The sequence below is a fragment of the Suricata suricatta genome, chromosome 10 (assembly GCF_006229205.1).
Source record: "Suricata suricatta isolate VVHF042 chromosome 10, meerkat_22Aug2017_6uvM2_HiC, whole genome shotgun sequence".
Lineage (NCBI taxonomy): Eukaryota > Metazoa > Chordata > Mammalia > Carnivora > Herpestidae > Suricata > Suricata suricatta.
In genome coordinates, this window is record NC_043709.1 from 95,142,700 (window position 1) to 95,194,875 (window position 52,176).

General features: G+C 36.5%; 1 protein-coding gene across 4 annotated transcripts; it reads right to left on the reverse strand.

Moving 5' to 3' along the window:
- Positions 1-18,295: 18,295 nt before the first annotated feature.
- Positions 18,296-40,400, reverse strand: LOC115304236 (C-type lectin domain family 12 member B-like). 4 transcript variants are annotated; one of them, XM_029954346.1, is made up of 7 exons: positions 40,191-40,400; positions 33,126-33,227; positions 29,716-29,814; positions 27,294-27,506; positions 24,975-25,045; positions 21,586-21,694; positions 18,296-20,602 (listed from the first exon to the last, which is right to left on the reverse strand). In XM_029954346.1, the coding sequence occupies exons 1-7, from the start codon at positions 40,279-40,281 to the stop codon at positions 20,571-20,573; spliced, it is 717 nt and encodes a 238-aa protein (XP_029810206.1). In that variant the 5' UTR covers positions 40,282-40,400; the 3' UTR covers positions 18,296-20,570. The 4 variants fall into 4 exon arrangements, with proteins under 4 accessions (XP_029810206.1, XP_029810204.1, XP_029810207.1 ...); XM_029954344.1 differs by having other exon boundaries at positions 24,936-25,045; XM_029954345.1 differs by lacking the exon at positions 18,296-20,602 and adding an exon at positions 20,833-21,394 and having other exon boundaries at positions 24,936-25,045.
- Positions 40,401-52,176: the final 11,776 nt, after the last annotated feature.

The following is a 52,176-nucleotide window of genomic DNA, read 5'->3' on the forward strand; positions in this document are numbered from 1 at the left end:
ACTTTAGATAAGCCCCTGTTACCTAGTGTTAAAGTTAACCTTATAGTCACCAAACAAGACCCTGAACTCGCTCTGTAATTGGTTAATTTCAAAGATACCCTAAATGTTGTAATTGGGTCCCGCCAAAAGTAACGAACACTCTGAACAGTGTGGATGGTTAGAGCTGCTGCCAATACTGTTGTACCATTATGATTGGGTCACTGTACCTGTGTCGCAATCTCCTGTAACTCCCCCTTCCCAAAGTCATAAAAGTCCTGCCCCGCCTTTGTTCGGGGCTCGCTCACTCTCAGCACGGATCCACCATGCCTGTAAAATCTGTGAGCCCGAGTTTAGGCCCCGGTGAGCCTAAATTCGTAATAAAGCCCTTTGCTTTTGCATGCGTGCTTCGGCCTCCCTGGCGGTCTCTGGTTTCTGGGGGCGATAAAGAAATCTTGGGTACAACACTAGAGAATCACAAGAGTTGAACAGGCAATAAGTCCAGATAGGGACAAACTGTTGCCAATTTGCAGGTGCCAGCTGAGAATGATTTTCAGGGGGCAGGCCCTCCTCCACCCTGGAGGCTATGCAGGTGGTGTGGTTTGGCTCTACCTCCATAGGTCTAGAGGGGACCTTGCCTCCCAAGTCCTGCTAAAGGGGTGCATTTCTTCCTTATGCTTACTGGGCTGGGCAGTTCAGTGTGGCCAGGGACCTGGAATAGGACAATAGGAGAGTCTGGGTCACAGGAGAAGGTTATTGAGGGATGAGGTGCATACCTAGTCCAAGCCCTAACCTACCCAATGTACGCCCTGAAGGCAGAGTTCCAGTTTACCCAAATCTTTTGCCAAAGAGGGGCCAGGTGGAATGGTTGGTATAATCACGTGTCAACCTAAAATGGTCAGAAAGGCAATGTTAAAGAAAAGTATTTATCTGGGATCATAAAATTGCAAATCAGGGTACACAAGTTTGGGTAGCAGCCCAAATAGTGTCTACTAGGGGGCAAAAGTCAAAGATGTTTAAAGACAAAAAAGGAATGCTTGTATACATTGTTCACAATTTCTTTTTTTAAAGAGAGAGAGTAAGAAGTGTGAGGTGGCTCAGTCGGTTAAGTGTCCAACTTCTGCTCAGGTAATGATCTCGCAGTTCAAAAATTCAAATCTCATGTCAGGCTCTGTGCTGACAGCTTAGAGCCTTGTGCCAGCTTTGAACTTTGTGTCTCTCTTTCTCTCTGCCCCTCCCCTGCTCATGCTCTCTCTCTCTCTCTGTCTCTCTTAAAAGTAAATAAACATTAAAAATTTTATTAAAAAAAGAGAGAGAGAGCATGTACAAGAGTGTGCACAGGGGAGGGGCAGAGGGAGAGCAAGAGATCCAGGCCCAGCTCAGAGCTCAACATGGAGTTTGATCTCACAACCATGAGATCGTGAGTTGAGCCAAAATCAAGAGTCAGTCGCTTCACTGACTGAGCCACCCAAGCGCTGCTGTTCACAAAGAATTTTGATTGGTATTGGCAGCAGAAAACTAATCTTGACTAAAAGGTGGCTGAGGGTTTCATCAAGCAGAAATCCACTATTGTAGCAAGTTGTGGGTTTTCGTGCAGTCCTTGGAGTATTTGCATTTCCACCCAGTTCAAAAGTTCATGGTTCCACTTGATGAGCACAGTGAGGATAGGCATAAAGCCCACATCCTTAATGGCCTCCCAGGTCAGTTTTAAAAACCCCTTGACATAAATGACTCCATTTTATTTTACCTTTCACACAGGCACACACACGCACACAAGAAGAACAAGAAGAAGGAGGAGGAGGAAGAGGAAGAGGGAGAGTGATCTGGGAGCCCTGGTTGCTGGAGAAGCCCAGGAACTCCATCAGGCAGCAAGTCCAGCCTGGGACTGTCACCAGTTTGTAGCTGCTGCCTGAAGGGATTTCCAGGTAGGAGTGAGGGGGATGGGGCCTCATCACGCTGGAGGCCATCTAGTTGTTTGGCATGGGCCCTACTAGCTCCACAGCCTAATGAGTCTAGGCGGCCCTTAGGGCTACTAAATGGGTGCTTAAGGCACATGCAATTGCAGCACAACTTAGCCAGGGATCTGTAACAGGGGAAGGGTCAGGAGAAGCCTGGTCACAAGAGGCTTGGGAAGAAGGCATCTACTTAATTACAAGCCCTAAACTACAAAATCGTGTGCATATTCCCCATGAAGGCAGTGCTGGAGAATGGTGGATGGACTGCCTGACTGGGGAAGGGTTGGGGTCCTGGATGGGGTAGCCTTTATATTAAATTTCCCAACTCCGATGAATGTGTCTATTGCTTTCTATCTGCTGGGATGAGTTCTTGGGCATGCACTGAAGAGTTTATTGAAGATTATGCTCCTGAAGATGATCCATGGACTCCATTTCCCTCTTTCCACCAGTGCAGAGAACTCAAGGAAGGACACTGTTAACTGAGAGACCAGCATAGACAAGAGTGAGGACATTGGCATGATTTACAGAGGCCATCCACTGGCCCAGCATCAGGCCTTAGAACAGTTTCATGCCTTTCACTTCACTTAACCTTCCCTGCATCCCATGAGCTCCTGTCCTCATCTCCAGTTACTCTTCCCTGCCACTGGCCTCTCTCCACACACTACACACCCCTACAGGTCACTCCTTGTTGCCAAACTGTGTTATCTTGCACTTTACTATCAATATAAATTTGCACCAAATTTCCTTTCCCACTTTTCTCTTCTAATCATGTCTTTTTTAGGAGTTAGGACCAAGTCACCTTTTCCATCAAAGTCTCCTTTGTTTCCATTTCTTCTCTTCCACTACCAATTGTTCTCACTTCTGCAGCCATTTTGGATAGTTTAGAACTTGGCTGATTTAGGGAACGTCATTGTGGTGGGGGTAACATTTCCAGACATTTTAAGCAAAATAAAAGCACTGGTACAGCAGAATGTTCTTGGTTTTATCATCACATGGACCTTAGGAAAAGCCATATTTTTCCTTAGGAAAAGGCAGGACATATATGCAAATACAAATCATATATATGTTTGCAAATCACTTACAAGCAAGGTCAAAATATAACCTGTTTAGCAGAATAGCATTTTGACTTTGCCACATATCAGGTATAAAAAGAGAAAATTTCTATTCCCCTTTGAATTAAAAAGCAAAACCATCGCACTTTCAAGATTATCTGTCTCCTTTTGACTTCCTCTCACTAAAAGTTACTGAAATGGAGAAATTCACTTATTTGCAAAGAGGTATTTGGATTATGGTTGGGAAGAAGAGATCTTGATTCAATTTATTTCTGTAATGACTTATTCAAGTTGACTCTAGGTTTAGTATTGGGCCAAGCACAAAGGTTAACTGTGTCCATGGTCCTTTCCCTCAGCTTACAATTTACTTTGTGAAAAACATGCTAAAATCACCTCATGGAAAGTAGCCTTAGACTTTCATATGGTTGAGTTATGGACAAGGTACACTTTGCAGTGTTCTACATTAAATAATTTGTATTGCCTTTTGTATACAGAATCCCCACTGGGAACTTATCTGTGAGTGGAAGCCTCTGGAACTATTACCACACCATCTCAAAATATAAGAAGCAAAAAACACTCTCCATCTAAAACCATGTTGAATTTGGGGACTTGAACTAATAGCATGTATTAGTTCATCTTTAGGAGAATGGAGAAAAAAAATGATATCATACTAGACACCCATGATGGCCCCCTACTTTTCCTTGCTTTGTTAATTCAAATTATTTTAAAATCATACATGTAGTCAACACAGTAGAACAGCTACCATTAATTTTTCACTTACTTTGTTTCAACCAAATATTTTAGTATCTTTATTCATTTATTTTTTTGTTGCAATAGCCCTACAAATCAGGAGCTATTGTTACCCCAGTTTTAGAAGGATACAAATGAGGCACAGAGATGAGAGTTAAAATTAACTTGCCCATACTGATAGTAAGTGCTGGGATTGGAAATGATATCTAGGAAGCCTCCTTTAGAAACATATGCTCTTTATGATTCATTAAAACCCATTTGAGAGAATTTTATTAGATAGCCCTCTAACGAGTTTCACAAAATTTCTCATGATTAATTTTATAAAGGCTTTCCCCTAACTTGTCCAGAAGCCTCTGAAGTGGGTCCTGTCATCATCATCATCATCATCATTATCATCATGATTGTTGTTTTAAGGCTAACACTGTGCATTAGTCCTTCTAAAATTAATCAACAGAATTAGTGAAGTTGTACAAATAATTTCATAAGCCAAATAAGACAACATCAGAAATGGTTCCAAAGGGGGACCTGGGGGGCTCAATCGGTAAAACGACCAACTCTTGGTTTCTGCTCAGGTCATGATCTCATGGTTTCTTGAGTTCAAGCCCTGCATCAGGCTCTGAGCTGACAGTGTGAAGCCTGCTTAGGATTCTCTCTCTCCCTCTCTCTCTGCCCCTCCTCCACTCATGCTGTCTCTGTTCTCTCAAAATAAATAGACAATTTCAAAAAATGCTTTTAAGGGGTGCCTGGGTGGCTCAGTTGGTTGGGCATCTGACTTCAGCTCAGGCCATGATATCACAGTCTGTGAGTTTGAGGCCTGCATTGGACTATGGGCTGACATCACAGAGCCTGGAACCTGCTTCAGATTCTGTGTCTCCCTCTCTCTTTACCCCTTCCCCACTCATGTTCTGTCTTTCTCAAAAATAAACTGTATTTTTTAAAAAATGCCTTAAAAAAATGGTTCCACAAATATGAGGTGCCAATAATAAGATAAACTTTCTCTATCAAAACAAACCCTCAGACCCATAAAAACACTGAAGTATACAAAAAGCTACGAAAATATTGTTATTTATGTTTTTATTATATCCTGATTCAGCCAGAAGAAGGGTTAGCATTTAGAACATAGGATCAATCTTCACCAGCTGAAAAGTGGGCCTTCAAAAAGGTATCCCTCACGAGAGAATACCGGTAAATATATAAAATATCACTACAATAGCTGGTGATTCAATCACCAATTTCATTATACACTTGTATTTCCAAAATAAGAAAAAAAAGATATTCTCAGAACTCATGAATATTTCATTTGAAACCCGTTTGGCACTTAGCAGACATGACGCATAACTCAAACATATTGTTATTTGAGATAAGGAGACAAAGGAAAAGAAGCAAAGCAGCAAGTAACTTTTAGTTTCAGCTTCATGTCAGTTCTGGTTAATCTGTGACAGGTGCTTAAACCACAAGACCTGTGAACTTAAAGTATTTTAAGAAAACCATCTTTAATAATTTAACTGATGAAGATACATCAGCAGGATAGCAGAATAGGTGTCTCCTAATAGCAACACTAATTTGATAAGCATCTGTTGATAAAAACATCTTCACAAGTACTATAGACTCTGAGGTGAGAGATTATTGGTAGGAGCATGGAAATAAGAAAAGATGTATTGATGGGAGTAAGGAGGAGAGCCTTGCTTTGTACACATCAGCCCTCCCTGTGCCCAGGAAGTGCTGCAATGCCCAGAGAGACCTCCTCTGCCTGGGAGCTTTCCCATGAGGGAAGGAGAGAAAAGAGATCTGACTTTGTCATGAACTCTAGTGTCAGGTTGAGACTGTTCCAATGCAGCCCTGTGAAGCCAGACTCCTGGGCTTCTCCAGCAGATCCAGGCTCCAGGCCAGCTATGGAGACACATGCCAGGCTCAACCAAGTGGACTTTGGGACCAGGCTGCTCCCACAGGCTCAGCTGCCCCTCTTAGCATCAAGTCAGTCCCTGCAGACCCAGGCTCCTGGCCAATCCCTGTGGACCCAGGTTCCTGGCCCATCTTTACAGATCCAGGCTCCAGGTCCACACTAATATCAGGCCAGGTGGTTGTGGGCCCAGGCAGCAGGCCAACTGGCTCAAGGACCCAGTGTCCCGGCCTGCCTGCCTTTGGTCCCTGGCACCAGGCCCTCCCAGGATCTCTGGCAGGGATAATGCATGAAGGCCTTTTCCTGCCAGAGCCAATCTATAGAGTCCGGAAGAAGTGATTCATTCACATGTGTAAACACCAAGTCAAGGCTATTATGATTGTGAAGAATCAGGGAAACATGATCCCATCACTGGAACAAAATAAAATACCAGTAATCAATTTTAAAGACATAGAGACATCCAAACTGCGTGGCAGAGAATTTAGAAGGGATAGGAAATATTTTTAACCTAATGGAGAGACTGTTTTTTGAGAAATGTTTGGTTGGCAGAACTCACTCAATTCACTGATGTTATTCGGATAAAGTGTCATTCTCTTTGCAGAGCCTTCTTTTAATCCTCTTTCCACAAATTTGTCAGTTACACCTGGGCTTTTCCAACTTTGGACCAGCTCTTGTGGATTTTTCTATTCCTGGACCTCTGCTCCTATAACCTTAGTTTCTCTGTATCCATTTTTCTGTCTCTTCAATATAGAGGATAGTGACCTGTGACTTCCGTTCCCTCGTGGATTGAAGAAGAGTTGTTTATTTTCAAGTTATTTAGCTTTTTTTGTTGTTGTTGTGTGTAGGGAAGTGATAATTTCCAAGCTCCATATTTGACAGACCAAAACCCAGAAGTCCATTGTTTATTGTGTAATCTCAGACATAATCGTTTCTGCAGTTAGATCATGCTCATTTATGGAATGGATGGATACTGAATAACTGAAAGAGTGAGTATAGTAAGAATTAAGTAAAATGGAAGCAGCTAGAGTCATGATGTCATAGAATTTATTTATTCTCCTAAGAACAACATTAAACGGGTTAATAAAGCAATCATTTTAGTTAGTTTTATAAGTAGGATTCCTTAGGAAATAGACTCTGAAATTCTGAGATTTCTGTGTAGAAGCTTTAATGCTAAATGCTTTTGAGAATGAGGACACTGAGAAAAGCAGCTCTGGGTAAAGGGAGAAGTTATTCATGCATATGATACAGTTGCAACAGAAGCCCCAGCTGATCCCATGGGGAATTCTGGGGCTAGGCTTGTCCTTCAAAGTTGCACTTCTTGAAGCAAAAGGGCTGGGTCTACATACCCCCAGCTCAACCAGTCTTTGATATGGGCTGTCCTGAGAGGGTGACTCCCTTTGGCAGAAAGCAGTTCCCAGAAAAAGACTCAATTGAGAGAATGCAGTTGCCAACATTCCCAGAAGCTTGGGAAGTAAAGGGGTCATTCAGGCAGCACACTAGCACATCTACGGCAATCTACTCTTGTACTGTTTGTGTCTGCTTGGTTACTATAAAAGAGTTCCATTACTGGCTCCTCTGGTATTCTGGTCAGTCTCTTTTCTTTGTGAAACTTACTAGTGAGACAAACTCTTCACCCTGTCACTGCAACTGGTCTGTTGGGGCCCATCCAGCCAGAAGTGCTGTGTGGCCTTTGGGACCCTGCTTCCCCTACTTGAAAATGTGTGCGCTTGACTGCTTGACCTAAATGGATCAGAGACTGGGGTTAGTTCTCCTATTATTCATGCCACTTGGTAATTGCGGTTTCAGTAAATGAGCAGACTTTCTTATTGAAACTTCCTCCCTTGTTAGAGGCACCTTACTCAGACTATTGTTAACCTTTAAAGAAAAATAGCCTTGTCATAAGCTTCAGTTAGTATTACACTATATACGCAAAATAAGACCCCTGCTGATGTATTTTTAGTGATAAATTATGTTTTTTGATCTTCTGTATTGTACTTCATTTCTATCTTTAATTTTCTGTTCTCTCTTCCCGGAAAACAATGATCTATTCTAAAACATGTGATTCCTAAGAAGTTGCAAACAATGTAATCATTAAAAGAAAGATGTAATCACCTATGGTATTTAAGACACCAAGTTTCACAGTAAAGTGTGGTCTCTTCCACCATTCATATTGTCTGTGTTCTTTCTTATAGATATTTCGCTGACACCAACCCCCTACTCAGAGACCCTTAGACTCTGGTGCGTGGGCCGGTCCCCCGCACTGGTCTTCAAGTTGCAACTAACATTTACTATCTTCTTACCTCACTACCCATCCTAGATTCCACTCACCCTTGACTCTGCTCTCCACTAGTCTAGGTGTTTTACCTAGTGAGGTGACCACGATACTCGTTGCTAAGGTATCTAAGACTCCGGGTGCCATGTTCTTCTCAGGTAATTTCTACTGAACTTATCTATTAACTGTCAAAGTTTAACAGGGAAATTTCAAGAGATATCCTAGTGGGTCACCTTGGTGTCAAACATATGCTTCACCTTCCCTCTTACGCAACAGCAGCCCTATATTCTCCTGGTAATCAGACTTAATTGACTTTCTTGGGATTGTGACTCATTGCTTTTCCCGCTGGGCTCTTGGCATAAAAGCCCCAGACTCACAGCCATTGTTTACACTTAAATGAGATTCTGATTGTTTGCCTGATGAAAGTGTTCCCTCTCTGGAAACCAGGGCTTTTAGGTCTGCATATCTTAAAGTCGAGATTATATAAACACAAATTCCCCACGCTGATGGTAGTAGTGGTAAACAGGGCCAATCCTATTTCCACCATTGGGTCCTAGTTCTGTGTATTCTATCTATTGGGACATAGAAACATATAATAATTGTTGATTGAGAGTATATTCTATTAACCAGATATTATTCCTCATGTGACTCACAATTCTTAAAAGACTCTAAAACTTTTGAGAAAGGGCATGTCTTTCTAAGTAAATAACCCACATTAACAATCATAACAGCAAGATTTATATTTTCCATAGTCAGAATAATGCTTGACTAAATGTCTGGGTACCCCCATGGTCCAATCAAGTTAATACATTAAATTAGCTGAGTAAAGAAGATTGCCTGCCCAAATGTGAGTGGGCCTCCTCCAGTCAATTGAAGACTAGAATATATTTTTTTAAGGCTGACTAAAAGGAAACTTCTCCTGCTTGATTGCCAAGCTGGAACAGAGCCATTTCCTACTCTAGAACTAAAATTTACAGCACTGGCTCTCCTGCATCTCTAGCTTGCTAATTGCATATCTTGACACTTTTTAGCCTCCATAGTCATGTAAACCAATTTCTTGTATCTGTATCCTATTGGTTCTGTTTTTCTAGAGAACCCTAACTAACATAGGTTTTGGTACTGAAACTGATGAAAAGAAGTAGAATGTTGAGGATAAATTTTCTGAATTAGTTCCTGAGTTTCTGAAATCTGCTCTTACTTTGATTAGATTTAAAGACACTAATGACTATTTCCAGTGGTAAAGAGGGCATTGATAGTCCACTGTGTGATGTGGCTATGGATATGTGAAACATCACCACCAGATACTCATCATCAACCACCTAAAAAAAGAAAAAACAAGAAGCTGAGTGACTATGATACTTTCATTCTTTTTTTTTTTTTTTTTTTTAGCAAACTAAAACTAGTTGGTTATTTGTACTGGACAAAATGGAGAATGAAAAGGATGAGCTCAGGAATTTGAATTTCCAATTCAATTGACGCATAAATGATCTAAAAACTTTTTGTATGCCATGAAGGACATCATTATATTCTCCAGCTACAGGGTTGAGATTGATGAAAATCAAACCTAGAATCTCATCCTATGATTGAATTAGTACAGATATTGAACTCCCAGCTTCACCGAGTATCTACTATTAAAGGGAGAGCACTGAGTGAGGAAGAATGGGGTCCTGAAAGTTGGAATGCAGACATGTGGGAATACCCTGGGGAAGCTGGGGATATTGAGCCTCTAAATTCTGATAAATCTTATTTACCACTGGGAGAGGTTTCCCCATCCCCAGAGGGAGCAGCCTGTCACTCCCAGTGGGAGTAGCTGCTCTATCCCCTTCTGAGAGGATTAACCCTATAATGCTGAGGAAAGTGCACAGAACTCCCTGAGACAGTTGCTTTGCAAGACAATTCTTAATATCCTCAGGACCTCCATTTTACTCTTTTTTACTTCTTAAACAAGACTCAAGTCCCAGAAGATCCCTAAAGGTGGATGTATACAGTGTGATTCATGAGAAGGTGAGCTATACTTCTAAAGAACTCCTTGAGTTTTCTAATTTATACAGATGAAAATCTGGTGAGCATGTGTGGGAATGAATTCTAAGGCTGTGGAATTTCACCATAAGGTGAAAGAAACATGAAGTTAGATTGGGCCAAATTTATTAATATGGGCTCACGAAGCAGAGATCCTGCATTTAATATTTCAGCTTGGGGAGTTAGAAAGGGCTCTAACAATTTGTTTAGTTGGTTGACTAAAATATGGACCAAAAGGTGGCCCATAGTGAACAAGCCGGAAATACTAGAACTGCTTTGGTTTAATGTAGAGAAAGAGATCCAAAAGTTGAAGGAGGTTGGAATGTTAGAGTCGACTTGTTATTTAAAACCAACTCACCCACATGGGAGGGTCCAGAAGACGTACCCTTAACCATGAGAGATAAATTTGTGAGGGGAGCCCCCAGCATCCTTGAAGAATGCTGAGACCACTCTTCTCTGTAAAGGAGACATATTGTAGGAACTGCAGTCACTGAATTGGGAATAAAAACAATTGGGGTGAAAGGATCCGAAGTGGCGGTGGCAAAATGGCAGCATTCACCTGCAAAGGAAAGCTGAGTGTGGTTACTATGATGGAAAGCAGAGCCAAAGCAGCTGAATACTATGACTCACATAGACTTATGGTCTTGCACAATTAATTAAGGTGTTGCTAGAAGTAAAATAGATGAGAAGGCTTTTAAGACCTCACTCGATCAGTATAAGCAGAAAAATTCTAGATCAAGTGAACCAAAGTCTAACCTGAGTCATTAAAATATAGAGCCATGGCTTTTCAATCAATTCCCAGACTTTAGCCAGTTTCCAGACCCAGAACGAAGAGGAATTCTGATCTCCATGAGGAAGGGTTTCGGTATACTGCCTAAAGTTTATACTGTTAATCTTTCCCCAACCTTCCTCAGTGAGACCTACAGCCTTTTGCTAGGGTAACTGTGCAGTGCACAAAAGGAAATAATAAGAACATTCAAAGACTGTTGGACACTGGCTCAGAACTAACACCATTCAGAGTAGGGGTTTATTAAAGTCAGATGATCAATGGAGTTTTAGGTCAGATCCCTCTCATGGTGGATTTAGTGGGTCTCCAAACCCATCCTGTGGTTACTTTCCTTTTCTGGAATGTATGATTGGAATAGATATACTCGGCAGTATTCTCTCCACATAGGTTCCCAGACTTGTGGAATAAGAGCTATTATGGTGGAAGATACTAGAACTGCCTGCACCTAGGAAATAGTAAACCAAAAATAACACCACATTCCTGGAAGAATTGCACAGATCAGTGTCACCCACTGTCAAGGACTTAAAAAATGCAGGGGTGGTAATTCCCATCTCATTTTTCCTATTTGGATCGTGAAGAAGATAGATGAATCTGAGAGAATGACCATAGGGTTTTGTAACGAACTGGTGATTATTCCAATGGCAGTTGCTGTACCAGAGGTGGTTTCATTGCTTCAGCAAATTCAATACACCCCCTGGTGTTTGAAATGTAGCTATTGACCTAACAAATGCCATTTTCTCCATTACTGTCAATAAGACCAATCACAGGCAGTCTGCTTTCAGCTTGCAAAGCCATTAATAACACTTTCACTGTTCTACCTCAGGAGCATATCAACTCTCAAGGCCCATGTCATGATTTAGTTTGCAGAAATAGTGATTACCTTTCTGTTCCACAGATATCACATTGGTGCATTACATTAATCGCATTATGTCATTACGTATAAACCTTTCTAATCTGTAAAAAAAAAAAGAAAAGAAAAAAGAAAATTGTTCTTTCCAATCTCTTATATTAAAACTTTGTAATTTTAATACCCCAAAGGAAATTATTTTGTTCATTTACTGCATTGGAAAGCAATACAAATTCATTTCCAAAAATTTGTTTGCATATTCCCTTTTCATCTAGATTTAAATATTTGTTCTTCTCTCTACTTATTCTAAATTATATGCAGACAAAATGAAGATAGTTGTTGTGAGAAAACAATTGAGTCATCAAAGACATCCTCTGTACTAATTCCCTCAAATTTCATAATACTTTGAGTAAGTGTCTTAACCATTCTTGAAGAAACCACAAGTATTTCTAAATTATTCCATTAGACAGAGTGAAGGAAACATAGCAAATATTTCTGACTAAAACTAAATGCATATTCTATATTTCCCATTCTTTAAAAAAATTTTTTTAATGTTTTATTAATTTTTGATACAGGAGAGACAGAGCATGAGAGGGGGAGGGTCAGGGAGAGAAGGAGACACAGAACCGGAAGCAGGCCCCAGGCTCTGAGCTAGCTGTCTGCACAGAGCCCGATGCGGGGCTCAAACCCACAAACGTGAGATCTGACCTGAGCCGAAGTCAGAGGCTTAACCGACTGAGCCACCCAGGCACCCCTCCCATTCTTAAGAATTCAAGTATTAACAACCAAAATCGTATCTAGGTATTTGTTTATAATCAACAAACAGATTGCCTGAACTGGATGGAGGGAAGATAGATATGCAAAATTAAAAATATAAAAATCTTCCTTCTCTATTTAGAAACTAAAAGTGAGATATAGTATTTTTTTCTTTCTGTTTCTATTGCAAAGATCATCACCCTGTATCTTCTTCCAAGCATTAATAATGTGACTTAAGTTTATTTTAATTGGCTTCATGATTCTGAACTGTTCCAATAACATTAAATCACCTTCACTAGGTGTGGAAGGATGATTAGGAATTAATCAGGCAAGTATAAAATATAATATTAAATATTATATATATATAAATGTTAAATGTTGCAAGGAACAACATAGACAAGGCTTGGATAAAAGATATCTATTTGGTGGATTTTAGAAAAGTAAGCATGATAGGAACTTATTTTATGAAGTGATGTCGTACATAAAAGCATTGGGGATTCGTTTCTTTCCCATACGATTGAGTGCTTTGTATGCCAGATATGCAGAATATTCTGGGAGAGGAGGCAAAGGGATGGAAGACACAAAAACTATTTTTTTAAATTTAAGGTTTTTTTAGTAATCTCTACACCTAACTTGGGCCTCAAACTCACAACCTTAAGATCAAGAGTCATATGTTCTTCCAACTGAGCCAGCCAGGTGCCCTGACAGTAAAACTATTTTACACTATGGGTGTATGTGGGAAAATAGGGAATAACTGAAAAAATTAAAGATGTGTGTGTTATCTCAGACTGATCATTTGTTATGCAAACAGTATAAAGATATTAAAGAGTAAGAGGATCTTGTGTCAGATCATGGACATTTATTTGATTTGACATAGTTCTATGTATTGATGTTATGGTATATAATTAAAATCCTTATAAAACTTGCTAAAAATGAGGTTATATTTAATGAAACACATTGATTAGGGATTTGAAATTTTCTCATGTTTTAAAGAAAGATTAATCTAATGCATGGGAGTTAGGATGGTGGAGACATGGAAAACTGCATTACTGGTAGTAAGAGGAGATTAGGACCTAAAATAAGCTAACGTGGAGAATGTGATAGATCCACAAGAATAGAATAAAGTTTCTAAAATAGAAATTATTTGGGTTTACTAAGAGAGGGGGTAAAATTGAGGTAGGAAACAATGCTTCAATTATTTCTACACTGATAAATAGGAGTTGGTATAATAAATTCATCTTTATTTTGTCAGGTTTTTTTTTTTGATTAATCAGAGAAAACTGTTCAATTGGGTTGATAAAAAGCTTGGAGCTCTGGAGGTTAGGAGTGAAGTCTACTTGAGATAATGATGTGGGCTTCATCACATTTAAATAAATGTTAATATAGTTGGCATATGAAGAAAAGAGCATATGTAAAAAGAAGGTCTAAAATAGAACTTCAAAGAAAGACAGTGGAGAGAGAGAGAAAGAGAGAGAGAGAGTCCAAAGAGATTGAAAAGGAGTCAAAAAGCAGTATGACCATAATGAGAGAGGCTAAAGATGAGAGCATTTCAGAGGCATTAGTCATCTATAGTGTGAAATGCTCTAGGACTGTAAAGTGCCTACTTAATTGGCAGTTTTATGATATAAGTGATCAGTCCCACTTAAATGTAACTAAAGTCCCTTTGCTGTTACTTTTAATAATTTTTAAATTGTTTGTTAGCTTCTAGTATTTTTCAGATTTTTATGACTAACCTAGCCCGTCATTACCAGAAACTGGAAATGTCTTTAGAGCCTTTCAGTTTGTTAATGCAAATTTTTCATGAATATTATTTTTAAGTGTGATACTGTGTTTTATAATAAATACATATTTTGGTCTTCCATCTACATCTTCCATCTTCCATCTTCTGGCTTACAGCTCCTAAACTCCTTGGAATTTCCTAAGCGGCATATGCAATGAAACATCTTTTAATTGTTAACACTTAGTCTAAGGTCCTCAGCTCCTGAAATCAAGCCACTTCAAAGCCATAAAGGTAAAGTGGGTGTTTTGTTATTTGTAACAAGTCCCTTTCAAACAGGAAGGCCAGACGGAGTTTATGTTAATGAGCTGACTGGAGGAAATCCCCTGGGCTGCGGAGGGGGCGGGGAAGTGCTTGCCAGGGTGACTAACCAAGAAATGAAGGTTGGAACTTTCAGTCCCACCCCTGGATATCCAGGAGAAGATCGAATCTACCAAAGGCCAATGACTTAATTAAGTCTGCCAATGCAATGAAGTCTCTGTAAAAACCCGAAAGGAAAGAGTTCGAGAACTTCCAGGTTGGTAAATCAGGAAGCTTCTGCCACTATGCCTGGTCCCAACCCCAAATGCCACAGGAACAGAAGCTCACTTGTTCGGGAGCTGCCCTTATCTCTTTATCAGGCTGTTGATAGGTATTCTTTAATATTCGTTGTAATAAACCAGTAAGCTAGCGAATAAACTGATTTTCCGAGTTCTGTGAACCACTCCAATGAATTTATTGGAACCCAATAAACTTTTATTTTTAGCAAATCAATCAACCACAGGTAACAACTCAGGCTTGCAATTAGCCTCTGGAGTGGAGGCAGTCTTGTGGGACTGAGCCCTTAACCTGTGGGATCTGATGATACCTCAGGACAGATGGTATCAGAATTGAGTTAAAGAAAAGAAATGAGTTGAATTGTAGGACGCCCAGCTGGTGTCCAATTGCTTGGTGGTATGGGGAAAATCCCCACCACATTGTTATCGGTGAACAAAATTGTAATAGGTTTGTTATATTTTTGTGGTTATTATTATTACTATTGTCAAGAACACTTCAGTAGTCCTGAAGAAAAGTGTTTTGTTTGATCACAGGTCTTGTGGTAGTATCATTTATATGAATATATTTTCTCATAACTACCCTAGCATTACTAGAATAAAGCATGTGTGGTAATAATATCTTAATCTTCTATGATTGTGAAGGATTGCATTTCCAAATGTAGCAGAATCAAATTTTCACTGGAATAAAAATTAAATGTGTGAAAATATATCTTTCATTTATCGATAATTTGATTTAACTTTCAAGTCTTTATTCCACTAAAATATCCAGAAGATTCAACCATGCCTATTTGCCAGACAAATCAGATTATATATGACCTTTTCTCAGTATCTTACCTCTCATGGCCAAATATTCAGTAAATTCATGATTCTCTCATTTTTTCCATATGACATATCTCACCAGGCAGGTACAGCCAAGTATTATGTTTTAATATCACTTAAAATAATTCTTACCTTGGTGCTTGTGTGGCAAAATTGATATATATTTAAGATTACTTACTTTAGTTTGGTACTTTATTTTTTTAGGAATTGCCTTTTTATTTAAAAAAATTTTAAATGTTTATTTATTTTAAAGACAGAGAGACAGCACAAGCAAGGGATAGGTAGAGAGGGAGAGGGAGACCCAGAATCTGAAGCAGGCTGTAGGCTCTGTGCTGTCAGCACAGAATGACATGGGACTGAAACCCAGGAACCATGATGTCATGACCTGAGCCGAAGTTGGGCACTTAACAGACTGAGTCACCCAGGTGCCCCTTATTTTTTGTTTCTTTTTCATTTATTTTGAGAGAGCCATAGAGAGCAAGTGGGGGAGGAGCAGAGACAAAATAAGACAAAATTCCAAACAGGCTCTGCCATCAGTCAATGCAAAGCCTGATGCGGGGCTCAAACTCTGGAACTGTGAGATCCTGACCTGGGCTGAAATCAGGAGTCGGATGCTTAACCAGCTCAGCCACCCAGGCACACAGGAATTGCCATTTTATTATTTATATATAAAATATTTGTAGGTCTAAAAATCAAGACTCTCATGCAAATCTTGCTTTTATTATTTCTCCTATCCCCTTCCTTAATTTTTATTAGTTGTGGTTTATCCTCTAAGTTTTTCTTTTAAAAAATTTAAGAAAATTACCCATATGTATGTGTGTATGCAAGTATGTATTTACATTGTGGTCCTCCCTACAATTTCCTAAACAAAAGGTTGTCTACTATAAATATTGTTCTCCTTCCTGTTTTTATTTAACAATATCTCTTGAAGATGATCTATAACAATATAAAAAATGGGCTCTATTTATTGCTTTTAAGTGACATATTACTTTACTGTATGAATGTACAGAGTTTATTCAACTAGTCATCTATCGATACAAATTTGGATACTTTTCAAAGAACCAACAATGCTGTTAGGAATAGCTTTATGCATATTTTTTATTTGTCATTCTGTTTTGGGTATAGATTCTTAAAAGCAGAATTTCAGGGTCAAAAAGTAAATGCGTATTTCATTTTGCAAGTCTTCTCTCTGGGGATTTCATCATCTTTCAGTTCTACCAGTTACATGTGAATTGCCTGTTCCCCCATGATCTAACCAACAGAGTATTTGTAACACTTAGAATATTTGTTATACACATTTTTCTTATTAAGTGTGCAACTAAATTTTTTCATATGTAAAACTTAATTTTAATGAATGAGTAAGGATATTTTCACCAAAAGAGTAAGAGGGAGGATTAGGGCTAGATCATAAATTTCTTAAGTATCAGCTTTATTACCTTGAGAAAGCTTTCATAGATTTCTCATTGATGGAAATATGTAGTGGTCTGGGGGGAAAGGATGATTACATGATTACAAAACAGAGGATACCTCAGATGTTAACTTTTATTTATTAATTGATCTTATTTTTATTAATTTTTTATTATTTATTTATTTATTTTGAGAAACAGAGAGAGACAGAACACAAACAGGAGAGGGGCAGAGAGAGAAGGAGACACAAAATCCAAAGCACGCTCCAGGCTCTGAGTTGTCAGCACAGAGCCTGATGCAGGACTCGAACTCACAAACTAGGAGATCATGACCTGAGCAGAAGTCAGATGCTTAACCGAATGAGCCACCCAGATGCCCTGAACTTATTTTTAAATATCAGAAAGAACACGTTTACTCTAGAATGATAGGAAATACATGTGATGTTAATTAAACTAGTCCCCTTCGTAGCCAGAATCCACATGGGGTTATATCCAAAAAGAATTCAATTTTCTTACATATAAAAAATTGAAAAAGTAATATTAATTTTAACGGATGTTTTCCAGAATATTATTCTGATCACATTTACTTTATTGATGCATCTGAGAGGAATAATACTTTTAGACATTGAAATTTCTATCCAAGTATAATTTATAACTCCTTTTGTTCATCTTGGCACTTTTTACTGCAATTTTAACCCCTCATCATTTCACATCCCTTATTTATTTTTTCATATTAATTTTACATATTTATGTTGGACAATACCTTTTCTCTCATTACAGCAATTTGCTTTCATAACAGTTTTATTATTTGTATATAATAAGGTATATGTCTTGGATGTTTGTCATGAGATTGGCCAACATAACCCTCAGTCATTTTTTTCAATGTTACTTTTTCTATAAACCTACAATTAATATTTTGTCATTTATGATCAATTGTCACTAATCTTTTACTTTTTCTCTGTTTCACTTGCTAAAATACTGGGGCAATGTTAAATAAGAATGGTGATAAACACATTTAGTGAGTACAAAATGTAAGAGTTGCCATGGGAGGGCAACTGAGCGGCCACTTTGCTGTGGAGAGCTGCGAGCAGACAACCGCCACCTACAAACCTGGAATGACCCGAGCCATTTGAAAAGCACCAGTGGCCATTTTATTGCAGGTCAAATAGTTCCAGGCACCGCCAGGGATCGACGACCCCCACTCTCAGACTGGACTGTCTCAAACTGGAATGCCTCTCCATGGAATTCCAGCATCCCCCTCCCCACCGAAGTGAACAGCCAATTGAATCCTGCCACGGTCCGAAGATGCCCCTACTTGGCTATTGGCCCACCTGAGCTCAAACCCAAAACTTTTGCACCCATAAAACACCTTGCTCTCCCATACCAGGCGCGACTTCCCTGACTCCCCACTCCAGAGTCACGGAACCTTGCGCGGGAATTGCAGATCCCAATAAAGGCCTTCTTGGCTCCATAACTTGGTCTCTGTCTTTCCTCTCACCTCTGCCTCCATCTATCAACCCTTACACAAAATATATAGGATTACTATTTTGTTAGCAATTTTAAATATGTAATCATTAGCATATTAAGGAAATAGTCTACCATTCTAATTCACTCGGAGTTCTCTCCTTGTACTATTCTTCTACCTCATTCCTTTGCTTTTTAAATCAGAAGTAGATATTTAGGTTTATCAATGTTTTCCTTCTCTATGAAGATAGAAAGACATACTTAAGGAATGAATAGGTGCTAATACAGTGATAACATGGAGAGGAAGTATGATTTTGTAAATGTTAGAAATCCTCAGTGTCATAAATTGTTTGCCAAAGTTCCCAGGCACATGAATTTCCAGTATTTCCTATAAAGTTTGTAGTAGCACAAAGATTGAGTGCTACTAAAAGGAAGTCTAAAGAGAAATCAAATAGTTTTTAAATGAAAAACACTGAAGCAGTTTTAAACAAGTTGCTAATAGCTAAGTTAAAAGTAAACATAAACTAATTGTTTACTAATATCTCATTGGTGCACATTGAACAACTTGAGAGAAGAATCCAGTATTCTATACAAACACAGTAATGACACTGGGTGTTATATGTAAGTGATGAATCACTAAATTCTACTCCTGAAATAAACATAATAATGAGATTAATATAGGTATTAATTGAATTTAAAAATTGTTATAATTTACAGGTTCAGTGGAGGTACTCAAATTATGCAGTAACAAACTATTAGAAGCACCGATAGTTCTTGCTTTGCATGGTTCCCATAACACAGATTTCAGGGACTTTGGTTCACTTAACACCAGTCCCCCGACAACACAGTTCAGTTTTCATTTACTACAATATGTTGTGAGTAATTGCATAAAGTACAAATGTTGCTGTTACATAAGTTACAGATGTTCATAATAATCAGTGACCAATCATGTCACTTCTTTCAAGATCTGTCCATGATCTTGCTCATTGAGAATCACTTATTCTGTTTATATATTGATAGTTAAACATACAATTGTTTACCTTCTTTGTTTCTCAGTTGTAGAGATACTTTAGCCAAGATAATTTAACTTTTAAAGTACTTCTACTGCTAGATAATGTTCTAGATCACCCTGATTCCCTTAGGGTCTTGAGAGAAAATGTGAAAATTTGCCTTTTACCACCACACACAACTTCATTAATCTAAGGAGTTACTTCAGCTTTCAAAATCTTGTAGAGGGACTTTTGGACAGACTATTGACACTGCAATTGGAGATTATGCAATTTCTTTAGCTGGGTTTTAAAAGATATAGTACAAAAACATGCAGCTGAAAATATTCAAACATCTTGGAAGGAAGTAACAGAATATTCACATAATAAACAAGCACTTTTTCCAAATGTGTGGATAACTTTGCAGAATGCAAATCAAATCCAAATAGAGTCAAATATGAAACAGTTGTCAATCATACTTCAATAAGAAAAATATTAAAATAAAATAATAAAGAAATAGCTGATGGTGAGGATACTGATACCACATAATTTCAGAATCTCAGAGGACTCTTAACTTACTGAAGAACTGAAGAACTTACTGAAGGCAGTTTCTTGGCATAAATGAGGAAAGAGCCTGTGCTGGGGGAGATGAAGCTGCCTAAAGTAAGTGATGCCCGCAAAATAAAACACTTCACTTTAAAGGACCTGTTGGAAAACTTTGATGTCTTTGACATCACAAAGGCTAAAATGTTAAAAGCTGATCCTAACTTCAAAAGGAGTATGACAAGTTGCCAAGGGATAGAAACCATGCTCAATATATACAGTAAGTTGTACATGACTATACTGTACTCACAAAAAGGAGTTGTACCACTTTTCTTGTTTCTTTTGATAAGTGAAAGAAACCACTTTAATACTCAATGTTTCTAATATTTTAAGTTCCAATATATTACATAATATTAATTTTATTTTTTTTCATTTCCCTACACATTTATAGTCAGCAGTAAGAAGTTTTTAATGTTTTGGCAGAAAAGTTTGAAAGGCCACAACACAATCAAAAATTTTCCTTTGGATTCTGAGATCGATTTTGCAAAGTTTCTGCTTACATGGTCACCTTCATGTTGCATACCATTGCAGTAGACTAGGAGTGTTTGCATTCAGCTACAATTGAGAATTTGATATAGCTACTTTATTTTCACAAATACAACTACCTAGAGCAATAGATTTCCCAACCATTTAATTTCCATTGAATTCTGCATACTTCACTATTTTCAGTACTTGTAATCTTTGTTGGGGTCCAAACCTGTAACCAGAAGAAAAAAAAAAGAATGGTGTGCTTTATTTTGTTTTGTTTATCAATTTTTTTAAATGTTTATTTATTTTTGAGAAAGAGAGAGAAACAGAATGTTAGTGGGAGAGGAGCAGAGAGAGAGGGAGATTCAGAATCTGAAGCAGGCTCTGGGCCTGCTGTCAGCACAGAGCCCAATGCAGGGCTCGAACTCAAGAACCATGAATGAGATCATGACCTGAGCTGAAGTTGGGTGCTCAACTGACTGAACCATCCAGGCACCCCTAAGTGTGCTTTATTTTGTTAATGAGTTATCTCATAAGTTCAATCTATTATTGCCAAAATGTAGTCTTCTTTTGTTAAATTATTTTAGTTAAAAGAGATCAAAGTGACATTAACTATGGTGATTCCTTACCCTAAGAATTTACCAGAGCCCTTAACTGTTTAGGGTCTAAACCTACCTCTGGGTCTTTCATTACCAATTTCACTCAAGAGGTCATTGAGTAATCTGGGGTTTCCCAGGACATGACTGACTTATGCCCAGAATCTTGGTTTAATCATAAGTAATGCTTCCTTTTATTCTCAAAGTGCTCTGGTTTAGACAGTAAATCATATGGTCACCCTGATTCTCATTTTATTTTATATTGCACAGGGTAATATCCTTGACCTGATTTGACTTTGTTTTCATACCTTCTTTCCATTCCTTAATGTCCTAGAAGCATAGAATAGTAGTGTGGAAGGAAGGAGAAGGAAGTACACCAACAACTTCCGAGGTTTTACCTCAGGCATTCTCAATTCCATGAACTCCTATAAAACAGAGTTTTGGGTGAAAAAATAATTGCTTGAACTACAGGCAAATGTTACCAGAATTATTTTTTTTACCATCTTTTTATACATCTTGACCATACATAGGGGATGACTGTCAGAGAAACATCTTAAAAATTAGCACCCTAGATTTCTTGTATTATTGACAAGAAGCAAGGGACAGGTTAACTCACAGGTCAAAATGCACAATTTTAAAACATTTTCTGCTGCCTCATTAGTCTTCTTGAGAGGACAGTTCAGATCCATCCAGGAGATAGGTGATGGAAGACATCTAATATACAGCTACAAACAAAGGAAACGTCAGTTAGTGCTCCTTTGTACCACAGGAAGCTAATTCAAGTGCAACAGAATCAGATTCATATTATCAAAATTCCACTCAACAGTTATTTCCTCTCTTGGTTCCTTGCCCCCTTTCCCTCAGTGGAATTTTGAAACCTTTATTCTTTTCAATATTCCTCTTAACAATATCACCACACTCTTAACATTGAGCAGATGATAGGCAAAAAGAAGTCATCAGATGAGTTAAGTCCCCATTCCTCTAGAGACACCATGTCTATAATTGCAGAGGTTTTCATTTCTTTTTAGCATTTCCTCTGGAGTGGGTTTCCATTCAGTCAAGACCAGCCTTTCCAATGAGACCCTCCACTCCTTTTCAATTTACCTATCTCTACCTACTCTTTTCATCTTTCCCTCGTTGTTGGGCCCTACCTTGAAGTAAATAATGTCTTTAAAACTCCTCCTGGTACTGTGAATTTTTTCTTGAGGTCTAAAAGATATCTTGTCTTCCATTAACTCTCAAGATTCTTAAAAGAAAATATGGGGGCGCTTGGGTGGCTCAGTTAATTAAGCATCTGACTTCAGCTCAGGTCATGATCTCACAGTTTGTGAGTTAGAGCCCCACATCAGGCTCTATGCTGACAGCTTGGAGCCTGGAGCCTGCTTCGGATTCTGTGTCTCCTTCTCTCTCTGTCCCACCCTGATTTGTAATCTGTCTCTCAAAAATAAATAAATGTAATAAAAATTTTTTAAAAATCTGGAGTTTATTGTTTCTTTGTCATTCAGATGTAAAGCGATTTCTAACTATCTCATTTGAGCATTGTATTTTTTATTTTTTTGTATATGTGACATAATAATGAATGATTTACTAATTATTGATTTATTGTTTTGGTCCACCTTAGATTGTAAGTGTCTCTAAGACTTATAAGGGTAGGCTTATTGTTATATCATCAGCATTGTACATGTTGCAGACCTTAGTAAACACTTCAGAAATATTTCTTTCAATAATAATAAGATGTTATCAATATGTACCCCATATTACTTCATTTGTAGCAATTTTTTCAGGGTCATCTTTTAATTGTCAGCTAACTTTATTTTTAGACCTATCTTGGGCTTGGAAGATAGGCAGATGAGGCTTTGAGTCTTTATCCTGTTACTTATTATTCATGTGATGTGAAGAAATGTATTCTCTACAAACTTCAGCTTCCTCATCTGAAATTTTGATATCATGGTACTTCTATTGTAGATTGCCTTGAGGTTAAATAAAACATCTTTTCCAGTTTGTGACTTCTTATAGGCATAGAATAAATAGTGTTTGTCATTGCTTTAATGCATTGTTAACCTCTTTGAGGTGTTTTCACTCTTGATTGCATTATTCTTGAAACTCTTCTATTAGTTCTCATGGCACTGCACCTTCTTTCCCCTCACACCCTTGTCTCTTTAACCACTTATTCATAAACATTTGTGCTAGTTTTCCTATTTTCCAGACCCATTAATAGTGTGGATATCTAGGACTTCACATTTTGGCTTTTTCTTTTCTAAATCTACTAATTTATTTTGGATATTGTCACCTAATCTACAGATTTTATTTTTATTGACCAAAACTAACTAGGCTCAAATTCCCCTTGTGACAAGGATCAGCACTTTATTCATCTTATCCCCCATGAGAAGTACATAGTAAACGTTTTATTTTATGTCCATGTCATCTTACAAAGCACCATATATTTGACCTATTAAAATTTATACTCAATATCAGTCCCAAACACAAAATATCCTACATATGACTGTTTTTTCTTATGTGTAAATTCAAGATAAAAAACTTAAAATTATCATGGTCTACTCTCTTTCCTTCATACCTCATACCTAATTAGGTTATGACATGAAAGAGTTTTATTTTTTCTTAATTTCCCAACTGTTTTTCAACTGGTTTTCTTGATTCAGATATCTCTTTTCTTGAAAATGTAAATTATCAAAATAATACATAAGGAAATGAAAAATCTCCTCTTTGGCACTCTAAGTACTCCCTTTACCTACAGAAAAAAATTATTTTAATCAAGATATTAAAGAAAACTTGTACTTCAGCTGGGCTTAAAGTGTTTTCAGTATCATAAGTAGATATATAATAATGAGCAAAACATATTTTCTCCCTTCAAGGAGCTAAAAATGTAGCAGTACAAACAACATTCATAGCTGTTAACTAAAAATGTAATGCTGTGCAAATATGAAAGAGAAAACCATTAATTGAGCTTATTATGAGGAAAATAAAATATTAAAGGAACAATGAGGTGGAAATTTGAAAACTGAATTGGGGGGCGCCTGGGTGGCTCGTCAGCTAAGCCTCCGACTTCGACTTAGGTCAGATCTCACATTCAGGGTTCGAGCCCTGCGTCAGGCTCTGTGCTGACGGCTAGTTCAGAGCCTGGAGCCTGCTTCGGGTTCTGTGTCTCCTTCTCTCTCTGCCCCTCCCCCTCTCATGCTCTGTCTCTCTCTGTATCAAAAATAAATAAAAACATTAAAAAAAAGAAAACTGAATTGGATTAATCAAGTTCAAAAAGGACAAAATAATAATTCAGGTAAGAAAACTATAAAGGGCAAAAATCACAGAGTATGAACCACATTCAAGGGAATGCTGATGACAAAATGTGTTTGGTTAGAGCATATTAAGAAAAACAACAGCAAAATAATCATGAGCATTGTAGTAAGTTTACCTGCTTTGTTCCTTTGTATTTTAAAATTCGTAACACTAACCAGGGTAGTAATATTGACAATAAGATTGATAATATGCAGGATTGTGCCAAGCACATTGCAGTGGAGAGTCTAACTTTGCCCCCATGAACAACAATTCTAAGGGAGAAGAGAATCCCATAATTTAATTTGTATCATGATACATGCCCAATTAAAATACACCCCACAATTGGAAATAAATCATTACTCTCTCCTTTCTGATTCTACAAGAACCAGAAAATACAGGGAATAAGAAATTCCAAGGAAACGTAGTTCCATAGCTTAGCTATTGTGATATGTCCTGTGGACTGATAACTCTGATAATTGTACATGCTATTTGAATCTGAGACAATAGAATTCCCCCAATAACCCCGCTCAGAAGGGAGGGACAAAGGTAAAGGGCATGAAGGCCATTTATTAGGAATAACCAAGGACCAGCAATGTTGTCACCCACATTCTCCTTACCTATATCTTAACAATACCAAAGACTTTCTGTGGATGTACCCAAAGTCATAACACAGACCTGGCTCTTACTGTAATTTGACTTATTGTCCATATCCACCTGGAAGTGAGGTTTGCTTCTGTTATCTCCATGCCACATCCACGAATCCAAGCATAAGTGAAGTTCAACATCTGAAAAACAAATGAGGAAAGTCTATTAAAGATGTGATACTGACACTCACATACATATAATAGGTATGCACAGATATACTATAGATTAGCATATATCTCAGAATTTGCAAACATTTTCATTACCTAACATTACATAACAAAAGTTATATACGGAGTGAGATGATTGCTTATAATATGAGAGAAGGAAGAGAATGTGATCTGAAGTGGAACAAGATTTGGATCTGGAATAATCTGAAAATAGAAGGAAAATCATAGCTACAAAGGAAGAAAAATGATGAAGGGATTATTAAAAGCACTCAGAAAAAACTCAAGTATGTTTGGATTGCTACAAGACTCTGATTCTTTTTTTTTTTTTTCAGAAATCTTATCACCTCACTGTTTCCAATGATCTTTCTCTAAGTCTGTTTTAAGTGGTCCAATTTTTCTGTAGCTACCAGATTAAAATTCAAACTCTCCTCATTATCTATGGTAATACTCATGACATTCCAATTTTATCTATTAGTTCACTTAGCTCCCTATCAGCCATTCACATTGAATACCTTGAATTTTCCGAGCAACCCCTACTCTCCTTCACTAATTTTATTGCAATATGCCTCCTCTCCCAGCATTGACTATATACCACCATCCAGTCTGGACTGTTTCCTCTAACTATATTGTTTCTTGCACTATATTTGTGTTTGTGACCATTTATTACACTGAATTGTAATTTTTTGTTTACTTGTCTTCTTTTTATATCATGAGTTACTCAGGACAAGGGATAGTTATAATGGATATACATAAAACTTTGTATTCTTAAAGGTATGTTGACACATAGTGTTATTCCCCCCCCCTTTTTTTTTAATGAAAAACGGTAAGAAAGGAAAGGGTGAAGAAAAGAGGGAAGAAAAATTAATCAGATGCTATAGAATTTTCAAGAGAAGAAAGGACATGGGTCCTCTCAGAGTTTCCACTGTGATTGCTGGTATCACCCTTTGTATCTATCCAGCCTCATTTGAAAAGGAAGGTTCATGCATTCCATCTTGGTCTTCCACCCTTAAAATATCCTGACAGATTTCTCACTTTCAGAGGGATCTAAAAGAAATGCTATCCTTTAAATAACGGTGGAGTCAACCCACCTCAACTGTCTTATTTCTTCTTAGCAAGGATCATATGGTATTTAAGAGCACCAACACACGAAAGATAATTTTTATGAAAAAAAACATGAAAAAGAAGGGAAAGGGGAAGGGAAGGGAAGGAAAGGAAGGGGAATTCTTTTTCTTCCTGAAAAAGAATTTAGGAAAGAGGAAAGTGATATTTTAAAATACTCTTCTAATTAATAGAGGACTCCAAAAAATATTATCTATGTAAGGTACAAATAGGATACTACAAAAACTAGAACTCTCAATAATCATGTAAGGGCTTATCAAATTAAAAATATGGTTGTTGAAATAATAATCCGTAGAAAGATTTAAAGAAGAACCTAAAGCAAAAAAAAAAAAAAAAGGCAGAAAATACAGAGAAAAGATGATATCTGTAAATATTAATATTTGAAAAAGAGAACTCATGGAAAGAACAGGAAATAGAGTGGAGGAAAAATAAACCTATAAGTCACAGAGTACATTTTTCCTAAACTTGAAAGACAAACTCAGAGACTGCACACAAATAAATGATTAAAAAGCACTCATACCCAGAATATTCTAAAATTTCAGCTCCCCCAAATGAATAAAATATCTTAAAAGTTAAAGGCAGGCCATTTTTATGGAATGAAATTACATTGGAAACAGACTTCTTACCAACAACATTGCTTACTAAAAACAGTGAAGCAACTCTTCCAATACTCTCTAAGAAACTGATTTTTAGCCTTTGAATTTATACCTAGCCAAAATAAAGACCTTTTCAGATACACATAAAGACAGAACATTTAACTCCCATATACCCAGCTAAATTCCATTAGAGCTAAACTCCATTAAAATGAGAGTGTAAAATGTGAGTGTAAAAAAAGGAAAGAAGAAATTGCAAAACAATCTAACCCAAGAGAGAGGAAGAGGGAGAAGGATTAGTTTGATAAAAAATAATAATTAAACATATAAAGAAACTAAGTCAAAAAAGACAAAACATACTTTTTTAATAGAAGAGTGTGTAAATGATTACTGTGTTTTCATGTTTTCTTTATTTCAAATATATTTCAAGATTTTGAACCCAGTAAAGATTCTAGGGGAAAATGGAGAACTCACTTACTGAGGTGACTATATGAAACTATTTCACTCACGATTTTCCTTCTGCTTTAAGTCTTCACAGTGTTTTGAAGTAAAGTTGCTCAGCTCTTGTAATGTGTCTTCTATCATATTTTTGAAACTGATTTGCTCACTTGAGATATTATTATACATATTCATGTACAGTGTTAAAATTTTCTCCAATTGTTGTATTGTGTTTTGTTGAATGTCATCCACTGTTCTGTTGCCGAAGATGAGTTTCTGGTAATCTATAATTCATATCAGGAGATCAATGACTTTAACATAGTCAAAATTTTCTAATAAATTGTATTAACTTCACAATAATCATTAAAATTTAATGGAATGCTCATATTAAAATGATAACCTATAGATATGAAAATACTAAACATGTACTTTTAAGATTAAAATTCATTTGAGATAAAAGTGTTTTATGCTACTTAATGGAGAACTAGTTCCTTGTTTAAGGAAATGCTCAAATAAACTTAAAAGGGAAAAAACAAGGAAGATCTATGTGAAGCAGAGATTTTCAAAATAGAAGCGGATGCAATTCTGTACTTAGTTTATAGAAATGGGTATCACACTTTTGAAATTAGGAGGCACCATAATATATCAGTGAGTCTCTGTGTTCTGGTTTCAGTTTCTTGGAGATATATAACCATAATTTAAGGATGCAGAATTGGTAAACAGCAGCCTCAGAATTAAAAAAAAAAAAATTCAGAACACAGGGATCATGTCTCTAAGAACATCAAAAGATTCAGAAAACTTTGTAACTTCTTCATTCTGTGGATTGTTATAGCATATCATGGCTCTTCTATATAGATTGATGGTAATTTACCTGGGAATCCTTCAACTTAATAGAATCTTTCATTTCTAATTTAGGTTTTGTGAGGATTAAATTAGATAAAATCACAAAGAATGGGTGCTCAAGAAATGTTAGCTGTTATAATCATTGTCTCATTTCCTCAAGATGCCTTTGTACTCACTATTGTAGGAAGGAAGGACACCTCTCACTAGCATCCAGTCTTGGGAAGAGATGAGCCCCATATATGGAGGGCTTAAAAGAACCTTTTAGTTATCAAATAAGTAATTGATAGATATTTAAAGGAATAAACTATCTTAGCTTGGGAATGTAGTCAAAAAATAGAAAAAAACATGATCAATGTAGCAAAGAATAGAAACCATAGGAACATTAAAACCATAAATTGTAAAATAAAATGATAGATGGATGATCAAATAATCCATTTGGTCACTTCCAGACTACACAGAACTGGGAAAGTACTTTGAGTTCTCTGATCCTGGAAATTGAAGATAAACATGATTATAGGATATAGTTGGAGTAAAGATTAAATGAGATAATGCATGTGAAGAGCTTGAGAAAATATTAGTACTCAAAAATGTTAAGTAATATAATGTTATGAGTTTTTGATTATTAAACAAAATATTGATGTAAATGATATATACTCCATGACTCCTAAGATGTTAATGCATGCTTTTATATTTTAATGACTTTTACCTCCATTGGCAGATCCCAATGGCTTTTAATTTCTTCTCCTTTTCTATATTTTGAAGTTTTGGCAATGTAAATATGTTAGATCTTTATTGAAAAAATATATTTTAAAGTACTTGAGATTCGTTTTTTTCTTAAAGATGGAACAAAGCTCTGATAAGAGTGGATTGAGAATTTTCCTTCTCTTATAAAGGTATTTCAACTTTGATATTCAAAAGCCTACTTGATTGTTTATCTGCTTGTTTATTCATCCACTGATTCATTTATTCATTTAAAACATTTATTCAGTCAAAGAATACAAAGGCTGAATACATACATAGTCTATGTAAAGACATAGACTATGCCTTTGCAAAGCTGGCATTATACTGGAGTAAAGAAGCCCTGCTCACCAATTATTATGGTAATTTAAAGAAAAGTTTAAAAATTTTATGAAAAGAGTTATTAGGGAGAAATTATCTTTCAAAAGAGCATGATGAAACCATCTCATATTCATTGATATTGGTATCATTCCTCGGAGAAATTAACTGGCTCTTAATGAAAGAATTAGAACAAAAATCAAATACGATAATGGTATTTAGAATGAGTTCTAAAGTTGGTCAAGAGGAAAATGCATGAAAATGGAGAATTTGCTTCTCATATATGAAATCATCATGAAAACTCACAAGGTATAATCAGTTGTTTTTTTTCTGTTGCACTGATTTTACAATTTCAAGGAAAATAGGTTTATATTATATCTTTAGCACTACTCTGTCATGAGGAACCACCACTGAACAAATTTGATGTTCAAATATCCTCAAGACAACGATTAATATGATATAATCATATAGTAATGAAGCCTGTTTTCTTCTCTATTAATCTGAAAATATAATATATTAATATGGATATGTCTCAGGATTTGGATTCATTTGCAATGTGCCTCATAAAACCAATGGACAGCCTCAGAAACTTACTTATCAGGCCCAGGGTCCCCAGTCCAGCCAGCACCAATAGGTTCACGGTCAGTGAAATCAAAGCAACAGTGCACCACATTTTTGATGAAGCCTTAGGTCCTGTGAAGAAACACAAATCCAAGGGTGCATGGGTGGCTCAGTTGGTTAAGTGTCCAACATCAACTCGGTCATCAGCTCGTGGCTCGTAGATTTGAGCTCCGCATCAGTTTCTGTGCCTATAGCGCAGAGTCTGGAGCCTGATTCAGATTCTGTGTCTCCCTCTCTCTGCCCCTCCCCTACTCATGCTCTGTCTGTCTCAAAAATAAACTATAAAAAAAAGGAAAGAAACACGAATCCAGCAGAATGACATGAAGCATTGTATTTTATGTTGTTTCCTCTTTCTCTGAACTTCTCCATCCCCTGCCCCTTATGTATAGGAATATTAAAACTTGGTTAATATTATTATTCTAATTTAAAAAATGGTTTGCAAAATCAAGCAGTTCTCATTTATGTTCAGCCAACTTGAATACATCTCTACACGCTGATCTAGCACCAAAAACACGTAATTCCAAGTAAATGTGCTCATAGGACATATTTTGGATACTTACATGGACACTTTCTTGAACTTTCCTTATCTAGCTGTTTCCTCATCCCCAGGTAATCAGTACTGGCCACCTGATGGTTTATCCTTATTTTTTCTATGCTAATATTGATATACATAATTTAGTATAAGTTACAATCCATTCTCTGATGATTGATCACTTAAGTTTTCACTTTAATATATTATTAGGAAATCATCTACTTCCTTTAGATTACAAATTTATTGCCATGAAGTTGCAGAGTCTGTACTGTTGCATGTATTTATTCTCTCCCCTGTTTATGGCTACATATTTAAAACACATTCATAATATCTAATCATTTTGCTTTCTCCATCTTTCCTTAATTTGGCTACTAGGTTCTTTTTAACGAAACCAGTCTTCACATTAAATTTTCTCTTCAAAATGTTTCTATTTATTGATTGAAACTTTTAAATTTATCAATTTTCTCTTAATATCTTTTGTGATTTTATAATCTGTATATTAAGGTGGGCTATTATATTCCTTCTCATTTGATAATGAAAAATTGGGATAATAAATCTTCCTTTAATAGCTTTATCTGCTTCCAAAAGGAAATGTTTTCCTTTCCTTTAGAATATTTATATTCTAAATATTTGTACAGATATTTGGGCTCTACAACCTAGACTTTTATAATACCTTTATTCCCTCATCTCTTCTCTCCTAATACTGAGTTTTACTGTGATAGTTTAGTAAAACTTGTTCTAGACTATATAGATTTTCTCTCACAGTGTATCCATTTCATTGCAAAAATGACTTAGCACTTTTATTATTATAATTTTCATTATACTCATTCCAACATCAGCTATTACTTTTTGACTTGCCCCTACAATTCCTCTTAGTTTGAGGTCAATTAATTTCTTGTATATCTTGAAATTTTCTTGAATGTTTTTCTCAGATGAAGTATATGATGACTTTCTATTTTGTTAGGATGGATGAATTATATCTTTTCTGAATTCAAGATAGGTGAATGGTAGTTTCCCTCCATATATACGCAATACTAGAGGATGTCTAATTATTCTTTATTTCTTTTTTTAAATCTGTTATTTTTTTCTTTTTATGAAATCTTATTATTTACACAATAAATCACTTGGATAAATTATTCAAGTCTATTATGACTTTCATGTCTTTATAATTTTGAATACTTTCTTCTGTATAATCTTTCAAAAACATCCAGTTGGGCCATAATGATCTTCACTCTTTCTTTTTAACTTATCTACTGAAGTCACTGCAGTGAAAGTCATGGGGTTTAAATTTAAACTTTTTTGATTCCATAATTTAATGTCTCATAATCTTATTATGCTGGTTGTTTAATTTGGTTATCTTTCTCTTTCAGGCATACTATTTTACTAGTAGCTACCTCTTTGAGGCCTTTGGTTTTTGTCTTCTTTGCCCTCTGAATCTCCTAAAATCAACAGCTATTTTTATTTTCCCTTAGTTTTATTTACTCTGGAGTTTGAGATTAAGCCCTAGAATACTTTGAGAAATATCAAACCTATATGTAATGGAAATCACACTTGTTTTGTCTACTATATGTCAGTGGCCCGATGACAAGCTGTTAATTCTCTGTTCCATATAAAAGGAGAAACCGGGTCCAATGTCTTCTCAGACACAAGGTTCAGTACTCTCTATGATTTAGAATTACAGAGGACCTTTATGCATGCTGATTCAGTTTACATCTAAATCTTTTGAGACCAGAAGGATGAGCAAGTCCTTGAAGACAGCACAAGAAGGTTGGTACAAACTTTATGCTATAGAAGTCAATGACCTAAAGAGACCAGGAGCAAGAGAGGAGGAAGAGAGGAGCAAGAGAGCCCTAACTCTTCCTCCAAGCCTTTTTTTTGTTTCTGTGAAAGAGCCAGGCTCTTAACTAGCACAGAAGTAAACAAGTTTATCACCTCTTCATTTTTATTGGAACCCTATAAGAATTTTGGACATAGACATACTTTTTAAAAGTGTTTTGTTGTTTTTTGTTTTGTTTTTTAGATTGTGTGTGTGTGTGTGTGTGTGTGTGTGTGTGTGTGCATGTGCATGAAGGAGAGGGAAAGAGAGAATCTTAAGGGGACTCCATACCCAGTGAGGAACCTGATGGGGAGCAATAGACATGCTTTTAATGTCTTTCTTTCTTCTAGCTCCAAATAGGCAAGGCACTTAATATTAGGAAATGGGAAGGAGGGGCAGAAAGAATAGACTGACTGAATGTTAATGAAAAATACATGGAATTAATCATTACAGATAGATCTCATTCTTTTACCTCCTTTTTGTTGTTGTTCTAAAAATTCTAATAAAATAAAAGAAAGATAAAGAAGGCATAGATTCACAATAATGAGGAGAAAGGATACGACAGAAATAGCATTTGGGAAGGTGGATAACAAAACTTCTGGTAACTTCATGATCTCTGAGAAAGTGAACCAAAGTCAGTAGTGAGAAAACAAAAAACATGCTGATCCTCATTTAATAATCCCAAAAGCTCTGTGAATTGGTGATAAAGTTGTACTTTATCATTCCAAGTGGAGGTATGGGAAAGCCTAAAAACTGAAAAAGTACCTGAGTGTCTATGTATGATTCTGATAGACTCCTTTTACCCCATATTTTGTACAACCAAGTTATCCTCTGTGAGATCTGTATCTGTATCTATCTGTCTGGCCTATTTCCTGTTATAGAGCTTCTAAAACCTATAGTTCTTTTATCAAATGTTTTCCATCTTTTATTTTAAAAATAATCTCGAAAGTGTATGTCCCCCTGTCTCCCACAAACAATGCCCATCTTAACTTTTTTCCTTGACCTAGTGGCTGCCTTTATTCACCGAGGGCTTACCTGTCACAGCTCTGCTCTCTGCCAGCTCAGCTCTGCTCTCAACACCCCCTGCATTATTTTCAGTTTCACCATCCATCTCTGTTTCTGGCATTTCATGATTATCTTTTCAGGAAAAAAAAATTAAAAGTGAGATCACTTCTCTAGTCTTCTTTTTTACCCTCTAACTATCCAGATATTTCCAGTGTCCTGGTCTGACTCTGATTCTGATTAAAAAAATATGTTTTTTAATTTAAAATTTAGTTAGTTAACATACAGAGTACTCTTGATTTCAGGAGTAGAATTCAGTGATTCATCACTTACATGCAACATCCAGTGCTCATTCCAAAAAATGCCCTCCTAAAGTCCATCCCCCATCTAGCCTATCCCCCTGCCCACCCCCCTGCATTAACCCTCAGTTTGTTCTCTATCATTAAGAATCTCTTGAGGGCACCTGAGTGGCTCAGTCGGTTAAGCATCCAACTTCTGCTCAGTTTATCTGAAGGTTCATGGGTTCGAGCCCTGCATCAGGCTCTGTGCTGACAGCTCAGAGCCTGGATCCTGCTTCTAATTCTGTGTGTCCTGCTCTCACTGCCCCTCCCTTGCTCATGATCTGTCTCTCTCTATCTCTCAGAAATAAATAAATGTTAATTTTTAAAAAATTGAAAAAAAAAGAATCTCTTTTGGTTTGTTTCTTTCTATTCTCCTCCCCTTTTCCTTTCCTTTCTGTTCCTTACCTTTCCTTTCCTTTTCTTCTCTTTTGTTGTTTTTGTCCCCCCCCTTTTCCTTTCCTCCCTTCCTTTCCTTTCCCTTCCCTTCCCTTCTCTTCCCTTTCATTTCCTTTTCTTTTCTTCTCTTTTCTTTTTTTTTTCCTAGCCCCTTTGGTTTGCTTGTTTGTTTCATTTGTCTGTGCGTTTGCATGCTTTTGTTCCCTGTGTGTTTGTCTGTCTGTTTTCCTTTCCAGGGCTACTTCAAGAAACAAACAAAAATACACATGACAGAGAGTCCCAAGTATAGCTACAAGTAGGAAAATAAAATGACCAAAGGCACAACAAGAGAAACGAAGAGATGCCATGAAAAGAACACCTCCTGAATGGACAGGCCCTGGACAGTCAATGAGCCTCCTTTAATAGAGTAATACTATCAGGTACAGAGTGCACAACGAGCTTTTAAAACTGAAAAAAGACAGAAAGCTAGCCAAAAATGATGAAACGGAAGATCTCTCCTCTAAAGAAATTCCAGGAAGAAGTCACAGCCATAAAACTGCTCAAAACAGATATAAACAACATAACTGAGAAATAATTTAGAACAATTATCATAAAATTAATTGCTGGGCTTGAAAAAAGCATGGAAGTCATCAGAGAAGCTATTGATAAAAAAGACTAGAAATTTCAAAATAACTGTGATGAGTTAAAAAGTGTTATAAATGAGGCAGAGAGGAGAATATGTGAATTAGAAGACACAGTTACAGAAAAAGAGGAAGCTGAGAAAAAGAGAGAGAAATTGATCCAGGAGCGCAAAAGGAGAATTCGAGACCTGAGTGATACAACCAAATGGAACAATATCCCTATCATAGGAATTCCTGAAGAAGAAGAAAGAAAAAAAGGCTCTGAATGGGTGCTTGATGTAATCATAGCTGAGAACTCCCCCAATCTGTGGAAGGAAATAGACACTGAAATCCAAGAGGCACAGAAAACTCCCCTCAGATGTGGCTTGAATCAGCCTTTGGCATGACATATCATAGTGAAACTGGCAAAATAAAAAGATAAAGAGAGAATTCTGAAAACAGCTAGGGATAAAAGGGCCCTAACATACAAAGGGAAACCTATCAGAGTGGATACAGACCTATCGAATGAAACTTGGCAGGCCAAAAAAGAATGGCAGGAAATCTTCAATGTGATGAACAGAAAAAAATATGCTGCCAAGAATCCTTTATCCAGCAAGCCTGTCATTCAAAATAGAAAGAGAGATAAAGGCTTACCCAAATAAAAAAAAATTGAGAGAATTCATCATCACCAAACCAGCCCTACAAGAAATCTTAAGAGGACTCTGTGATGGAAATGTTGCAAGGAACGCAAGGTACTAGAGACACCACTGTAAGCATGAACACTACAGAGAACACAATGAATCTAAACCCATATTTTTCAATAATAACACTGAATGTAAATACTGAATGCTTCAATCAAATGACATAGAGTAGCAGAATGGATAAAAAAACAAAATCCATCTATTTGCCGTCTACAAGAGACTCATTTTAGACCTGAGGACACCTTCAGATTGAAAGTAAGGGGATGGAGAAATATCCATTGTGTGACTGGATGTCAAAAGAAACTTGGAGTAGCCATACTTATATCAGACAAACTTGACTTTAAAGTAAAGGCAGTAACAAAATATGAAGAAGGACATTATTTAATAATTACAGGGTCTCTCCATCAGGAAGACCTAACAATTATAAACATCTATGCACAGAATTTGGGAATACCCAAATACATAAAACAATGAATCACAAACAGAAATAATCTTATTGATAGGAATGTGTTAATTACAGGGGACTTTAATACTCCACTTACAGCAATGGATAGATAAACCAGGCAGAAAATCACTAAAGAAACAATGGGCCTGAATGACACATTGGAACAGATGGATTTGACAGATATATTTAGAATTTTACATCCTGAGGTTAGGGAATTCATTTTCTTCTTGAGTGCACATGGCACATTCTCCAAGATAGATCACTTACTGGGTATAAAGCAGCCCTCCATAACTATAAACGAATTGAGATCATACCATGCACACTTTCAGATCACAATGCTATGAAACTTGGAATCAATTACAGGTAAAAGTCTGGAAAACCTCCAAAAACATGGAGGTTAAAAACTACCCTACTAAAGAATGATTGGGCCAATCAGGCAATTAGAGAAGAAATTTAAAAATATATGAAAAAAAATGAAAATGAAAACACAACAATCCAAACTCTCTGGGATGCAGCCAAGGCAGTCCTAAGAGGAAAGTATATTGCAATCCAGGCCTACTTCAAAAAACTAGAAGAAGCACAAATTCAAAATTTAACAGAGCACCTAAAGGAACTAGAAAGGGAGCATAAAGAGTACCCCAAACACAGCAGAAGAAGAGAAATAATATAGATCAGGCAGAAGTAAACAATATAGAATCCAAAAAAAAAAAAAAAAGCTTCAAAAGATCAATGAAACCAAGAGTTGGTTCTTTGAAAAAATAAACAAAATGATAAACCTCTAACCAGGCTTCTCTGAAAGAAAACAGAGAACACCCAAATAGACAAAATCATGAATGAAAATGAATCTATTACAACCAATCCATCAGAAATACAAGCAATCATCAGAGAATACTATGAAAAATTATATGCCAACAAACTGGACAACACAGAAGAAATGGACAAATTCCTAAACACACATGCACTACCAACATTCAAATGGGAAGAGATAGAAAATCTGAGCAGCCCCATAACCAGTGAAGAAATCAAATCATTTATCAAAAATCTCCCAAAGAATAAGAGCCTGGGGCCAGATGGCTTCCCACAGGAATTCGACCAGACATTTAAAGTAGAGTTAATACCCATTCTTCTCAAGCTATTCCAAAAATTAGAAATAGAAGGAAAACTTCCAGACTCATTCTACAAAGCCAGCATCACTTTGATTCCCAAACCAGATAGAGACCCAGCAAAAAAAAAAAGAGAACTACAAGCCAATATCTTTAATTAATACAGATGCAAAAATCCTGATCAAGATACTAGCAAATTGAATTCAACAGCATATAAAAAGAATTATCCATCATGGTCAAGTGGGATTCATTCCTGGGTTACAGGGTTGGTTCAATATTTGCAAATCCATCAATGTGATACATAGCATTAACAAAAGAAAAGATAAAATCCATATGATTCTATCAATAGAAAGCATTCAACAAAATACAGCAGCCTTTCTTATAAAAACCCTCAAGAAAGTTGGTGTAGAAGGAACTTACTTAAACATCATAAAAGCCATTTATGAAAAGCCCACAGCTCATATCATCCTCAATGGGAAAAAACTGAGAGCTCTCTCCCTGAGAGCAGGAACACAACAAGGATGTCCACTCTCACCACTCTTGTTGAACATAGTGTTGGAGGTCCTAGCATCCTCAATCACAAAATAAAATGAAATAAAAAGCATCAGAATTGGCAAACAGGAAGTCAAACTTTCACTTTTCACAGATGACATGATACTCTACGTGGAAAATCTGACTGACTTCACCAGAAACCTACTAGAACTGATCCATGAATTCAGCAAAATCACAGGGTACAAATTCAACATACAAAAATTGGTTGCATGTTTATTCAGCAATAATGAAGCAACTGAAAGAGAAATCAAGAAATGGATCCCATTCACAATTGCACAAAAGTCCATAAAATACCAAGGAATAAACCTAACCAAAGGTGTAAAAGACTTGTTCCATGAAAACTATAGAAAACTTATGAAAGAAATTGAAGAAGACACAAAGAAATGGAAAAATATTCCATGCTCATGGATTAGAAGAATAAACATTGTTATAATGTCATTATGACCCAAAGCAATCTACGCATTCAATGCAATCCCAATCAAAATGGCACCAGCATTCTTCTCTGAGCTAGAACAAACTATCCTAATATTCATATGGAACCTCAAAAGACCCCAAATAGCCAAAGTAATACTGAAGAAGAAAACCAAAAAGGGGGGCATCAAAACCCCAGACTTTTGCCTCTACTACAAAGCTGTCATCATCAAGACAGTATCGTATTGGCACAAATACAGACACATAGACACATGGAATAGAAAAGAAAACTCAGACTTGGACCCACAAATGTGTGGCCAATTAACCTTTGAAAAAGCAGGAAAGAGTATCCAATGGAAAAAAGACAGCCTCTTTAACAGATGGTGCTGGGAGAACTGGACAGCAACATGCAAAATAATGAAATATAGACCACTTTTTTACACCGTACACAAAAATAAACTGAAAATAAACGGACCTGAATGTGAGACAGGAAACCATAAAAGCCCTAGAGGAGAAAACAGGAAACAGCCTACTTGACCTCAACCGCAGCAATTTTCTAGTTGAAACATCCCCAAAGGAAAGAGAACCAAGTTCAAAAATAAACTATTGGGACTTCATCAAGATAAAAAAGCTTCTGCACTGCAAAGGAAACAATTAAGAAATCTAACAGACAACTGGCAGAAGAGGAAAATATAGTTGCAAATGACATATCGCATAAAAGGCGAGTATCCAAAATCTACAAGAAACTCACCAAACTCCACACTTGAAAAATGAATAATCCAGTAAAGAAATGGGCAGAAGACATGAATAGACACTTATCAAAGAGAAAATCCAGATGGCCAACAGGCACAGGAAACAATGCTCAGAGCCACTCATCCTCAGGGAAATATAAATTAAAACCACATTGAGATACCACCTCATGTTGGTTAGAGTGGCTAAAATGAACAAATCAAGAGCTATAGTTGCTGGCTAGGAAATGGATAAATGGGCACCCTCCTACACTGTTGGTGGGAGTATAAATTGATACAGCTGTTCTGGAAAATAATGTGGAGGTTCCTCAAAAAAGTATCAATAGAACGCCCCTCTGACCCAGCAATAGCACTGCTAGGGATTTACCCAAGGGATACCGAAGTGCTGATGCATAGGGGCACATGTATCCCAATATTCATAGCAGCACTTTAACAATAGCCAAATCATGGAAAGAGCCTAAATGTCCATCAACTGATGAATGGATCAAGAAGATGTGGTTTATATATATATAATGGAGTACTACATGAAAATAAAAAATAAGGAAATTTGGTCATTTGTAGCAATGTGGAAGGACCTCGAGGGTGTCATGTAAGTGAAATAAGTCAGGCAGAGAAGGACAGATACCCTATGTTTTCAATCATAGGTCTAACAGGAGAAATCTAATAGAGGACGATGGGGAGGGGAAGGGGTAAAAAGACTTAGAGAGAGGGAAGAAGGCAAATCATGGGAGACTCTTGAATACTGAAAACAAACTGAGGGCTGAAGTGGGAGGGGGAAAGTGGAAGGAGAGTGATGGTCATGGAGGAGAGCACTTGTGGGGAAGAGCACTGGGTGTTGTATGGAAATCAACTTGACAATAAAGTATAAAAAAAAGAACTTAAAAAACAAATACAAAAGAATAAAAATAATGTAAATAACAAATTATAAATAACAAAAAGTTACCCCAGGGAAAGCATAAGAAACCAAATATCCTAAAGCAATAAAAACTTTTCAGTACATATGAATCTTTAAAACAATTTTTTTGATGTTTATTTTTGAAAGAGAGAGACAGAGAGTGAGTGGGGGATGGCTTGAGAGAGAGAGAAAAAACAGAATTGGAAGTAGGCTTCAAGCTCTGAGCTGTTAGCACAGAGCTTGACATGGCGCTGAACCCCGCAAACCATGAGCTCATGACCTGAGGTGAAGTCAGATGTTTAACCGACTGAGCCACCCAGGGACCCCACTGTACATATGATTCTGATGTCCCCTCAAATCATTCTACTGTTCCATTGTTACCTTTCTAGGAACTGAGTTCCTGGATAACACAGACTGAATTTACTTAGCCTGGAACGATACTATGTAGAGATGAGGAATCTAGTCTTGTTCCTTTTCCGAAAGAAGCAAATGTTTACCACATCATCACTGACTAGAATCCCAGGTTTTTATAAATCTCATAGCATATGTCTATTTTATATCTACTAGCAGTTCAATAAAAATCCTGGCTACTTATGTTCATGCTAATACTGCTTTTCCTTCCCATAATGGTCTGTATGCTCATCCTAAAATTCCTAAAAACCATAAGAAATGCCATTTTGGTGACGCCAGAGACCCGGATATCCAGAGGCCAAGGCCACCATCCTTCCCCCACCCCCCACACTATGTACAAAACTAAGCTCTTGCATAATAAGTTCACTATGGACTGGCATTCCACAACGGAAATCCAGAAGTCTAGCAGCCTTGAGTTGAAGGCAAGGAGAAGTCACCAGTGTAGTTAAATAGCTCTCTTCTCTGGTGTGTCTCATCCTGCATAGAGGCTCTTACCTGTTCTCTTGAGATTGTAGTTCTCTTGGAATTTTTGCAGCTTGGAAGGATCTGGAAATTGGAGAGTAGCGTAAGTCACTTCTTCTGGCATTATTGAACAAGTCACCTTCACTGTGTGAAACTATGCAGAAACTAAGTTCAGTCATCTATCTTTGTAAAAACCAAGCAAAGATATAGTGTCAGAAAACAGAACTGTTCACTGAGAATTTCAGAATTGCCTTCTTCTCACCTCCACACACATCTCCTTTTTTTTTTTCTTAACTTCCTCTAGTAAAACACCAAGGGGAAGAAATGGTCCTGAGAGAAAAATGTGGAGTTTAAATATAAACATTCTTTTTTAAAAAATTAATTTGTGGAAAACCCACAAGGAATCTCCAGACTTGAGACTACCCTGTGGAAATACAAACAGATCTTTATTTCTGCATATGTAAAGTTGTTAATCTGCATGTACCTGTGAGGACAGTATTACAATTAAATGCACTTAACCCACTACTGGCTCCCAGTAAAACCACAAGTGAGTTTATTCTCACCAAAACTTTGTTTCTTGCCTTTTTCCTTTTTTTTTTTTTTTTTTTTTTGCATATTGAAAAGGGTCCTTAGAAGTTAAAAGCAGAATAGTAATGGGGTAATACAAAATCAAAAAAGTAGTACATTTGAGCTACACTAAATATTGTCCCCCATGCCCCCATCTGGCACACAGAACAGCCATTGAAAAGAAGGGAGATATATTTTAGAAGTGGCAGTTCTTTGTTCAGAGTGTACCCATCAGGTTAGAACCTGAATTCTAAACACTCAAGTTTGGGGAGGAAGGTAGAATACATATATACATTAATCTAGTTCATAGACTGGGAATTTGAGCTCAGGGAGCTCCAGCGCCTTGATCACAGTCCAGCAAAGAATAGTCAGTGGCAAGTATACTCTGTCTCCTGAATACCTAGCATAGTGACAAACCTGAACAGATCTTGTCAGTATCTTTAATGGATATGTTATTAACTCATTCAGAAATAATCATAGTATTGCTCAGTAAAAAGCAACTGTTAAATACCGGTATTAATAAGAACACCCTTATTGAGTTTTAAGATTGGGGCTTTTGTTTTTTGGTTTTATTTTTAACTACTTAAGAAATAAATTTAGGAAACATAATGTTTGCAAACTGATATGAGGAAAAAGACATTGTCTTATACCACAGGATTTGAAATGTGTTTTTTAATGTTTATTTATTGAGTTAGAAAGAGAGAGAGAGTGGGGGAGGGGTGGAGAGAGAGAGAGAAAATCCCAAGCAGGCTCTGTGCTGCCAGTCCAGAGCTTGGTGTGGGGCTTGAAATCACGAAACCATGAGACCATGACCTTAGTTAGGATCAAGAGTCTGAGGTTCTGTATCCTGAGTGGAGGTTGTGGGTGGAGCCAGGGATGGGGTAAGAAATCCATGGGTAACAATGATCTGTGGTACTTTCTCTAGTATGAAGCAAATCAGGGGAATCTCCAGGCCTCACTTATCAAACACTAAATGAATCGACCTAAAGCTTTTGAACAATTTGTCCAAACTTTTATGATTCTCTTTGCAATAGTGAATCTATTTAATCCTTCTTTTGAAGTCTTAAAGCATACATACATTTACTTTGAACCAGTGATCTCACTGTTTGGACTTGACACAGAGATAGACAAAGATCTATGCACTTGAATGTTTATCACATTGTTATTTATGAGTGAGAAATGATAAAAGAGTTAAATATTAAATGAAAGGAAAAATCGAAATTCTTGATTATTCAAGTAATGAAATCAGACACCAAGTGGATGTTTTGTGCTTCTCAACAGAAAACGTTGTGCTTATAATGTACAATATATGGATAAAACTGGGGTAAAATAAAAATACTACAAAGGTAGAAATTAAGGACTATTTAACATGGGGTTGAGAAAGAGAAGATATTTCTTTTGAGGAAACAACATTCTAATCTGTAAACTCAGATAAAATTAGAAAGACCAATGCCGTGAAGCTCAGAATTCTCAATGACTTTAATTTGTTCTGGAGCAAACAGATGTTTCAGTCTTCACAAATGTGCTTTTATCAGGAAAGAGTTACCTGAAGAAAAAATCGTCCACTCTTCCAATATTATTTCTGAAACCTTAAGTGGTAATGTATCCCCTAAATCCTCGAGGCTCAGATTTCTTCTCACAGGTACAGATTCTCATCCCACCCCAATCTGGTCACACTGTACTTGGTCTCCAGAAATATAAATGGAATGCAGTTGATTTCATTCATAGGTGGATTCTGCCTATTTACCTTTGAAAAATAAATAAACATTTTTACCTGGGAGGTCAGAAATGGTAACTTACTTATGTATTTATTCATTTCTTTATTTGGTTAATTAATTGAACATTTACTGCGTGTTATGCATTATTGCAGAGCAAATGATGGATGTGTTTTCTTCCTTAATGTTTACATTCTACGACTTATTTGTTTGTACATATACATTTCTGTTTTACATATTTATTCATGGATGAGTACTGTGGTGTAAAGTAGCGACAATGCTCAGGACAGAAATAAAGCAGGGAGAAAGGTAGGGTAGCAGAGGAAGGAGAGAAGATTTGTGTTAAATAGGGTAGTCATGGAAGCCCTCCCTGTGGAGGTGTCATTAGGCACAGAGAACAGAGAATAATAACAGCAAAAACATAACTCTACAAAAATATGCTAATTTAATACTATAATATTTACTGTTTTAGGTGTTGAAATCATGAGTTGGAATAATTTTTTAAAGAAAGTTGTCTGCTCTTTCAGCTTCAGAGTTTTCAGTACTTTTTAAGATGTTTATTTATTTTTGAGAGAGAGAGAGAGAGAGCAGGTGAGGGACAGAGAGAGAGAGAGAATCCCAAGCAGGCACACAGCTCAACATGGGACTGGATCCTACAAACCATGAGATCATGACCTGAGCCAAAATCAAGAGTAGGGCACTCTACTGACTGATCCACCCAGTGCCTGCAGATGTTTTAGTATTTTTACATTTCCTCTTTCTTTCCAGTTTCATCATCATATGTTCCTCTTTTCAATTTCTGGGCCACACTTGAACCCTTGCCAAATCTGACCAAGGCAGGAAATATGTTAAATACTGTGTCCTCATCTGCTCTAAATAGGAATTAATTTGGTTCTCCATCTCTGGACCCACTGGTCCAGTCCAAGGACCTTGATATACATTGACTTCTTGGGTGTGTTTCACTACCAAAAATTCTCTGTCCTGAAACCTTGAATCAGAGCCCCTTCATCACCACTTATACCCCAAGTGACCAAATCACAAACAAAGCACCAGTGTAAACAATAATAACAATCGAGCAGAAGAAGTCAGAAACCAAAAACACTAACAGATGAAGGATCTAACAGTAGACAATACTCAAGGGCTTAATGACAAAAAGTCCCAGAAAGAACGTTGTAACAGCTCTTGTATGATGCTCGGCCAGAATAGGGTAGAACTGGAGACTCTGGGAAGGAGGGCTCTGAAAGAAAGGGACACACCACAGAAAATACAACATGGCAGAGAATTTAAAAATCTGGAGGATATAATATACATAATTTTTCACATGTTGGAATATAAGTAAAGAAGAAAGACAATTAGATAATCAAAAGGCAAAAGTAAATAACTATAGGAGAACTATGTCCAAATGTGGAGCAAACAAAAATTTGGTAGGACTTGAACAATTAGTGATGCAAAATTCCATTTGAACTTTATGCTGAGAATACTGTCCTTTGGCACATTGAGGATATAGAGAAAGATTTGTAATTGTTACAATGGAATTCATTGTTGTCCAATCATAATATGGTAAATAAAGAAATGCATTTTTAAAATTTGCTCTTAAAACCAACCAATGGTAAAATCATGAAATAATTATGACATATGGCTATGGAATATATGCAGACTTCAATATTAGCAGTGTAAAAGTAAAGGATAAAATGACAGAGATTAAGAAAGAGCAAAATGAGAAGAGAAGGGTAGAGAGCAAGAGAAATAGAAGGGACCTTAATACCAGTCTCTACCTTCTTTGCATGGAGAATTTAGAGATACATTCTGAAGTTTAAGTAAGAAGCAAAAGTTTCTATTAAGGAATGAGGGAAGGGAAGTGAGACATAGTCTTAAACGTATATCAAAACAGGAAGTCAATAGATAATTTCTAAAGTTGATAAATCCATATTTAGTAGTACAGACATATTATCTAGAGATATAAAGATGATCACCATAAGACATATAAATACTTGAAAAAAATTGCCTTTAAGGACCAAGACAACCCTCTGAGGAGAGATGTTTTTATCAACTGATAAACTTTTCTGAACTATTTTATTTAAATTTGTACATATATAACGTTGAAAGATGAAAATAATAATAACTGTGTAATCCATTGCTATCCATGTAATATGTATTCATGGCTATTAACCAAGATTCTCTCTCCAATTTCATAATTTACCTTCATTTTGGCCCAGTCCCAACTTATTTCTTTACTAAGGACACTGCTCTCAATTTAAAACCCACAGATTCACATTTTGCACTTTCTGCAGTGAATTATGGACATAGATTATAAAATTTATATTTGTTTTATTTCTATATATAGGAAGCTCTATAGGTTGAAATGAGAGTTTAAATAATTAATTAAATAATTAACAATAAATATAAATAAATAATAAATATTTTTTAATGTCTTTTATTTATTTTTGAGAGACAGAGAGAGAAAGCACGATCAGGGGAGGGTCAGAGAGAGAGGGAGACACAGAATCTGAAGCAGGCTCCAGGCTCTGAGCTAGCTGTCAGCACAGAGCCCGACGCGGGGCTCAAACCCACAAACTGTGGGATCATGACCTGAGCCGAAACCGGCCGCTTAACCGACTGAGCCACCCTGGCACCCCAATAAATATTTTAATAAAAACAAATAAATAATATAGAATTGATACAAACAATATAAATGTTACATAATGAATAACTTTTAAACATGAACATGAAATTGTATTAGAAACACATCCTTTAATGACACTACTCTGTCATTATCCAACTTATCCCTTGCATCCTGCTCTCATTCTAATATCTGACATATAAGAACCATTCAACAAATAGTCTGTTAAGGTAATTAAATTGAACAGACTATTATGCTTCCTTTGAAATGAGCCATATTGATTTGACAGAAAATCAGCAAGTGTATAGTAGACTTGACCAAATATATCAACCAACTTGACCCAACTGACATCTATAGAACAAGTGACAGTGGTAAAAACATATTGAAATATATTTAAAAAACACATTGAAAAAGAAAGACAAGTTGAAAAACTTAATCTACATAAGACATGACAAAGCTACCATATATAAGACAGTGTGGAATTATTGTTGATTTAAATAAGCAGGTTAATGAAAAATATTGAAATCCATAGTAGACCCATACATATGTGGTCAACTGATTATTTTTACCAAGATACAAAGGCAATTCAATGAAGAAAGCATACTAATTTCAAAAGTTGGATATTATTATGAAAAAATGGATTTTTATCCAAATTTTGTACCATAGAACATAGCAAACAACAAAAATATGGATCATAGACCTGAATGTAAAATATAACACTGTAAAACTTTAAGAACAAAAGTAGAAAATCTTTATGATTTGGGGTTATGCAAAGATTTCCTAGATATAACTCCAAAAGCATGATCCATGAAATAACAAGAAAAATAAAAAATTGAGCTTGATGAAAATTAAAAACTTCTCTCTGAAAATGCACTGTGAAGACAAAACAAAACAAAACAAACACCAAGCTGAACACTGGAAAAAAAGGTATTTGTCATTTACAAAATATATGCCATTCATAGACATAACATATCTGGTATCCAGATTGCATAAGGAACTCCTAACACTCAAAATAAAATAACAAAATAATTACAAAATGAACAAAAGATCATAACTGGTACATTATTTAAAAAGTTATGCAGGTAATAAAGAAGCATAAAAAGAGATAGTCAACAACATTATGCATTAAGAAAATGCAAATTAAAATCACAATGGATATACTTTATAAACTATTATAATTTTTTTATAATTGACATATAATGTTACATGAGTTTTAGGTACACAACTTAGTGATTTGACAAGTTTATACATTATTTTTTGTTACCCACAGGTCTGGCTACAATCTGTCCCATTACATTACTATTACAAAAGCGTCAACTATTTCTTATCCTCTACTTTTTATTCCTGTGATTCACTCATTCCATAACTGAGGCCCATTTTTTTTTCCTTCATTTTTCTCTCTCAATTTGCCCACCCCCTCATCTCTCTCCCTTCTGGCAACCATCAGTTTGTTCTGTATTTATAGTTCTCATTCTATTTTTTGTGTACTCACATTTTTAGATTCCATTTATAAGTGGGAATCATATGATGTATTTCTCTGTCTGACTTAATTTACTTAGCATAATACCCTCTAGGCCCATTAATGTCTCAACTGGCACAGTTTCATCCTTTTTTAGGTTTGTGTAATATTTGATCACACACACACGGACACACATGTTTTCTATGTTTCTTGTGTCTATTGTCTAAGTGTCTCTTGATGGACTCTTAGGTTGCTTCCATGTCTGCACTATGGAAAATAATGTTGCAATAAACATGGGGGGTGTATATATCTTTTCAAGTCAGTATTTTCATTTCCCTGGGTAAATACCTAATAGTAGAATTATTGGATCATATCCTATTTATATTTTAAATTTTTTGAAGAAGCTCCACACTGTTTTCAACAGTGCCTGCCCCAGTTTGCATCCCTGCCAAGAGTGTAAGAGGGTTTCCCTTTCTATACCTCTTCACCAACACTAGTTGTTTCTTGCAGGTGTGAGGTCATATCTCATTGTGCTTTTGGTTTGCATTTCCCTGAAGACAAGTGATGTTGAGCATCTTTTCATGTGTCTGTTGGCCATCTGCATATTTTTGGAAAAATCTCTATGCAAATCCACTGCCCCTTTTAAAATCATATTGTTTTTTGATATTGCAGTGCAAAAGATTTCTGGGTTTTTTTCCCCCAGTTTTAGTTTTTGTTTTTATGTAGTCCCAGTAGTTTATTTTTTACTTTTATTCCTTGTCTTAGGACACATATCTAGAAAAATGTTCTACAGCTGATGTCAGAGAAATTACTATATATGCTCTCTTCTAGAATTTTTATAGTTTCATGTGTCCATTTTGAGTTGATTTTGGGTATGGTTTTAGAAAGTGGTTCAGGTTAATTCTTTTACTTGTAGCAGTTTTCTCAGCACCATTTATTGAAAAGGCTGTCTTTTCCTCATTGTATATTCTTGCCTCCTTTGTCATAGACTAATTGACTATATAAATGTGGGGTTATTTATTTATTTATGGTTTCTTTATTTTGTTCTCTTGATCTATGTGTCTATTTTTTGTACCAGTGCCATATGTTTTGGTCACCATAGGTTTGAAGTATAAATTTAAAATCCAGAATTGTGATACCTCCAGCTTTGCTCTTCTTTCTCAGGATTGCTTTGGCTATTTGAGGTATTTCGTGGTTCCATACAAATTTTATAAATATTTGTTCTAGTTTTGTGGGGAAAAACTTCTTTTATAGTTTATTGTCAAGATGGTTTTCCATATAACACCCAGTGCTCCTCCCATCAAGTGCCCTCCTCCATGCCCATCATCCCCCTTCCTTCTACCCCACCCCCATTAGCCCTCAGTTTGTTTTTAGTATTCAAGAGACTCTCATGGTTTGTCTCCCTCCCTTCCCCCACCTACTTTTTTCCCCTTCTACTTTCCCATGTTCCTCTGTTAAGTTTCTCCTGTTCCACTTATGAGTGAAAACATATGATATCTGTCCTTCTCTGCCTGACTTATTTCACTTAGCATAACACCCTTGAGTTCCATCTACGTTGCTACAAATAGCCAGATTTCGATCTTTCTCATTGCCACGTAGTATTCCGTTATATATATAAACCACATCTTCTTGATCCATTCATCAGGTGATGGACATTTAGGCTCTTTCCATGATTTGGCTATTGTTAAAAGGGCTGCTATGAACATTGCCCCTATGCATCAGCTTTTCTGTAACCCTTGGGGAAATTCCTAGTAGTGCTATTGCTGGGTCATAGGAGAGTTCTATTGATAATTTTTTGAGGCACCTCCACACTGTTTTCCAGAGTGGCTGCACCAGTTTACATTCCCACCAACAGTGTAGGAGGGTGCCCATATCTCCGCATTCTCACCAGCATCTATAATATCCTGATTTTTCATTTTTGCCACTCTGACCAGTGTGAGGCGGTATCTCAGTGTGGCTTTGATTTGTATTTCCCTGGTGATAAGTGATGCTGAGCATCGTTTCCTGTGCCTGTTGGCCATCTGGATTTTTTTCTTTGGATAAGTGTCTATTCATGTCTTCTGCCCATTTCTTTACTGGATTATTTGTTTTTCAGGTGTGGAGTTTGGTGAGTTCCTTATAGATATTGGCCCTTTATCCAATATGTCATTTGCAATATCCCATTCTGTCAGTTGCCTCTTAGTTTTATTGATTGTTTCCTTTGCAGTGCAGAAGCTTTTTATCTTGATGAGGTCTCAATAGTTCATTTTTCTTTTTGATTCCCTTGCCTTTGGGGATGTGTCAAGTAGGAAATTACTGCGGTTGAGGTCAAGGAGTCTGTTTCCTGCTTTCTCCGCTGGGGTTTAGTGGTATCCTGTCTCACATTCAGGTCCGTCATCCATTTTTAGTTTATTTTTGTGTATGATATAAGAAAGTGGTCTATAGTTTCATTATTTTGCATGTTGCTGTCCAGTTCTCCCAGCACCATCTGGTAAAGAGGCTGTCTTTTTTCCATTGGATACTCTTTCCTGCTTTGTCAAAGATTAATTGACCATATATTTGTGGGTCCAGTTCTGAGTTCTCTATTCTATTTTATGGGTCTATGTATCTGTTTTTGTGCCAATATCATACCGTCTTGATGATGACAGTTTTGTAGTAGAGGCTAAAATCTGGGATTGTGATGCCTCCCATTTTGGTTTTCTTCCTCAATATTACTTTGGCTATTTGGGGTCTTTTGAGATTCCATACGAATTTTAGGATAGTTTGTTCTAGCTAAGAGAAGAATGCTGTGCCATTTTGATTGGGATTGCATTGAATGGTAGATTGCTTTGGGTAATAATGACATTTTAACATTGTTTATTCTTCTGATCCTGGAGCATGGAATGTTTTCCATTTTTTTGGTTATCCTCAATTTCCTTCATAAATTTTCTATAGTTTTCATCATACAAATCTTTTGTATCTTTGGTTAGGTTTATTCCTAGATATTTTATGGTTTTTTTGTGCAACTGTGAATGGGATCAGTCTTTTGATTTCTCTTTCGGCTGCTTCATTATTGGTGTATAAACATGTAACCGATTTCTGTACATTGAGTTTGTACCCTGTGATTTTGCTGAATTCATGGATCAGTTCTAGTAGGCTTCTGGTGGAGTCGGTCAGATTTTTCATATAGAGAATCATGTCATATGCGAAAAGTGAATGTGTGACTTCCTGTTTGCCAATTCTGATGCCTTTTTTTCCTTTTGTTCTTTGATTGCTGATGCTAGGACTTCCAGGACTATGTTAAACAACAGTGGTGAGAGTGGACATCCCTGTTATATTCCTGATCTCAGAGGGAAAGCTCTCAGATTTTCCCCATTGAGGATGATATGAGCTGTGGGCTTTTCATAAATTACTTTTATAATGTTTAAGTAAGTTCCTTCTATTCTGACTTCTTCGAGGGTTTTTATTAAGAAAGGATACTGTATTTTGTAAAATGCCATTTCTGCATCTATTGACAGAATCATATGGATTTTATCTTTTCTTTTGTTAATGCTATGTATCACATTGATGGATTTGCAAATATTGAACCAGCCCTATAACTCAGGAATGAATCCCACTTGATCATGGTGTATAATTTTTTTTTATATGCTGTTGAATTCGATTGATAAGTATCTTCTTAAGGATTTTTGCATCCGTATTCTTCAGGGATATTGCCCTGTATTTATCTTTTTTTGCTGGGTCTCTGTCTGGTTTGGGAATCAAAGTGATCCTGGCTTCATAGAATGAGTCTGGAAGTTTTCCTTCCACTTCTACTTTTTGAAATAGCTTTAGAGGCATGGGTATTAACTCTATTTAAATGTCTGGTAGTGAAGATGGCAGAGAAGTAGGGAGCTCAGTAACTTTCGCCAGCCTGCATTTCTCAAACAAGAACTGAAACCATAAGACTCTTAACCACAGGAGTCTGGGAGAAAAAGAGACAGAGTCCACTTAGAAGACATCTTTGTCTCTCTCTTCTTCTTAGAGAATTCCTATGATACAAATATTCTTCCATTCAATTGCATCACTCAGTTCTTGAATTCTCCTTTCATGCTTCTGGATCAATTTCTCTTTCTCTCGGCTGCCTCTCTTTCTATAATTGTATTTTTAATTCACCTGTTCTCCTCTCTACCTTTTCAATCCCTGCAAGTGGCCACCTTCATTTTATTATGCACCTCATTTATAGCATTTTTAAACTCATCATAACTATTTTTAAGGTCTATAGTCTTTGTAGCAATATCTTCTCTGGTGTCTTCCATGCTTTTTCAAGCCCAGCGATTAGTTTTATGACTATTGTTCTAAATTCTTGGTCTGTTATGTTGCTTATATCTGTTCTGAGCAATTCTGTAGCTGTGACTTCTTCCTGGAATTTCTTTAGAGGAGAGTTCTTTCATTTTGTCATTCTGGCTAGCTTTCTGTCTCTTGTAAGTTTATTTATTCATTTATTTATTTATTCTGAAAGAGAGAGAGAGAGAGCACACAAGTGAGTGGGGGAGGGGCAGAGAGAGAATCCTAAGGAGGCTCCACACAGTCAGCAGAGAGCCCAATATGGGGCTCCAACTCACATACCATGAGATCATGGTCATGGCCGAAGTTGGGAACTTAACCAGCTGAGTCAACCAGGTGCCCCCTCCCATGTATATTTTAGAGAGCAAAACAGGGTTCTGGGAGTCATGTGAACCTAGGTTTGAATCCTGCTTTTGCCACATGCTATGTGTGTGACCTTGAACAGGTCACGCTCTAGCTCTTCATTTTTTAATTTAAAAAAAATTTTTTTGCAAAGCAGATTTTATTTATTTTTTTTACATAAATAAATTTTATTTTGATCGGCTTAAGAGTTAAATAAACACATAATTGAAATATTCCCAAAATTCTCAAAAAATAAGGAAATTGAATTCCTCATATATATTTTTTTAATTTCTGTCCTTGATGGAATGTATTAAATAAGCAAACACCACCAACAAGCAAAACAAGTACTACAATGTAAGAACATTAAAAAAAAAAGACAACCCTCTCCCATACATAAAGGAAAGATTGCACACAAATAACTCACATCTTTTCAAGCTTCAATAGTAAATATTTTGCTACTATGTATTAAATACTGCATGCTTTGCCCAAGCTAAGATGAAATCACATCATAAATCAATGAGCATTTTGCATTTTCTTTCATTATATACTCAAAGTCATGCCTACTGCCCCTCTAAACATTTCATTAAGTCAAATGATACAGCAAACACTCCCAGAATAAACTTAGATTGTATTGCAGTTTCACTTAACAGTATATAAGATGCTGTGTTGTAACAGGTATCAATTATCCATTAGATACTGAATCAATTTTTCTTAAGCACTACTAACTGCTTGCTTTTCTTGAAGCTAGATCATTCTGAAAATTTCCTGTTAGACCTATGAGTGCGAACATATGGTATCTGTCCTTCTCTGCCTGACTTATTTCGCTTAGCATGATACCCTCAAGGTCCATCCACTTTCCTACAAATGTCCATATATCATTCTTTCTCATTGCCATGTAGTACTCCATTGTGTATATATACCACATCTTCTTGATCCACTCATCAGGTGATGGGCATTTAGACTTTTTCCATGATTTGGCGATTGTTGACATTGCTGCTATGAACATTGGGGTACATGTGCTCCTATGCATCAGCA

What these genes read in the sequence shown, in the direction of transcription:
- LOC115304236 (XM_029954344.1), bottom strand. Translation starts at nt 40,281, where the DNA reads ATGCCAGAAGAAGTGACTTACGCTACTCTCCAATTTCCAGATCCTTCC. An exon ending in CTACAATCTCAAGAGAACAG is followed by an intron (nt 33,228 to 40,190) that starts GTAAGAGCCTCT and finishes TTTCCTGAAAAG; the next exon opens with ATAATCATGAAATGCCAGAA. An exon ending in CTTAAAGCAGAAGGAAAATC is followed by an intron (nt 25,046 to 27,293) that starts GTGAGTGAAATA and finishes TTTGTTTTTCAG; the next exon opens with ATGTTGAACTTCACTTATGC.